Source organism: Dreissena polymorpha, unplaced genomic scaffold (assembly GCF_020536995.1).
Source record: "Dreissena polymorpha isolate Duluth1 unplaced genomic scaffold, UMN_Dpol_1.0 chrUn013, whole genome shotgun sequence".
NCBI lineage: Eukaryota > Metazoa > Mollusca > Bivalvia > Myida > Dreissenidae > Dreissena > Dreissena polymorpha.
The window spans coordinates 234279-306367 of record NW_026273327.1 but is presented as its reverse complement, the minus strand read 5'-3'; the positions used below and the strand labels follow the sequence as shown (position 1 = coordinate 306367).

Here is a 72089-nt window from a genome sequence, read left to right as displayed (position 1 = left end):
TCACACGTTATTCGTTCAAGTCATGGTTAGGTTAACTAACGTCTTTGTTTCTCATTTTTAGAATATATATATGCGCACAAACATTCAGCAAATGTACGAAGTAAAACATTCATGCTTCAATTTTTTACAACATAGTTAGAAAATAAGTTTGCAATGTTTTTCAGATCAACAACAATTCATACAAATAATAAGCTTGAGACTGAAAATGGGTTTTGAGCGTTATAAACTACAGCAAAAAATTAATCATATTGTCACAAATATTTGGAAAACAATTTGTTTTAATCAGGACAATTCAGGGAAAACAATATTCCACACACATTTGCTTTGCTTGTTTAACAGAATGAGCCAATAAATAGGTTTAAATAAACAAAAGCCCCCGCTCTATATCATTACATCTTCCAGGAAAATAAATTACACGACGCGACTTTTTGAGTAATTATGGACGAATGAAAAGTAAAAATTATTATAAGACCATAAATCTGCAAATAGGGGAGAATGGTAAACAACGGACAGTAACTGTAAACTTAGGAAAGCAGCATTCACTGTTCACTTCTCATCCACTAAATGAGATCCGCCTCTTTATTTTGTTTCAAATTGATACCTCTTTTAGTTTTCGAGATATGCTTTGTACACAAAATTAGTATAAAATATCATTATTTTCAGAATTTAATAGTAATAATTTCTTAGTGCATGGTATGATCGTATAAAACTTATTGAGTTAGAGAGCAGACACCGAAACTATCTGACTGTTAAAGACACGGAAACAGTGCGGAAACTATATTCCTCCCATCGGGGCATACACATTGCAAAAACTATGTACACTGCGTACTTTGTACAGTGCTAGGTTATATAAAGTATTAATAATTTTGTATTATCTTTGGTTAAAACATATATTGTATGTACATTAATAAAAATGACTCGTGTGGTTTAAAAAAGAATCAGGCAGCGTTAATTAGCGATCATAATTAGTAACAGGTTACTGTTGAATATACGTCAAAACATTTTAACATATCTTTTTTATAATACAATACACTAAAATATGAATGGTATACTAATAGACATAACATAACAGTAAACAATTTATCTTTTACCTAAGAACTAAAATGGCAACATAATTGAGCTTCAAGTATTTCATTTCACAACATAAAGGTAAAAAAAGCCATATTTACATCGGAAATAAACTTTAAACACAATTTAGGAAAGTATTATATTTCTTAACCTAACAGTTTAACATTACAGTTAAACCTCGACAGTGAACATGGCTAAATATAGTTTTAATAAGAAAGAATACCATTGCATTTTGAAATTGTTGTGTTCAACATACTTTAATATTTTCAACACATTATTAACTTTTATACTTGTGAAATATGAACATCCCAAATCTGATGTGTTGTTCTTCTTAAATATTCGTGAGATCACATTTTGTGTATTCATAGGGCTCTTATTGCTGATGTTATCGGAAAATAGCATGATACTGTGTGTCAAAATCTCCAACTGCATTATCAAATGAATTAACTTTCTTTAGTACCTGTTGGGGTTCATCAACTTTTTTTGAAAGAGTAGTGTTTGTTCATTTTTTGAAGAGCATGATATTCACAAGTTAAACGAGTGATCGTCCACTTCTTTCATAGTGTATTAAGGAAGCCCTGAGGAATCGAAAAAGAGGTTCGTTAACTGCTCGTAACAATGTTCCTCAAATCGTTTAAGGAAATCAGTTCACATAAATATATTTAGCGATGCTTACAAAAAAACATGAACAATAAGCCTGGTTATTGGTAGATGCATACGTGCCGAGCAAATAAACGAATCTGTATTCGACATTTACACCCAGCATTCTTTTATCGTACACTATTCTCAAAATAATCGGTCTTTGTTTTAACAGCAACAACACACAGCGATATCCCCAAATAAAGAAAAAAAAACACACTAATAAATCAAAGAACGAACACCATTAATGACAATTAACGTTATGTTAATAAACAACAATACGTCGTTATTATGTGCATGGCAACTATATCCCAGAATTTCTGAAATCATGAGGTTTATTTATAGGTCGTTTATTTCGACAAGGTTCGTAAATGGTTGTAAATATCTATATTTGCTACACAAACATGTAAATTTGCTTTGAGGAATTGAACAATTGACTGCATATGTTAAAACAACATGAAAATATTCCTATTCGGAAAAATGTCTTTATGAGTTCCCTATTTTAATACGAAAACGTACTCCTTGATTCCGGATGGTTCATTGTCATTCTCCCAAAATTCAAAGTCTGTGTTATTTGTTGCGCCACTTTCATAATTTTTCTCCTGTTTGGCGCCGGTGTAATCTGTCTTCGCTTCAAAGTTGTCCTCATTTTCAACGTAATCAAACAGTTTTTCGGCGCTTGCATTAGTTGTTATTTCTTTAGTGGCATTTATCAGTCCTTCAGGCGCCTTGTACTTTGTCTCCTATGTAGCGGCATTGTCTAGTTCTTTGGCAATTGCAGAATGTGCCTGAACTGAAGTTTCGCTCTGACATATCCGGTCCAATGCATACGATGACGCTGGGATCATGTAGTTGGATTCTCGCAAACCAATGTGCAGATAATCATCTGTTATATGTGGCTTAATTTAAAAAATAGAGGAATAATGAAACCCTTAAATAAAGAGAGCCTTTCGATCACACGCCTGTCTACGGCAATCTTCAAATTTCCATGTCAACACAATGCAGTAAGAAAACAAAACAAAAAGCCTAAAGCCTAAAATGATAACAATTTATTGCACTGCTTTGGACTTCCTTGGACCGGACAATTTAAATCATTTGGGTTAAGATGTTTTCAAGGAATACCGATCGCACAATTAGCAGTGAAAAGTCAATTACTTGAATAACTGTTTGTTTGCATGTTTATAAGCGTTGTCTGTCAATCTGTTCTCCATTCATCGGCTGTTGTGATTATTTATTTATATACCTTATAAGGCTTCCAATTAATTGGCATGAACGTGTTATAGTTAACATATACGTTTGGCAATCAAAACAAGATCAGGATTACCTTTGCTTGTATCTTAAGTTATTTTTGACAATTAGCAGAGTAAAAACTGTATGATAAAACAAAACAATTAAATCTAAGAGGAACATTAAATATATCTGCGTCAAATAGAATTTAAATTGTACAACAAACCTGGAGAGATGTGTTCATTGGTGTCGCCTCACGCTCTGTATTGTCCAAATGGACGACTGCATACGGAACGATACAGTCGTCATGGACGTCGTCGGGCAATACATCATAATGATCGGTGTTGTCATTATTATCGTTGGTTAAGACATCATAATTACTGTTGTTGTCTTCATTGTTGTCATCGGACAAGACATCATAATTACCACTGTTGCGTTCTATCAATTCTGCAAATACAAATGCAAAATAGATCACAGTTGTCAATTAATGATTGTTAAGGGTTAACCATATCAAATTTACAAATGTGTGTTTCAATAACAGTGTGAATACAGTTATGTGAACGGTTAATTATGCGAACCAATTGCGTAAACGTCCATTTGCACAAAATAAGTTGAAGCATATATAATGTTATAAATGACGTATCACTTACTGTGTACTCAATATGACTTGGTATAAGAATGATATCAAGAACTCACCTAGTGGAATATCCGTTGGTTTTAGTTCATTCCTAAACATTAAATAAGACCGTTATCAATATATATATATATATATATATATATATATATATATATATATATATATATATATTGCAACTACAAAATATTAGCAATAACGGAAATCTCAATACAAATTTTACCATTTTATATTCTCACTTCAGTTATATTATATTTTTAAATCTCCTAATTGGTACTATAAGTTATGTGTTTGAAACGTATCTACTTACAGTTGAATGGATTTTTGAGCCCTCTTCTCTGTATTTGAAATAAAAATATCTTTACTAAGTTAGATTATTTTTTTTTACATTAACTCTAAGTGTGCTTATAAATAAACATTCTGCAATCAAAATATTATAGAATCGCGATTCAAAGCGAAAACAATAAAATAACGTATTAGGTTCATATAATGATAATTTATTATTACAATTGTTATAGTATACAAGAGAAACATAATTAAGATTTTTCCATGCATGATGCAATTAAATAAAAACAAGTTCAACCCCTTATTGTTGACAAAATATCAGAACATAGCATAAGTAAATGTATTTATGTTCTTACTTTTCTTCCTTCGGATACACAAACAAGCAGTGGTGGTGAAGCCAACCATTAGCACACATAAACCCAACGTCGTTGCAATCCATATAATTGTCGACGATTGCTCTTTATTTTCATCGGCTATGGAATTCGTGATAAAACGTAATTGAACTGTCAATAGTCAAAAACTTTCAAAACCATGTGAGTTCATATCATAAAATCCAATCAAATAAAAATAAAAGTAGTAGTATTAGCAATAGTAAACGTAGTAGTATTTATAAGAATAGTAATTGTATAACAGGTTGCCGTGGCGTATTTGGCATGCTGTCCGCCTAGCGACCGAAAGATCAAGGGTTCGATCCCTTCTGTAAGAGCGTTCTTTAGATCTCTCTCAAAGACACCAAATACTGGATTGAGTCACAGGAAACGGACTCGGGAGCGTTGAACATATTTAACATGTACGTTAAAACTAGCGAACCATAGTAGACGTTTTTGTTGCTGTTTTTCTTGATGCTGTTTAAGTAGTTATTATAGTAGAACGTATTGACGCTGTTTTTTATGCTGTTGCTGTCACAGATCCATATTGACTTATCTCAACAATTGCAACAACGTAAATACAGCATACACTATTTGTTTTAATTTAGAGAAAAGGGTTGCAGGATTTTATTTTAAAAAAAAAGAAAATCGTGCAACAAAAAGTTAAGATCTCAACGTTAAACATTTTTATTTAGTAATCGAGTAATAAAGATCAGGATTTTCGTGAAGATGATGCGAGGACATGATGCATAACTTTTGCCTGCTTTTAATCAGGACAAAATATTTACCTTACATTCTGGAGTAATGATAATGTGTAAATAGATTTTGTTAACATTGCATTAACAACATTCGGAAATGCGTTTAGGATTTCAAAAACGGAATAACACATTTTTGGAAATACTTGTAATGACTAACAACGTGTTTGAAAAAGTGTAAACATATGTATATAACACTTGATGCAACAACAAAAGGTAAGGTAAATACGAGATGTCCAATTTATTCTTATTCATAGACAATTTATGATAATGTTTACCGTACTTTACTGAAATTATATGATTAACTTGACATGAATCTTCTTAATCATGCTGTTTTGTTATATTGGCGATGTACATTGTGCAAGTCATAATTAAACACATGTTCTGTGATGGTCTTCAATTACACAGTACAGCCACAAACAACAGTGGCTGTTAATTTTTGAAACACTGCTGAAATAGTCGTTTGCAATTAACATTAAAAAAAGAGCATACCTTTAATTGCTCATATATCACGTGTACCGATTATATTCTATCACTATCGATCATTGTTAGGGGACAAACACCATCATTGACCCCTATAAACGACCCGTAAGTCGTGCTCGCGTCTTATTTAAGCTCCTTATTCAAACACAGCTAATAAGCGCGTAGGTGTTTGGATTTGTCGTTGGCAAAATTCAGACAACATTCGGATAATAGCTAGCAAAGGCTTCTAAATTGTTCAATCGTCGCGGCAAATGGCCGGAAAATTATGTGCCGCAGCGAAATGGATGTAGATCTCGCACATAGAGGTTTAATAGATATTAGCTTATATAAGTAAAATAATAGTAATACAATAAAGTGCTCTGGTTTTAAAGATCTGAAGAAGGGCATATTTTGATTCAGACCATGTTGAAAGCTCTTCTAAATTGACACGCAAAAGGCAGAATTATTCAAACGAGTCCTACCTTGTGTGGAGAATGTGTAATTCAGTCTGAATCCCGTACGAGTAGTGTGGTTGTTTGTGAATAATACAATACGGACAGAGTTCGACTGCGACTGAAATTCCATAGGTGGAGTTGTCCCGCAGAACTTGCCGATTGCCGGCAAGGAGGCGTTAGGTTCGTTGAAAAGCTCCAAGTAGTCACATTCGCAGTAGTCGCAGCTCTCAAATCGAAAGTCTGTAAAGTTCACCTGAAAACGTAAAAGACACGTAATTTAGCGGGAATTTATTGTGGTAAAATTCTGTACCTGTACAACATATTGTTGCATGAAGAACATATTTTACTTAAAACCTGAATATGTAACACTGTACAATGAATCATATTTGATTTTGCTTTAATGTCAAATGTAATGACAATATAATCCTATGTTTTTATACAATGCCATACACAGATTAATTAAAAAGTATAAATGTTGAGTAACACTGAATAAATGTCAAGTATGCACATTGATCCGTCTGCCTTCTGGTGCGTTGATAAACCAGGTACACTCAGTGTAGTCTTCGTAATCCTGTGGATAGTTGGGGCTCGTAATGACGCCAAATGAATCTGTCCGGACCCCGCCACACTCTTAAATGTAAGTAATATAACATGCTGAAATAACATTAAATGAGCATTTTGAAGATTCAACGTAAAATGCAGTTAAAAATATTCTTATTAGCTTTTAATTCTCGAAATTCAGTTTAATCATTATGCAAACATAATTTTCAACATATGGACTATAACAGTTTGTCGAATTGATAGTTCAATAGCCCTTGTTTATCGGCAGTTATAAAAAGAGCAAAAAAACAAGACTATTATTTATTGAAAAGTCAATTGCTAATCCCGTCATAAAAAGTGCAATTACTAAATTCAAGGTAATATATGAAATGCTTTGAACGTATGCATGGACATGTAATATTCTGCTTATGTATGTAATATTATACGGAGGTTTTGCACTGAAAAAAAATACCATTTAAGCACACTGAAATACCTTACATTAAATTAATATATAAATAGTTGTTCCAATAAAAGTTTTGTAATTAATCGGGCGTGTCTTGGTTAGACTTTTTTTTTCATATGCAATTATGTCATTAAAACTAATATTGTATATAGATACATCAAATTTATTTTAAAAAATACATTAAAAACATGACTGGCAGGTGGATATGTGTAAAACATTGACATAGTCGAGTTTAAAAGCAGTGCGAAAATACGTGAATATTGTGGTGTTTGTGTGTATTTATTACTGGTTGAACTGTTGAATGCCAATAACCATTGTAATGATTAGATTGAAAGATTAAACATGTTTTATAGACAGCGCTTTATTTAACGTCTTTATGTTGAAAGCATCAATAAAAAATATCAACATATTAACGTATGACATTTAATTGTACACAGAATCGCACTGCCCCCAGCCAGTGGAATACATTGTATGCTACCCGCTGTTGACTGCTCTCTATGGAACCGTTCCTGATGTCGTAAAACGAAAGACTTAAGTATATGCTGATTCATAGAAGACTTACTCATAAATACGCAATGCGAATTAAATATTACATGAAGCGCTCGAAAGTACTAATTGTATCATGGAGACCACGGAACATAATGAGTGTTACAAGAATAGGCGTTCTGAAGATTTGAGCACTTGGCGACGTTCTTACACGGCGCAAGGTCGCATTCGTTAATATATGAACGATCAACACAACAAACATCAATGTCTCAAATAATCAGCGCGATTACAATATGTATTGACACAGATTAAAAGATGTGCACACCTTCGCCTTGTTAGCGTTAAATTGACCAAGCAACAACACACCGCCTTCAAGAGTGATGGCTGCCAAATATATATAATATAACGCAGATTGCAAACTCGTATACACATGTTGCACAGTTTATGGCCTGTCATTTCGGCAGCTCTGCTCCAGCATGCGTGTTACAAACCAGTTGAGTGAAATATATATATATATATATATATATATATATATATATATATATATATATATATATATATATATATATATATCAAATGAACACTCGCTCCATAAAGACGATTCTAAAAATGCATTCCAGCGAGCATGTTTATAATTCGATAAAGTCCTGCGAATTTTATCTGCCAAATAACAAACATATGTGCCCAGCGGTTTCAGAGAAAATAACCAAAATATATTTCAGAACAGTTCATGCATTGAGTATATAACGACGTGTACGTGGTACATAAGTCTTAATCGTGGTATAATAAAACATTACAAAATGCGACTTTAAAAAGAATTGATCATACAGTAATAAGTGCAACAACTAAATTACAAAACAAATGGAAGTGGTTGCAACAATAATCGTATTTGTACGAAATAAAGATGTTACGTGCTTACATGCTTATATTTATGCCGAATATTAACTCCGTTTGACGACTTTGAACCCCTTAAGTATCTGATCATATACCGCTTGTTGTAAAACTCTTTTTTCGCTAGTTCCGGTGTCTCTCGGTCTTTACCCAAAGACGCTCTGTGTTAAGTGATTCATAAAAAAGTTTAGTTGGCGGGCATTCGATTTACGTTGGAAGCCGAGTCTCCGAGGTCGATGGTATGTTAAATTAATATTGTACGTTGAGGGTATTGATAAGTGAATGAAATACACTTTTATGATATTTTAACTAGATCTGAACGTACTCAAAAGATAAATAAATGCGTAAGTGACTATTGTGTTTGTTGTGTTATTTATAAATGCCCAGCTCCTAATAATCATTATACAGAAATCAGTCCCATGTCGCTCGGGGACCAAACCACGCTTCCCTTGGGTGATTTTCTATAACGGGGGGTTGGGCGTAACATTAGTATGCTTATATTGATAGAAATACACCGCGCCCACGTTTGCGTGGATTTATTATGGCAACACCATTACCACTCAAACATATCAGTTTCACATTTGTGTAAACATGTAATAATAAAACATTCTAAGTTGTTTAAAATAAATGGAGGACATAAATCGACTAAAAAAAACATATAAATCATTGTGCAAAAATAATAAATAGCAAACCCCGTATATTTAATGTGGAAACATAATCACAATTATATTTCAACATCAACCTGTTTTAAGGAATTGATTCAATGAATTGAAGCTTATACGAACTTATTATTATGCGGTTTGGACTTGCCAAGGAGCACACGCTTTAAGCACGCTCTCTGATTATGATAATTATTTATTTAAAAAATAAACACACAACCAAATAAGCAAGCAAACAGTATAACCCGAAGAACATAACAATTGAGCTTATCGTATTCGTATTGTGAACAACATTCGATATTGACCTCCTGATAAGAACACATTCTTTCCCGAAAATAAATAACTTAATACATCTTCTTTAGAAAACGTTCTCATAGTGCTCATGTTCTTATTCCTTTGGCTTGGTATATTCCAAAACTTCGCAAATTGCAACTTTATTACAAGAATTACAATATTTCAGCATGTCCACGTAAATGACGTATGGACTCTTTTTCTTTCTTGAATAAAGGAGTTAACAATACAAATAAGGGACTATTGTGAATGCCCTTAACGACATCGAAATTTCGCATCCGAAAAAAAAACGTTAATTTCCGTATGGAACTTTTCTATGCGTGTATTTATAATTGTATAGAAGAGCTTGGACACAACTTGATAGTGTAATAGAACGGTAATAATTAAGTCTCCTACGACTTTCTGTCTTTCTGAAATTACGTATTTTTTACAAGTATTAGTTTATATTGATTAAAATATCATGACTGGTATATTACATTACTTGAAAAAGTTGTTTAGCTTTCATATTTTCATTATATTCGATAATAAAATTTTACTGGGTACAGGTACCAGGTAACTACCAGTTAAATTTAAATTACGCAAGTAGAATGATCATTATCGTCACGTGTTAAACCAAGGAATGCAAATTGTGCATGCGTGGTGAATTGGATATATTTTATATATAAACTGATCAATCTACTTGCGTTATTCATTGTGTGTATATCGTTATGTCACCTTTGTTTACGATGTTCTTTCGATTTCACATTACGAAATTTTATTACATAAATGTAAATATGGCAACCGTTTGGCGAGGCAAGCTATGGCCACATGGGCATGATTTACTCATGATGGTTGAGGCCTTGTGGTTTTATATAATCATCTTTTAATATATTAGAACAACAAGAAACAACAAGTTTTGACCTCGTGGTATTCTTTAACATACTTTGAGGAAACAGTATCACACTAAACATTAAAACATATTACATAGACTGAAACAAAAATAACTTTAAAAATCGTTTTCTATACAATCGCAAGAGTCGTTGGTCCTCGTTCAAATGTAATCATAAGCCAAATATAAAGACGACCACGCGTGTGCGTTCGGAGAAGGAAGTTTTTTTACTATTTATTTTTAGCTTAGGTGATTTTCATATGCAATTTACCGGAACGATTGAACCTACTTTAAAGTGTTACACAATAATCATTCATGTGATAATTCATTTAAATCTGCACATACGTTGAGGCAGAGAAGTATTTAAGTCAAAGTTAACGGGCGCAAAAACGCACGGACTGACGGACGACGGACAACACGTAATCCTAAAAGCCCCCCCCCCTCCCCTATGAGCAATATGTGCTGAGGTGAACTTAAACACGTGTCTTTACAAGTCGCGCTTAAGACAAGCTTACAAGAACGCCAAAATATATATATATATATACTTTGTATAAGCGACTGTTATATATAATATTACGTATATTTGTGTCTGTTTTTAAATTTTTGAGGTGGCGTATTCAAATAGGTAAACTCATTGTGTTGCTAGTTTAAATGTTTTTGCTGCTCAATAATTCGTTTGATATTTTAATACGATGGTTAAACAAGTATTTAACATTTTCTGAAAAAGTGTCTAAGTAGAACTAACAAAATATTGTTTCTATTGGAAGAGCAAATACGAATAAATCCCTATTGATTTCATTTTACACATAGCCGCGACCGTTTTCTAATTAACCTACATGCGAGCGTGTTTTGACTCCGTCTCAACCTCAACATTCGCGCTTCCGTATTTCATTTATGTTGTGCCACTTATGTCAGCCATACTAGGCAATGTGTAACCGAGACAAAAACAGTGGCATACATGCGCAAACATTTATTTCGCTTCGCTATTTACATTCGGGCTTACTCACCTTGATTCATGTTCAGAAAGGTTTTTATTTTTATCTTGTTCTAGAAGAATTATTAACTTACTGATATGTTTTACCGGTCAAAAATGTTCTACACAAAACGATTTAAATGTCCATTCTTAATCTACATATTCTCTCACACGTCTGCTCACAGTTGTTGCCAAACGTACCGTCAGTGCAGACTTGCAATATAACACAATACAAGTAACGCATGGCATCAACTGAAAGCTTTCTTAGCATATACATGTACTCTATTATCGTGGCCATCAATAAACGATGGAAGTTTTTTTTTAATTGCTGGTTTAACAATATCCAAAAAGAAATTATTTCACCATAACTATATAAGCAAACTTGCATCGTTCTCATGTGCCTGTGTTTTCAACAATCTGGAACCACATTTTTACCAAGCTGAGATATATTAAGAAAGCTTTCTGACGATTTGGCTAAAAAAAGTATTCACACGCCTTTTTCTTTAATTATACCTAGTTACCTAGTTGTTGACACAACGTAACAAAAAAAAAACGAGCACTCGCACACTTGCAAAATATGGGTTAAAAAAGTATATGTACTGTTTTTTACCGCTTACACAAATTTGCCATATATCTATTTTACACTTTAGTTCTACTTAAGTTTTAATATCTGTACATATGCGTTATTCGTAAGACAAATTGTGATACGATCTTGGTTTACGCAGCAAGTTTTGAGGAGGTATCTTGACTTTGGCAGCGATTTTGGACGCAATCTTCCTCATTAAAAATATTATAATTTCCATTCTGTAATTCATATATAAAATTTATAACACTATTAAACTGACATCATAATGTATAACATAATGCATTTTCATACTTTAAACCACATACGCGATGGTCATAATTTAACAACTATATTAAGTTGTGAAATGACAGTACCATTAGCAAACCCATTGATTAGCAATGAAAATATACAATAATTAAAAATAAGGCAACTAGTTTACACGCTGAGTATGCAAAAGCTTTTGAAGATATTGTCATAGAAAAATAATAATAACTGAAATGCAATCCAACAAGTTTGTTTATTTTCAAGCAATGTATAGCCATACCCTGATCACAGTTGTTGCCTTGCCAGCCCGGTGAACATGTGCATGAGTACGCGTTTTGAAGGTTAATGCACGTGGCGCCGTTCTTACACGGGGTAGGCGCGCAATCGTCGTTGTCTGAAATACATAAGTTTACATTCAATAATGTTTATTGGACGAAAACGCTTATATTACATTAAAAATAATTTACAAAGGGCGTTAATATTAAATTTAGCAATAATGCTCCAAACGCAGTGTTCGTTTTGAACATGTGCAACAGAGTGATAACTTTGAGCGCCACACGTTGCGTATGCATTTGTGGTGACATCGACCTATGTAACAACACGCCAAGACAAGTATTTAACAAACGGATAACATTGTGAAATGGTAATACAATGTAGTTATATAATCATGTCTTTATCAATTATCTAGCTTTTTTAAAAGTAAATTAGAATGCTGGTAAAATGCATTCTAGTTTGGGAGTAAATTGATCAAATTAACATTCAAGATTATACCAAAAATGTAAGCCAATATGGTCGCTTATGCAAACTTTTGAAGTTAAAATTCCATCACAATCCATTGGATCTAAATGTCATGCTTTTAAACTGGATTAGTTGTCTTTGTGAATGACATTTGGTAAGGTATATAAAATATTAGCCACAAAAAATCCATTCAATATATTATTGCCTATACATGAAAAGATCAACGACAAAGAAAATTAGAAGAAACATGTTTCACTCATGTTCTTCATAATATATTTCAAACCAGGTGTAAGCATCGTGTACGTTTGTTCGTTAAATTCAGATGCTTTACATTTTAATTCGATTTAAAATCGGTAAGCATGGACTAAACAATTTCTTATATAATTATTAAATATGTTGCAAAATTATTCAATAATGGTTGACAACGCCACTATTGTTTTTGCCAAAAAATTGAAATAAACATGATATGGATGAGTTTTTATTCAGCTCAATCAGCAAATGGTAATCAGCTTTCAGTTAATTGTAAGACAAACAACAGTTTTGGAATTGTATAACTAAAATTGTGGCTAATTGTGTTAATTGTAAAATTCAAGTATGATCCTGTTGTACAGCAATCAGGATGGTTCATTCAAGGCGAACCCACATGCACGTATGTGTTTGTGAGTGTGTGTGTGTGTGTGTGTGTGTGCGTTGGTTTATATCACACATCGAGGTACTTCATAGAAGTACACAGCCACACTTCGAGGTACCAAAAAATAGCGAGGTACTTTTCCCTAGACCTCGGTACGTGTACCTCGCCAACCGCTTGTAAAAACCATTGTACACAATTTCCGCTCGTTTCTACGGGTACCTCGGTATAACGTTGTAGTACTGGTTTGTGTGTCAGAGTGTGACCCCACACACTTGACATCCATCTCAGAAGCTTTTTTGGTTCCCGTTTCGAAAACGAGCGCGCGCAGATAAATAGTCGCTGGAAACCAGTTACTGACCTATTTACCGAGTAGATTGGTTACCTCCCCTTATCTATCGTTACTCCCTATATAGAGAGGACCTCGGTGAATCGGGCAGCAACTGGTTTAGGTGAGTTACGAGCACTGAGTTATTTTCAACAGTATTTTTTCTTAACATAAAAGAAATAAATAATGACATCGTGTTTTTATGTAATAATAAATAACAGTTAATTACTCGTCATTTAGTAGATTTTCTCCTTACTTTAATCGATCATTATTTACTGCAATTCTTACAAGAAATAAACAGGACAGTCGTTTCGCGCTAGTTTTTATACGTTCAGTTGTTTTCATTTTTTCTTACAAAAAAGAATGTTTCTTTCAATGTTTCTAGTGTGTTAAATTTAATAATACTCTAACACTTTGTTCTACAGTGGTGTATGTTCCAGCTGGTAACAGTGAATTTATGAAGAAAATAAGGACTTTGGTCGCCCAGGAAGAAAGTGGTTTTAAAGGTGAAAATATGTAATTATTTACTTTTTTTGAAAGATTTCATTACAACTGGTTCATGTATCATTGAAGTATATGCTATTTTAATTATGCATATAGCTCCAAACTTAATATAGAATGCTTTTATAAGGAATTATTCTTTAACATTACCCCACCCACTTTGACCATTTCAGGAAGTGATATGTCCTTAAGCCTTGGGCTAGTTCTGGGTACCATAACTTAGGATTTTCGCATTTTATTAATTTTGACTGGCGTGACTTTAAAGTTATGGATCAAACCCATAAGGAAAGTCAACCAGAAATTCCCGAAAAGTTGACAGTTAACAAAGACCGGTCCTAAACAGCTTTTAAAAGCAGTTATTGGCCCAAATCAACCACATTATCAGAAAGATCCACATTTTTCACATTTAACTGATATATTCTTTCACAAAATACTATCTTAAACATTTAAAACTTATTCTCTGCTCAACATATCGAGAAAAACAGTGATGCAACAGACATTTTCCAAATGTGAATCCAGAGCTCCAGATAAGGATTTGTGCAATTAGTAACGGTACTGCCACTGACAGAAAGAAAAGGAGTAACGCTTAAAATCAATTAGTTCCTGTACTACCATATCCAAAAATACAGGTAGTACTGTACTACCCGTGTTCTTGAATATTGAAGGGTGTATAACTGACTTTACAGAAACATTTGCAGCAATTATAATAAATATATGTAGCTTCTTAAACAGTTACTGTATAAGGTTTTTTCATTCTGAATTATGATGCAAATACAACTACACATTAAAACTCATGACTAATACTATTTCTTCATTTTTCTTGACAAGAAAACACAAGCCACCTAGTAAGCTTAGTAAAAGAACACTTATTTCACTGTCTCATCCGTTTCCCATCGTGTTTTCTAACGTTTAAAGCCACCGATGCAATCAACTCGTTTAATATTGGAGCGACAATGTCTTTTTCTGGGTTTACAGATTTAATGTCAGGATGATTAGACGACACCGTATGTAGTCATTATATGACAACAAAGTGTTGTTTTGAACTCCTTTCGGTTAAACCAGCATTACATTGCGCGCAGACATATTGTTTTTGACGGATTTATAAGTTACAGGAAATCACGCGACAGAATAGGCATTAATATATGAACCTAGTCTACAACTTTTCGGTAATTTAAATTAACGAAAAGCGCCGTTAGGTTAGAGACCAACAAATAAGCCTCGCAGAGGTATCGGTACGGCCAGATTGTTTTCGTAAATGCGTAAAACAGATATTAATGTCGTAATTGTACGTCCAGTTTATAAAAATAAATGCGTAACTCTTTATGAAAAAGGCGTATTTCCGGCTGTACGGCCTTTATCTGGAGCTCTGGTGAATCTCCCGAGATTTCACGGTCATATGACGTTATTTCTATTTTTAGTAATATACCATTTGCTCAAGTGTTTTCAAATTCAGATAGACATTTCCCGGTATTTTGAATTATTCTTGCTTGTTTTGTTAAAGCGGGTATATACGATTTTGTCAAATATTTATGAATTTATATAAAATGTTTAAAAAAACTTATTATATATATATTTCAATATAAATTAAAATAAAAGTTAAGAAGAACATGTGTCGAAAAATGCGAACTAAGCCAGATATTTAATCCTGAAATTGAAAACGGCTGTACAGCCGAATTCACCAGCATGTATACCAGACATGTACGACAATGTGAATCTAAACTTAGTTTAACGGTTTATTTGAATTCCTGCAACGATATCTATTCATACTACACACGAACACTAACTCCGATCCTAATACAAAGACGAATGCTTCGGTTATTTTAGGAAAATATGTACGTCACAATCTGCTCGGGGCGCTTATTGTCTTTGCTGCATTTTATGAAATTCGGCTTTAATGTATAATTTGTCTTACCTATTTTGTGTTATTGTCACATATTTTATCAGTATTTTACAATTAAACACATATAAAAAACGTAAATAGCCGCTTTAACAAATTGTGTAAATTCAAACTCAAAAGTAAAATATTTAAAATTACCTGATTCACTTTGAAATCAGTATTTTAATCCACCAGACATAAGTTGTTATTCACAAATAATAAATATCAGAAAACGAATGTAATGTTAACCATTTCAGAAAAAATTACAAGGTCGATCTAAAAGTATCCAAATGAAAATTCGTCACGTGACAAAGCGACAATGGCGTCAAAATTATGAATTTCAGGCTGATGATAGTTATTTTCATCTTTTGTAAGATGCATTTGAAACATTTGAACCTTAAAATATGCCTCGATGTAGTAATTTATATTCATTCACCAATATATGTAGAAAAGTATCCAAGAAAATGAACTGTCTTTGATTTATAGCATGACATAAATATGTTACGACTCTGGTTGACTTTTGATATGGGGTCAGCTTCAGCGTACAGGTCTGCCAATACTATATAAACTGTACGCTTTTCTTTAGCAAGCCTTGGGCAAGATCGGAGTGAATCAGATGCGATGTTTTCACTCCCTAAATCAGACATGGCTTAAGTTCGTTGCATGTCGGACATTGCCAACAAAAAAATTAAAGATGCCAACTGTGAAATCCATTATCATCTGACTTACTGTCCGGTAATTTATAAAGTGTTAAACCTCTGGTGTTTTCACAACAAGCCAGTTACCAGTTCCTGTTTTTAGCTCGGCATTTTCGGAGAAAACCCGAGGTATTGTCATAGCCAGCTTGTCGTGTCGTCTGCCATCCGCCTTCCACGTCGTGCTAAAACCTTAACATTTTGTTAAGGTTTTGAACATTGGCTCTAAAATCAAATTGCTTCCACCTACAACTTTGAAACTTCATATGTAGATGCACCTTGATGAGTTCTACACGCCACTCATTTTTGGGTCACTAGGTCAAAGGTCAAGGTCACTGTGACCTTTAAAAAAGATATAATCTGACAACCTTTCATTTATTCAAAACTTCACCCGTAGCCAAGCGTGGCACCGGTTATGCGGTGCTCTTGTTTTGGATTCATTGCCATATGTAAACAAGTGAGTTTTTAATACCGACATTGTGCGTTGCTCAAAAAATATTTTTTGAAAATGACGCGATGTGTTAAACAATCTTACATTTTTGGTGATATTTGGTATAAGTACTACCCATGAGTGCCTTTGACAAATTAAAATAACAACTGCTCAGTCAGATTGAACGCATTCCCCACCACCAGTCTGAAAATAAGAACATAAATTTCAATCTTCATGGTGTGAAGAGCGCCCCAATGTTTGTCACAAACTTGTGATACCTCATTGCACTTGAGTAGTTCTGTAGTCTATAAAGCGATGAAAAATGTTCAATTTTGTGGTTGTCATCATATTGAAAATGTAATAGTTAAGTTTAAATATAACCAGAAAAGATCTTGGACAAATGCACAGATGTCCTTAAATATTTCATTCAGAAACATCTATGTTACAAAAAAATGTATGTCCTCTATAATGATATTAATTAAGTCTTAGTTGACGGTGTTAAAGTTAATATTTAAGCCCTAGTATTCTGTTACTTTAAAGAGGTTTACATGCCAACCCATACATGCTATTCTAGTGTTCCCGATCACAAAAACGAAAACTCGCGATTAAATCATGCAGCTGGATATTTAAGTTGAAAATGTTAAAGAAAATGGTGAATGTAAAAAAAACACGTTTTACTATAAGCGTATGAATATTCCATACTTCAAAAAAAAACACACGGAACCTACTTCAGTGTACAGGTACCTACTTCTGAATGTTATCGACATAAATGCCACATGGGGGTAATAGAATATTCGATTTCTGCGAATTTTAACAATTTTATGGGTTAAAAAATTAATTTCCCAACATGGTAATTGTGCATGTTGCAACAAACCACGTGCAGTAATTAAGTATAGATGTTCAACTCAGTACATGTAGTATTTTAGAATAATAAAATATATCAGAATTAATGCACAATGTGACATACGGTGTAATGGGAAAGTATTGATCCATTATTTAAAAAAGTACGTCGCTCTATGACTTACACATCGCAGAGCATGTATTTGAAAAGAGCAAAAAAGCACCAGACTCCGTTGTTTGACAAATACATTCGTAAAAAATATTGGTGAGAGGAGCTTGGGTGGGGGGGGGGGGAGGGTATGGCAACACCCTCCTTGCAAGGACCTAGGGCCTCGTAAGGAAAGGCTCTCACATTGTATATTGTTAGTGTCAATGCATGAAAATAAATAAAAATCAAATGAACAAACATTAAATGAAGCACTGAATTTGAGGCGAAAAATACTTTATTTAAATGCGGTTTGATTGATTATTAAATAAGATTCTTGTGGATACTAATACATTTATGATAATAATTATATTCTTCATTCTTTCTTTGTTTGTTACACACACAAATAAACGTCTACACTCATATTTTCAGAAAATTATCAGAGTTATGTGGGTTATCATCTTAACGCTGAAATTTGGCTTCTGCTTTTTTTTCTTAACACTAACCTAGTACATGTTTTACAAAGTGAGCTTTAGTGGATGGTGAGATTATAATGATCTGAGATTCTTAGGTCGGAAAGCATACAAGTTGAAAATGTTGAATATTTGTCACACAGGTTTAAAATTATATCCCTGTTAAGTCAAATGCCTGTTAAGTCTATGCTGTACTGATTATAGTCAGGTCTTGAAAACATAATCAGCTATTTTCCTCCTTCTTTATAAAGTACCGGTAAACGGCACTTTCCCAATTACGAAAAAAATACAAATTTCCCAATTGCTGTCCTTAAATTCCCAATTAAAGGTAAAGCAACATTTAGTTAGTTTCCCTTTGCAGCTCTATAGCTTGAACCTAGGTTTATATAATATTAACAGCTTGAAAACACTTGGTTATTAATTTTAAAGTATTTGGGAGCAAATAATCAAATACACCAATTTCCCAATTTGAGGTTTTCACGACTCGATTTTTCCCAATTTTGATGTTTTCACGACTCGATTTTTCCCAATTGGACCGGTACGGGTACTTTTCCCAATTGGACAAGGAAAATCGCTGATAATTGCATAGGAATAAGAAGAGTTTACGTTTTTAGACATGTTCCTTAGATGTGCCATATAGAGCTGTGATGGCTCTCGTGTTTTTGTTAGATATGTTGTTAAAACAAACCTGGCTCATCAAAGTGCAAAACAAATTTTCAAAGGGTCTGTTACACGAATTAACTTAGAAAACAGCTTTCTAAGTAATTGTTTTTAATACTGATATTGATATTTGTGTGTTTCTTTACTAGCAGATGATGATGGGGTTGGTTCTAGAAATGAGCCAATCATTATTTCCTGAAAACAATTCTTCAAGCTCTCCTGGTTCCAAAATGAGCCCAAAGGCAAAAGCTTCAGTGGTCTGTCTGAATATTATATTAAAAGATGTCATAGATCATGAAATTTTGCCCGATGAGCTGGCTTTGCAGACCTTTAAGACATTTCTGGTCTTTTTTCCATGTATTTCATTCATATATTTTTTATTACCTTTACAATAGACTATGGATACCTCTGTCTGTATGTATTTAGTTGAGTCCATAGCATTCTACTGTGTGTGTGTGTGTGTGCCTGGTACCTCACAGTGTATTAGCATGTCAAGATGTCAATCCTTATCAACTTAAAGTTTTACAATTTTTGTGAATTTGGTGGGTTTAAACCCTTATTAGGCGGTAAAACCAGTCGGTGTCCTCTGAGAAGGTGGTTACTTCAGTTATGCCTTATGAATGATCCTTTTGTGAACTTCTTGATTTAAAAAAACGGTTTGCAGGAGCAGAACTCAATTAATAAACGATACAATTCAGTAACATGGCAGATAAAGAATTGAGTGATTCTAGAAATGACCCATCCAAATTGATCCAATATGCTGAAAAGAACTCTTCATTCAAACTCTCCTGGTTCCAAAAGAGCACCAGAGGTCAAAGTCTTAGAGGGGCGTCTGATTATTGACGATGCTGGAACAGCAGCGTCCAAGGTTTGATAACCAGTAAACAAAATCTTCACAATGGCGACCTATGTAAAAGACCGAGCCAGTCCGATTGAGATAATTCGATTTTTCAGTTACTTCCCTTGGCATTCGCCACTGCGTAGGAGATTGCTCGTTGATTTTCATTGATAACATTTTCCTAGCAGAGTTGTCGTTCGTGTTGATAAAGGTAAATATCAATAGAACAGCATATCCTGGGGAAACAGATTCAATAAGTGTATCAGAACATTAATTTCAAATTAGTATTTTTACATCCATTTTATTTTTATGGACCAATGAAACAACTATATATTTTTCTCTATTTTGTTTGATATTTGTTCTCGATTTAGTAAATAAATTGCGAATAAAAACATGTAAAATTAACTTTTTACGTCATCACAAAACTCAAGAATGCGAACGATTTCAAACCTGCAAATTGTAAACGCTGCACTGCTATGATATATATAGATAAAACAATTTTTTTTTGCGTAATTGTCCGTCCCGCTAGCGCAGTGGTAAAGACGTTCGCTTTTTCACCTTTACGACACCGGTTCGATTCCCGCTGCCGGCGCAATGTTATATTTTGTATGTTTTGTGGTCACCATTCCTGACAGTTGTTTTTTTTACAGAAAATCTCATCCCCCCCCCCGCAGCATTTGACCATATAAAAAATTAAAAAGTATTTCAGTACAAAACAAATAGCTGGAAATTGCAGCTATCATTCAAAATTCGTCACAACTGTCGGCAATCTAATCTTATTAGGTAAGAGTGCTGGACACACTCCGAGTCCCAACATTATGCAGCCTCAGCGCGGAGGTAACTCATTACCTTGGAAAAACACAAATACACACACTGGGTGCAGCCTAGGCGCGTATAGACTCAAACAAGGCAACAAACTCAAGTGCGGGCACAATCATTTAAAATTTACATATTGAATACGATATTCTAACAGAAATTACACAACCACCTAAGTGTACATACCATGTTTGATATTTCGTTTGATTGTTAGATTTCAGCATATACATGTATAAGGTCATTTCGCTATTTGTTAACTTATCAATATGTTCGTGGGCGAACTCGGATAGTCAAGTGCTCATACGATTGAGCTCACATGGTCCGGCTATGTGCTCATACCTACTTTCGAGAATCATCATGAATGTATTGTCATACTTAATGAACAAGAATGTGACCCGCCTCCCAGTTTCCCTCAATGGGTCAAGTTACCCACGAGTACTACTTCCCCGTACCCCTAAACTTTTTTTCGTACCAAAAATGTTTCGTACGCAAAATTTTTTTGTACCAAATTTGTTTTCGTACCAAAAATTTTAGTACCCAAATTTTTTATCGTGCCCAAATGTTCGTATCAACATACACAATTGTGGTGATATAGATAAACTTAAATTGATGTTTTATATCCATCCTCTTCAAAAGCATCGTCACACCAGTACTGCCAGTACTTTGATTATAATAAGTGAGATCAACGACCATGATAATTTGGCCTGATGAGCTGGCTTTGCTGACCTTTAAGACATTTCTGGTCATTATTTGCTCCATGTCTTTTACTGATATTCTTGTTACCTTTACGGTAGACTATGGATACCTTTGTCTGTATGTAATCAGTTGAGTACATAGCATTACTCTGCATGTGTGTTTGGCTTGTACCTCACAGCGTATTAACATTTCCAGATGTCAATCCTTAAAAATTGCATAAATATTCCAGTAGTGTGTTTGTTAGTTTAAACCTATTTAATTTAGCTTGATGGCATAGAAAGCCACAGGCTTATTGAAACGTCTTGAGTCCGTTTCCTGAGCCTAGAACCAGTACTTGGTGTTTTTGGGGAAAATCTAAAGAACACTCCCATTGTTTGGATCGAACTTGTGACCTCCCTGTTGATAGGCAGACACCATATCCATTACACCATGGTGACCTAGTATGTATTTCTTTTGACCTTGCAGTCAAGGATATCCCATGAAAGTGCAACCACTTATTTCTAATGGGGTCCTTTGGTTTTTGCTGAAGAGACAGCGAGCAGAAGAGACAGTATTGGGATACAAGGGATCCGGTTGCGATACCATAGCTCTTTGCGAATAGATCCCTTGGTTCTTTTACGTGCTCAGTGTATAGCACCAATACACGCGAGAATTACCTGGGTTTCATACCAGTACATCTCTAGTTGGCTGGGAAACACTTGAAGCATTTCTGCAATTTCCAGTGCCCCGGCCGGGAATTAAACTGGGGACCTCTGGAATGGTAGACCAGAGTGTTACCACTCGACCACCGCAGTGTGTTTGTTAATCAGGGTCTCTGCTGTGGGTTTGAGTCCCACTGAAAACAGAAAATCATGTAAAAACGTTCTTTGCTTACTTAAGATGGTAGTGATATAGCACAACTGGCGAAAGACGTCGGACCGCGGACAATACGACAATAGGTATATGTAAAATAATACAGACTGTTTTCCGTTTATTTTACTTTGATAGTTTTTTAAACTTTTAAATAAAATGGAATTTAACGGCTATTTTTGCTGGTAATGTAACAAACTCCAAGCGCGAATCTTAAAATCACTGCTTCCGCATAGAAGACAGTTGGAAGTGAGTTAAGTCGAGGTATAACACAAACATTAATAGGAAATAAGCGCTAATCACTTTCTTTCTGATATGGCTGGAAATTGAACAGAATTTACAAATTTAACAAAAGTAACAAACAGGCATACAACAGCGAAAAATACCTGTTTCCGTACGGACATCACCATCTTGATTGTCACTATAAAGGAGGAACTAGTGTTGAATATTGCTGTATAAAATTACTTGTAATGTGTAAACAAAATCTAAACCAGGTTTTTTTTTAAGAATGTGCGTATACATATTTCAAATATGTACAGATTCTTTCGTGTCTAGCCAGTTGACTTTTATTTGATCATTTACATTGTATTTCGATTCAACACTCTGTCATTGATTTGCGTGTGATGCAGCTAAGAACTGCACAGAAAAAGGCATTCATTATTTTTTATCTAATTGATACAGCTTTTGATCTTTCATCAACACCAACCACTATCTTTTAAGCTCGACTATTATGTATGAAATATATATAGTGGAACTATCCTACTCACCCCGGCGTCGGCGTCACGTTAGCGTGAGTGTGCAAATGTTAAAGTTTGCGTACCACCCCAAATATTTTCTATGTCCCTTGTTATATTGCTTTAATAATTTGCATACTTCTTTACCAACATGACAACACCCTATTAACAAGAGCAGACATCTGTATCAAGCATTTTGTAAGAATAATGGCCCTTTTTTCACCTAGAATATGCAAATATTGATATATCTATGTTAAAGTTTGCGTACCACCTCAAATATTTTCAATGTCCCTTGACATGTTGCTTTCATATTTTGCAAACTTCTTTATCAATATGAACCCAATCGTTTAGGTTTCGAAAAATGCTCATAACATATATGTCGCTTCAGATAGCAACTTGATATTTGGCATGCATGTGCTTCTTATGGAGCTGCACATTTTAAGTGATGAAAGGTCAAGGTCATCCTTCAAGGTCAAAGCTCAAATATATGGCTTCAAAGCGGCGCAGAAGGGGGCATTGTGTTTCTGGCCAACACATCTCTTGTTGATTCATATACTTGTTACAGACTAGAAAGTGCAAGATACGGCTGGTTTTATAATAAATGATCAGCTCTTTTGCGGGTTTTGTGGAGATTTGTTTGTGATTCCTTATCAGCTTACTTAAAAAAATACATTTTGGTGAATACCTCTATCTGTATTTAGTGTGTTTCTAGTGTGTGTGTGCCTCGTACCTCAAAATGTGTGAACAGTTTATGTTATATTACACCTTTGGATTGCATTACTGAACTTTTTTATTACAATGATTAAATGCTGTGCGTTTTTATCCTTATTATGTCGTACAACCGGTTGGTGGTCTCTGAAAAGGTAGTTACTTCAGTTATGACTTATGAACAATAATTTTGTGAACTGCTTAAAAAAAACATGTTTATCTGTTTGGAGGTGCAAAATCCAATTGATTCAATATACAATACATTGACATGAGATGTTTCTTTTCTGGAAGATGTTGACGGGCATTATTCTAGAAATGAGCCATCATTCCAGTATGCTGAAAACATCCCCTCAAGCTCTCCTGGTCCTAAAAATGAGCACCAAAGGCCAAAGTGTCAGAGGTGGGTCTGATTATAATATTAAATAAGGTCAAAGATCACGACAATTTGGCCTGATGAGCTGGCTTTGCAAACATTCAAGACTTTTCTGGTCATTATTTGCTCCATGTTTGTAAGTCATATATTTGTTTCCTTTACGATAGACTATGGATACCTCTGTATGTATGTGTTCAGTTGAGTACATAGCACTCTACTGTGTGTGTGTGTGTGTTTCTAGTACCTCACAGCGTTTCAAAATTTCCAGATATCAATCCTTTCAGTTAAAGATTTCAATACCTCTATCCGTATGTAATGTGCTTCTAGTGTGTGTTTGTGTGCCTTGTACCTCACAATGTCTTAACAGTAAATGTTATATTACAACTTTGAATTGCATTACTGCTTTTTTGGACCACAATAAGTAAATGCGGTGGGTATGAACCCAACTTAAGCCTTAAAACCAGTCTTGGCCTCTGAGGTTGTTAATTCAGTTATTACTTATTTATGATAATTTTTATTAACTGCATGCTTTAAAAAAACGTTTGCAGGAGCAAAACCCAATTAATTACAGAAAAAATACATTAACAAGGGATGTTTCTTTTTTTGCAGATAATGATTGAACTGATTCTAAAAATGAGCCATCCAGTATTGGTGAAATCGTCTCCTTCAAGCATTCCTGGTTTCAAAATCAGCATCAAGGCCAAAGAGTCAGAGGTGAGTCTGATTATTATAATAAATGAGATCAAAGATCACGATAATTTGGCCTGATGAGCTGGCTTTTCAGACCTTTAAGACATTTCGGGTCATTATTTCCTCCATGTCTTTGATTTATATTTGTGTTTTTTTTTACAATAGACTATGGATACCTCTGTCTGTATGTGTTCAGTTGAGTACATAGCATTCTACTGCGTGTGTGTGTGTGTGTGTGTGCCTGGTACCTCACAGCGTTTCAAAATTTCCATATGTCAATTCTTATGCATTGCATATACATTACAGCAGTGTGTTTGTTAACCAGGGTCTCTGGCTGCTGTGGGTTTGAGTCCCACTGAATACAGAAAATAATGTAAAAATCTAGGGGTGTCTGCTTACTTGAGGTGGTAGTGATAATCACTACCGGTATTCCCAGAAACAGAGGTTTTGTAAATACATGTAAGATGTTTTGTTTATCAGTGAAATGCAGTGCAAGAGGTAAAAACTTAATGATAGGCAAATACAAATACTTTGTCACAGTTGACAATGAGTGCTTTATTTCATACAGATAATGATGATGATGATGATGACGAAGAAGCTGGCTTTGAACCTTCGAGTTCTGACGGTGCGGAAATGGACTTGGCTACAGGCACATCTTGTTTCAAGAACAGACAAGAAAGGGCAAGCTTAAAGGGTAAGGCTGGTATTATAATAAATGACCAGCTCTCTTTTGGTTGTTGTGCAGATTTGTTTGTGATCCCTTACCAACTTACTTAAAGAATTACATTTGGTTAATACCTCTATCTGTATGTACTATGCTTCTAGTGTTTATGTGACTCGAACCTCACAATGTCTGTACCGTAAATGTTATATTAAACCTTGGATTGTATTAATGCACTTTTTTACCACAATAACTAAATCCTGTGGGTTTCAACCCTTATTAGGCTGTACAACCAGTTGGTGGCCTCTGAAAAGGTTGGTTAGTTCAGTTATGACTTATGAATGATATTTTTATGAATTGCTTGTTTAAAAAAATGTAAAAAACAGTTTGGAGGTGCAAAATCCAATTGATTCAAGATAAAATTCATTTACATGGGATGTTTCTTTTCTGGCAGATGACGATGGGAGTGTTTCTAGAAATGAGCCATCCAGTTGTGCTGAAAACAACTCCTCTTCAAGCTCTCCTGGTTCCAAAATGAGCACCAATAGCCAAAGTACAGAGGTGGGTCTGAATATAATATTTAATGAGGTCAAAGATCACGATAATTTGGCCTGATGAGCTGGCTTTGCAGACCTTCAAGACATTTCTGGTCATTATTTCCTCCATGTCTTTGATTCATATTTGTGTTACCTTTACAATAGACTATGGATACCTCTATCTGTATGCATTCAGTTGAGTAAATAGCATTCTACTGCGTGTGTGTGTTGCTGGTACCTCACAGCGTTTCAAAATTTCCAGATATCAATCCTTTCAGTTAAAGATTTCAGTGAATACCTCTATCCGTATGTAATGTGCTTCTAATGTGTGTTTGTGTGCCTTGTACCTCACAATGTCTTTACAGTAAATGTTATATTACACCTTTTGATTGCATTACTGCATTTTTGGACCACAATAAGTGAATGCGGTGGGTATAAACCCAACTTAAGCCTTAAAACCAGTATTGGCCTCTGAGGAGGTTGTTAATTCAGTTATTACTTATTTATGATAATGTTTATGTACTGCATGCTTTAAAAAAAAAACTGTTTTCAGGAGCAAAACCTAATTTATGTCAGAAAAAATACATTAACAAGGGAAGTTTCTTTTTTTGCAGATAAAGAATGAACTGATTCTAAAAATGAGCCATCCAGTATTGGTGAAAACGTCTCCTTCAAGCATTCCTGGTTCCAAAATCAGCATCAAAGGCCAAAGCGTCAGAGGTGAGTCTGATTATTATAATAAATGAGATCATAGGCCATGATAATTTGGCCTGATGAGCTGGCTTTTCAGACCTTTAAGACATTTCTGGTCATTACTTCCTCCATGTCATTAATTCATATTTGTTTGTTTTTTACAATAGACTATGGATACCTCTGTCTGTATGCGTTCAGTTGAGTACATAGCATTCTACTGTTTGTGTGTGTGCCTGGTACCTCACAGCCTTTCAAAATTTCCACATGTCAATTCTTATACATTGCATATACATTACAGCAGTGTGTTTGTTAACCAGGGTCTCTTGCTGCTGTAGGTTTGAGTCCCACTGAATACAGAAAATTATGTAAAAATCTAGGGGTGTCTGCTTACTTAAGATGGTAGTAATATAGCACTACCTGTATTCCCAGAAACAGAGGTAACGTAAATAGAGTGTTGGTTTATCAATGAAATGCAGTGCAAGAGGTAAAAAAAATGAAAGGAAAATACAAATACTTTGTCACTGTTGACAGTGAGTGCTTTATTTCATACAGATAATGATGATGATGACGAAGAAGCTGGCATTGAACCTTCCAGTTCTAACTGCAGAAATGGACTCAGCTACAAGCACATCTTGTTTCAAAAACAGACAAGAAAGGGCAAGCTTAAGGATAAGGCTGGTTTGATAATAAATGACCAGCTCTCTTTTGGTTGTTGTGGATATTTATTTGTGATCCCTTAACAATGTACTTAAATAATTACATTTTGGTGATTACCTTTTTCTGTCTGTACTATGTTTCTAGTGTGTGTGTGTCTCGTACCTCACACTGTCTTTACAGTTAATGCTACATTGAACCTTTGGAATGCATCAATGTACTTTTTTACCACAACTAAATGCTGTGGGTTTGAACCCTTCTGAGTGTGTTCAAGCAGTTGTTGGCCTCTGAAGAGACTGTAAGTAAGGATATGACCTATGAATTATCATTTTGTGAATTGCTTGATAAAAAAAAGAAAACTGTTTCGATGAGTAAAACCCAATTAATGAAAGATAAAATATTTTATTCATAACAACCACCAAAAGCTAAAGCGTCAGAGGTGGGTCTTGTTATTATAATACATGTGCTCATAAACCATGATAATATGGCCTTATGAGCTGACTTGGCAGACCATCAAGACATTTTTGGTCATTAATAACCTGTCGTTGTTTCATTTTTATGCCCCCTACGAAGAAGAGGGGGTATATTGCTTTGCACATGTCGGTCGGCCTGTCGATCGGTCCGTCCACCAGGTGGTTTCCGGTTGATAACTCAAAAACGCTTGGGGCTAGGATCATGAAACTTCATAGGTACATTGATCATGACTTGCAGATGACCCCTATTGATTTTAAGGTCACTAGGTCAAAGGTCAAGGTCACGGTGACCCGAAATAGTAAAATGGTTTCCGGATGATAAGTCAAGAACGCATACGCCTAGGATCATGAAACTTCATGGGTAGATTGATCATGACTCGCAGATGACCCCTATTGATTTTGAAGTCACTAGGTCAAAGGTCAAGGTCACGGTGACCCGAAATAGTAAAATGGTTTCCGGATGATAACTCAAGAACGCATACGCCTAGGATCATGAAACTTATTTGGTAGATTGATCATGACTCGCAGATGACCCTATTGATGTTGAGGTCACTAGGTCAAAGGTCAAGGTCACGGTGACCCGAAATAGTAAAATGGTTTTTGAATGATAACTCAAGAACGCATATGCCTAGGATCATGAAACTTCATAGGTAGATTGATCATGACTCGCAGATGACCCCTATTGATTTTGAGGTCACAAGGTTGAAGGTCAAGGTCACGGTGACCCGAAATAGTTAAATGATTTTCGGATGATAACTCAAGAACGCTTTTGCCTAGAATCATGACACTTCATAGGTACATTGATCGTGACTCGCAGATGACCACTATTGATTTTCAGATCACTAGGTCAAAGGTCAAGGTCACAGTGACAAAAATCGTATTCACACAATGGCTGCCACTACAACGGACAGCCCGTATGGGGGGCATGCATGTTTTACAAACAGCCCTTGTTTTCCTTTACAATAGACTATTGATACCTCTGTTTGTATGTGTTCATTGGAGTAAATAGCATTTTACTGTGTGTGTGTACCTTGTACCTCACAGTGTTTTAACATTTCCAATTATCAATCCTTATACCTTGCATATACCTGAGAGCATTACGTTTCTTAACCAGGGTGTCTGGCTGCTGTGGGTTCAATTCCCACTGAATACAAGAAATCATGTAAAAATGTAGGGTATATGCTTACTGAGATGGTAGTGATACAGCACTTCTGGTATTCCCAGAAACAGCGGTAATGTCAATAGCTTGTCTGTATATCAGTGGAATGCAATGCAAGAGGTAAAGACAAGATAAAGTGCCAAAATTGAATGCTTGTCAAAAGTGACGGGAGAATGCTTTATTTAATACAGGTAATGAAGGTGATGGTGACGAAGAAGCTTGCTCTGAACCTTTAAGTTCTAACGCACTGTTAGAAAAAAGGACACATCTTCACGCACATCTGGTTACAAGTACAGAGAAGAAAGGGCATGTAAGGGGTAAGGCTTTTATTGCATTAAATGATCATCTCTCATTGGATTGTTGTGGAGATTTGTTTGTCACCACTACCAACTCACCCGATACGACTCGAGTTAGTCTGTTCAACAGGCCTTAGGTTAACGGAGTTAGCCTGTACGGACAGGCAATGGTATTACCATCATACCATTTGGTATGGGGTTAGCCTGTAGATAACCTGGATAAAAGATCTATAAATAAATAGGTTATTTATAGATGACGAAGGAAAAGGGATTAGGTCACGGTATCTCGATCTCTCAATTATTTATTGAAAATAATGAAGAAAAACGCCCTTTTAGGTATTGAACTTAATAAATATGTGAAATATGGAATGCAAATATTAATTTTATTCAAGGAATTTAGAACATTTTAAGATTGAATATAATAAATGCTAAAGTGAATCTATCTTGTTACCGCGTGGTTTATTTGAAATACCTGTGAAATGTACAATAGATTCATAATATTGAAAAACACTATGCATTTGTTGATACATGTAGTTAAATTATATTTAAGTATGCAATAGCAAAAATAATAACAAACAAAAAGTATGAACGTAATTTTATTTAATTATTTTTTTAATTATTTACCCATCTATTTATCTAATTATTAATTAATTCATTCATTTATACTTCCATCCGTCCGTCAGTTCGTCCATCCGTTTGTTTGTGACGTTCGTGCGTTTGTTTATTGTTTGTTGGTTGGTTCGTTCGTTCTTTGGTTCGTTCCTCGGATCGTTCGTTTGTTCCTTCCTTCCTTCCTTCCTTCCTTCCTTCCTTCCTTCCTTCCTTCCTTCCTTCCTTCCTTCCTTCCTTCCTTCCTTCCTTCCTTCCTTCTTTCCTTCCTTCCTTCCTTCCTTCCTTCCTTCCTTCCTTCCTTCCTCCCTCCCTCCCTCCCTCCATTCCTCCCTCCATTCCTTCCTTCCTCCCACCCTCCCTCCCGCTCTCGCTCCCTCTCTCCCTCTCTCCCTCCCTCCGTCCCTCCCTCCGTCCCTCCCTCCGTCCCTCCCTCCGTCCCTCCCTCCGTCCCTCCCTCCGTCCCTACCTCCGTTCCTCTCTCCGTTCCTCCCTCCGTTCCTCCCTCCGTTCCTCCCTCCGTCCATCCCTCCCACTCACGACCTCCCTCCCTCCATTCCTTACTTCCTCCCTCCCTCCCTCCCTCCCATCCATCCATCCAGCCAGCCAGCCAGCCAGCCAGCCAGCCAGCCAGCCAGCCAGCCAGCCATGCCAGCCATTTATTCATTCATTCATTTTTTGATATATTTAATAATTTATTTACTTATTTTGTGTTCAACCTTTTAGCTTTTTTTAGTTAATTAAATGTATTAATTTTCTTTTTAAATATATTGTTGTAACAAACATACAAAATAAAATTATGTAAAACGTTCTAAATTGAAATAGTGTAAATTATTAAAATTTAATAGAAATAACATCGGTGAAGTTCCATGGGTGCTTTTCACAGTATAATACAAGTTTAAACTCTCACATACCAGGAAAAAAATTTAATGCACGTTATTAAATAACTTAATAATTTGGGCGCAAAGTTGGTTTCTATCACAGCACATACCACATTTGAAATAAACATTCGCTTGCAAGACATCTAATTGGACAAAGATGCAATTATAGTCCTTTATAAAATACGATTTTTAGCCTCAACTTATCTGTTGACTTTTAAGTAAGATATCATCTGCCTCCATAGGATGTTTATTAGTTGTTTTATTATTTACTTAATTGTATGTGTCGTCCTCAGTTGTCCCCAGGTGTCTAGAAAATCACTTCTTTGATGCCATCTATACTCTTCAATTAACAAGTCAACGGCGCTATTTTCAGACGATTTTTTATTTCAAAATTGGATTCCATATTATTTTGGCCATGCTTTCTAAACATACATGTTTCAACAATAAAACAGCGGAAGTCTACACTGTGTATTAGCAACCTGCTGTGGTGATCCCTTTCTTATCTATTTGTGCGTAAAGTTATCTGATATAGATCAGACATCGGCCGGCTATTAGTCTGACTTAAATTGGTTGTGATCCCTAAATCTTATCCATTTGAGCGTCAAGTTCATTCATATAGATCAGACATCGACCGGCTCCGTTATATAGTAGTCTGACTTAAATTTTCTGTCGTAAAGTACAGGTTAGATTGTAACGCAAGTAGTCATACATGTGTGATTAGAATGTGTGGAAAGACAACTGCGTCTAAATGAAATACTTAAATACCATATAGTTCAATTTTTGAGAACAGACGTATGCTACATATACATAATATGCCATATGACTGATATGAGGACGCATAGAACAGTGCTTAATGTAGTTCAAGTTATATGTACGCACACAAGTGTTTAGTTTGATTACTTCCAATATGGTTATCTTTCCCGGCAAATACTATAATTAAGTGTATAAAAGTGCACGGGAAATATGATATGCCCTTTTTAATGATTTATAAATTATATCAGCAGGACTTCAAACTGTCATACGTAAATATACAATACACTACATAAAACATTTGATGTGTTTGATATGCGACTTAAAACTTAAAAAATCAGTAATTTAAATATAACGTTTTATTTCAACCTTAATTTTCACGATCGGGATATGTACCGAGCATCGTTAAAAAAGGATACTTCTTGCTACCATTTTCGTTGTTTCATAAAAAAAAACACATGTTAAAGAGTCAATTGCTTTAGTAAATTAACACCTATAGTTTTTATTTAATTTCGTACTAAATCTTCAAACTAAAGACAGTCACACTTCAGATAATCAATATACTTTTAATATAAATTTAAACGAAGAAAGAGTCAAATAAATAACCTGTGGCATTTGTTTTCGCAGTCTCGTTGTTATTGTTAAGCAATATAAATTACAGTTATCACCATTATTAAAAGGGGCTTTATCGCATTAAGGGTCCAATAAACAGGACAATGTAGCATGACACACCGACATCAATCACCCTGTCGGCATGATATGTCATAAATGACCCAAGGCACCCTTCCTCCTGCTATGTGACGATATCACCAATCGATTTTTGTAACTTCATTCAACATGCATTTTGTTTTAACGTGGCAGCATTAACATAATATACATTTAATGTAATACAATACAAATAATACAAAATATATAAAGAAATGATATAAAAAATAAAAAATAAAAAAATGATGATAATGATGGCGATGATAATGATGATGATGTTGTTGTTATTGTTGTTATTGATGATGATGATGATGATGATGATGATGATGATGATGATGATGATGATGATGATGATGATGATGATGATGATTACGAACGCAGATAAGCTCGAACGCACAAACGAACGAACGAACAAACAAATTGACGGACGCATGAACGAACGAACAAAATAACAAACGAGCGCACGAACGACCGACCGACAGGCCGACCCGCTCGCTCGCTCGCTTCTGACTGACTGAGTGACTGAGTGACTGACTGAGTGACTGAGTGACTGACTGACTGACTGACTGACTGACTGACTGACTGACGGACTGACTGACTGACTGACTGACTGACTGACTGACTGACTGACTGACTGACTGACTGACTGACTGACTGACTGACTGACTGACTGACTGACTGACTGACTGACTGACTGACTGACTGACTGACTGACTGACTGACTGACTGACTGAAAGAAATTACGAACGAACGAACGAACCAATAAACCAATGTACAAGCCCGTGTACGCACAAACGGAATGAATAGATAAATAGATAGATAAATAAATAAATAGATGAATGAATAAAGAAAGAAAGAAATACATGAACGAATGAATAAACGCATGAATGAACGCATAAACGAACGCATGCATGAATGAAAAAATAAATAAAATAAATAAATTCATAAAAAAATACATTAATACATAAATAAATACACGATTGAATGAAACCCTGTTCTATTTACAATAATTGGATTATTATTTTTGGTATTTTATACTTAAATATAATCAAACTATAAACAAATCCCTAGTGTTTTCAAAATTATTAATCTATTCACTGTCAGTGTGCAATATATTTAATCTTAAAATGTTCTAAATTCATTGATTAAAAAATAAATTTATAACCAATATTTCCATTCTTTATTGGTTTAAGACCTAAAAAGGCGTTTTCTTCATTATTTTCAATAAATAATCGAGAGATCGAGATACCGTGACCTAATCCCTTTTCCTTCGTAATCTATAAATAAACTATTTATTTATAGATCTTTTATCCAGGTTATCTACAGGCTAACCCCATACCAAATGGTATGATGGTAATACCATTGCCTGTCCGTACAGGCTAACTCCGTTAACCTAAGGCCTGTTGAACAGACTAACTCGAGTCGTATCGGGTGTTTAATCAATGGAGTTCGCAAAAAGGGTTTACGAACATTACCCTCACCCCTACCTGGCTCGGAGGGTTCGGAAAGGCTGTTTATGGTTTGATAAATGGCGTCCGTTGTCTTGGAGAGAAACATCAGGTTGTCCTCGGTCAGCATGGTTTCGACATTGTCACACTGACTGTGGTAGCATACCTGCATAGCGCCGCGGTAGTCCGCTGAAATAACGCGACCGACAATAAGGAATACATGTGCGTGAAACAGACCAACTTTCATAGAGACAAAGGCGTAACTATGATATTAAGATACAATATGTTATGCAAAATTAGCTCAAAATGTAGTTCGGGGCAGCACGGAATAAAAAGATATAATACATGGCATCATCAAATTTGTCATGCGTTATTCCGTAAAATGAAATTAAACTGGTGCGTTACGTATCAAAAAATATCTGAGAAGAACATATTACTTTTTCAAAGTGCATTTGAGTATGTGATAAACTTGTTCCTACCCGAATCTGTGAGGAAAATAGCCGGAATGTTATCGAGCCAGAGATTCCTATGATCACTGCGCAGGAAGGGTTGGTATAAGGTCAGATAGGGCTCCGTCAGCTGCGTCAGATTAGAAATAGGCAGTGGGAACACTTCGAGTTCAAACCTCGGATGGCTCAGCGCTTGCCATGCCCTGGTAAAGGCTTCACCGAGCGCTCTATCGTCATCTTTTCTGTAGATATTTAGAAGGAAATCGCCACGTCTATTATCGGACTGAACATTGCGGTAGACCGTTGGGAACGCCGATTCGATCTGTAATTATAGTTATCAAATGTTGTCAACTTCAACAACCAAAACTAGGCTTATACCGACACATGTTCTTGTATTTGTTGCAGAACTACAACTTGTGTAGTTGCTAAAGTTATAGTTGCTAGTTGTATAATAGTTGCAGATTTTTTGTATTTGTGAAAAATCACAAAAAAGTTGTGCGGTATGTATGTTAATATCTACGCGACCAATATAATGCTGAGCTTTGAGAACTAGCATTTACTACGTTGACATTATAAGATACAGATATATGTTAAACTATTTGTTAATAACACAACAAAGTAAAGTTTACGTCAATAAAACAAACATGCTGCCTATCTGTTTGTCCGTCTGGTGAACCATTTGCGACGCGTTCTGGGAAAACGTGGATTAACCCTTTCAGTGCGGGAACCGAATTTTGAAGGCCTTTGCAAACAGTTTGGATCCAGATGAGACGCCACAGAACGTGGCGTCTCATCAGGATCCAAACTGTTTACTATTCTGATAATATTCTTTGAAAAAAATCGAAGAAAATGCTAATTTTAGAAATTCAGCGGACGACATTTAAGCAGACGACAAATTTCTCAGCATGCAAAGGGTTAAAGCATATGCGTAAAGTGATGTCCCAGATTAGCCTGCGCAGTTCAGTTGCGCAGTCCAGTTGCGCTTTTATTGTATTTATCATTTAAGTGAAGTCTGTTCTAAACGAAAATTCAGTGAAGGGGAAAGTGTCGTCCCTGATTAACCCGTGCGTACTCCACAGGCTTATTTGGGAAGACACTTAAGGCACATGCACTTACGGCCTGCGGTGATGGTATACTCTGTGAGTTGGCGGTCAGGTTGTAGCCCATGATCGTGTCCATGACGATCATGCCGTACGGTACGAGTTGTTGTCGTGCCGCCGTTCCGTACGTCCGTTCCAGCCACGGGTTCAGCCAACCGCTTATAATCTGCTTGCTTCCGATGAGGCCTGCGTATTTCGGGTACATTTATTTTGTAGAGCAATATTGAAAGGGACTTGCTCATATTCGAAAGTTATTTAAAACGAATTTTTTTTAATGTGTTGCCGTCACCGAGTTTCGAACCACCGAGTTCCTATTTTTTCAAAGTCTAACATAAGGACATTAAAGGCTCATAAATTCAACAGCGTAATTAAACGTTCTTATAGTAATACTAATACTTGTCAGCTGAACAATTTAAGGCCTTACACAAGCTTGCTGGAATATGATGTATTTATTATTTTTCAAAATTTGAAATCAATTTTAAGCTCTCAATGCATACCAAATGTGCCACTATAGCGTAAATAGAAAATGTTTTGCAGCTGTTGTGTATCAAATGAAGGTGATATTGTTGCTGATGATGACGATTATGTAAAACACTGATGGAAAGACGATGGTTAATAAAATAATTAATGATGATGATACACAACATACCAGCTTCTTCAAGATCGGAGGCTATAAATAGCACCGTGTTGTTGCGTTTCATGCCTCGTTTATTCTCGTCTGTAAGTTGCTTAGCAACATACAGCATGGCCGCCATGCCCGAGCCATTGTCGTCGACACCTGTAAGCAACACAACATTTGCTGTCACCTCGAGGTTCAAGACAAACTGATGGGTATGCTGCATATTGTAATAAACAATTTAAATACAACAAAGGACTTTAAATAACAAAAAAAACACAAAGAGAGTCTTTATTTTTAAGCACACTATTTATAATAATGTCAGTTTCACCTATAATTACACAGTTTCTGGATGGATCTTTGGTTTCACTAAAGCGAAACGAAAATACGAAGTAAGTCACTGCAATGACGTATACATAATCACAAACATAAGAGCCTCGCTCTGGGAAACCGGTGCTTAATGCTTCTGCAAATAGTGTCGTCCAGATAAGCATGTGCAGTCCGCACACAAGGGACGACGCTTTCTTCCTATGTTGGATTTTCGCTAAGATGAGACTCCCTTAAAACAAAACAATACATCATAACAGCTGAACGAGTCGTCCCTGATTAGCCTGTGCAGATGTTAAAGGCTAATCAGGGATGACACTTTACGCACAAACATAAAGCCCCGTGTACCCACAGCGCAGCTCATATAAATGAAAACTGCGTTATCGATACGTACATACCTTTTGTGTCGGCAACTGTGTCATAATGAGTGCCTACTCCGACCAGTTTGTCATCGACCGTCCCGACTCGAGTCCCGTTAAGGATCCCAATAATGTTGTAGAACTCGTACTGAAATAGGTATGATAATAGAAGTAATTTCAACAGAAAGACTTGTGTAAAAAGTATATGAGCAGCGTTCTGTACACATCTCGGCTTTATGCATGTGCATTAAGTGATATCCATGATTGGCTTGTGTAGTCCGCAAAATCTAATCATGAACGACACTTTCCGCTTCAATGGATTTTGTTCTATGTAAGTCTCTTCGACATAAAACTCTAGTCGTGGCGAAAAGTGTCGTCCCTGTAAAGCCTGTGCGTGAGCAGGCTAATCTGGGGCGATATTTGAAGCTCATGAATAAAGCCCAGTTTTCCCAGACCGCGGATCATTTTGTGGGTAATGTTTAGCCAGATGATGGCGGTGGTAGATGCATACGTGAGGCTCTGGTATGCAGTTATTCAAGCCTAAGATCAAGATTTAAGTTAGGGGTGGGATGTTCATGGCTGTATTTCTACGTCTCTATGTTCGCAGAATTTGATAGTGGTAGTGGATGTATTATAAAGAGCTTAGTGGTAGCTGCACATCGATTGTGGCTACGTTGTTACGAATGTGTAATTACTTTGTATCAGTGGCATTTACGTAATATGCTCGCTGTGAGAATTTGGTTTTAAACGCATTTTGTCTATTTTCGTAAAAATATACCGTTACGTACTTGATTAACAACAAACTTGTGCTCCTTTGGTTGCAGACCGAACTCCTGGAACTGGCTAACGATGAAGTCTCTTGCTCTCTTCTTGTAGGTGGAGTTTGTCACGTGATGTCGAGTGTCACTGAAATAGCCGCGGAGGGTGGCGTTCAAAGCCTTGGTGTCTGCACCATGGATACTGCCCGCTGAAATGTGTGTGAGCCACGCTCTATAAAAAGGGGGTTTAATGCATGTGCTTAAAGTATCGTCACAGATTAGCATGTGCAGTCCGCACAGGCAAATCAGGGACAATACTTTTCGCCTAAATTGATTATTTGTCAAGAAGAGTCTGGGTTTAAGTGCGGAAAAAATATATAAAAAAGGAAAGTGTCGTCCCTGATCTGGACTTCACAGCTGAAATGTGTGAAATGTGCAACACTTATGTGGTATGTGATGTATGTGCGATACAAGTGGCCACGCTGCATGGCTTGTCAACGAAGAGTAACCACAAAACGCGCACCAGACTTATATTAAAAGACGATAATATATATATATATATATATATATATATATATATATATATATATATATATATATATATTTATTTATTTATACAATCAAGTACAAACTCTTAAGCATGTCAGTGCGATTAAGACGTAAAATTCAATCAATTATGATATCAAAAGCGTTTTTCAGTTGTTCGTGTAGCGAACAGCTAATGTTGTTTTCTGAAAATTTCAAGTCAGTTCGGCTTATCTACGGTAAGCCTACTACCCGCCACACCTGCCGTATCCGCGCGAGAAATAGTTGTTTAATTTATGCAAGAGGTTTGGGTTCTCCAACTATATTCATTCTTAATTTGGAAACATTATGTGAATATCGTGTTAAATGGAATATTTTTGAACGGAGCTTATATAGCAAAGAATCAAAAAAAAAGTTTGTATTATGCGTTTCGCGGATGAAATTATTTATAAATGATTAAACTAGTCCACTTTCTGCTGCGTCTTAATGACGTAGTACAGGTCATTTAAAATCCGAGGCTATTGATAGAATCGGGGAAACAACGCAATAGTATAAGGTTACGCTTGTTTATATTCTCAATTTATAAAACGTTGAACATGAGTTCAACAATAACTTCAGGGATACGATAGACAACAACAAAAATGCTTCATAATCGCTTAAACCGAATATTAAAAACAATTAAATACAACAATAATTATCTATTTTCGTAATCTCGTTTATGCTTCTACAGCGGCGTTGGAAAACGTTCTTTTGTTCTCAACAGACAGCGGCGATCTTTTGTACTTACGGCTGTAGTAGAAGATTAAATTTGTTTATATTCACAGTTCTCAATTTATAAAACGTTGAACATGAGTTTACCACAGAGCTCCAGATAAGGGCCGTACAGCCGTAAATACGCCTTTTTCATGAAGATTTACGCATTTATTTTGATAAACTGGACGTACAATAACGACTTTTATATCCATTTTACGCATTTACGAACAATATCTGGCCGTATCGATACGTCTGCATCAGCGCGGCGTGATTTGTTGGTCTCTAACCTTACGGCGCTTTTCGTTAATTTAAATTACCGAAAAGTTGTAGACTGGGTTCATATCGTATTGTCTATTCTGTCACGTGAATTTCTGTTACTTGTAAATCCGTAAAAAACAATATGTCTGCGCGCAATGCAATGCCGGCTTAACTGAAAGCGGTTCAAAACAACACTTTGTTGTCATATAATGACTACATACGGTGTCGTCTAACCATCCTGACATTAAATCGGTACACCCAGAAAAAGACATTATCGCCCCGATATTAAACGATTTGATTGCATCGGTGGCTTAAAACGTTAGAAAACGCGATGGAAAGCGGATGAGACAGTGTAATAAGTGTTCATTTACTGTGTTTTTGTCAAGAAAAATGAAGAAAAAGTATTAGTCATGAGTTTAAATGTATAGTTGTATTTGCATCATTATTCAGAATGGAAAACCTAATACAATAACTGTTTAAGAAGCTACATATATTTATTATAATTGCTGCAAATGTTTCTGTAAAGTCAGTTATACACCATTCGATATCCAAGAACACGGGTAGTACAGTACTACCTGTATTTTTGGATATGGTAGTACAGGTACCTATTGATTTTAAGCGTTACTCCTTGTCTTTCTGTAAGTGGTAGTACCGTTACTAATTTCACAAATCCTGATCTGGAGCTCTGCCAATTACTACATCTATACTATAGACAACCTCAAAATGCTTTACAATCGCTAAAACCGAACATCAAAAAAACAACTAAATATAACAAGAAATATCTTTTAAAAAGGTAGTCGGCGTAAATGCTGACTTTTGAATAAAGTTTCCAATTTACATGTCTAAATAAATAAACTGAAAACAAAAGTTTAACTATTGTAGCTTTTTTTCACTTGCAAGTCGCATATTCACTGCATGAAATGTGTGTTATCATTGTCAAACCACACATTAGTGTAATTAGATAAAAATAATACTACGGGAGTGCACATCATATGTGTCCTCACATGCCTTATTATGAGTATTTTTTTCAATATCGTAACATATCGTATGTTAATATTTGATTTAAACGCAGTTTTCTTTCGACATATCAAAATTACACTTTCATAGTCGCGTCATGCGAAAACGGGTCTTATGCGTTTCGGCCAGCGTATCTTAAACCAAACATGTGCATGTGCGTAGTCTGGTCAAAGGCGATGCTGTTCGCTATAAAATCACTCAATGTGTTATGGTCTCATTATGTATCTCCTGACCAGACTGGGAGATGCGCAGGCTGAATGGGCTATATATATGATGGGCGCATATGGAATAAACTCCATTTTCGCATGACGAGGTTCATTACAAATCTCATTCCGAATTGTAAATGGCACATTTTTGGACAATGCTTTTTGAAACAGAATTGAATTCAAAATAGCAAACTTGTTAATAAGGGCAGCCTATCAAGGCGTTCAGGAACGATTTCCAGACGTGCTGACCGAGTACGGCAAACATTGTGGTTGGATAACTAAACGATTTTCCTCTTATCGTGACACAATACAATTTCGGTAATGTTTGTTTTCTCATCTTGAAAGCAAAACTGTGTTTATCGATAGTCAATTATATATTCCCCGGACGATTTAGTGAACGAGTACTGACCCTGAAATTCTGCGAGATGGGTTTTAACGCGTAATTGTAACTGGGCCACAATTTGTGTCGTTTGAACATACAGAGAGTAGTCCGGAATTTCTTACACTGAACAGTGCTACATCCTTTGCGCTGAGCACAGACACGGTGATGTAGCCAACGTTCAGAGGTTTTATCTCGAATCAGCCCATAAAATATTCGAAAATATTCACGCGTGTCTGCTGGCGTTATGTAAAAATCATTTAAGGCGAAAAGCTAGGTAAAACAGCTATGCAGAAAAAGCGCATTAGTGCTCTATATCTATGTTAAGGTCAGAGTTGTTGACACCGTGTGAACTGCTAGGGTAACAAATAATGCATAAACAACAAAGCACTGGGCAACAGGGCTGTCTTTATGACTACCTAATTATGACGACCTAAGTATTGCTCGCAGAATTGTTTTTTCATCAATTATCTTTTTGGATATTTTGAATTTGTATATGGTGTCACAAATCAAAAGTTTTGTACAGAGAATTTCCACCCGATACGACTCGAGTTAGTCTGTTCAACAGGCCTTAGGTTAACGGAGTTAGCCTGTACGGACAGGCAATGGTATTACCATCATACCATTTGGTATGGGGTTAGCCTGTAGATAACCTGGATAAAAGATCTATAAATAAATAGGTTATTTATAGATGACGAAGGAAAAGGGATTAGGTCACGGTATCTCGATCTCTCAATTATTTATTGAAAATAATGAAGAAAAACGCCCTTTTAGGTCTTGAACTTAATAAATATGTGATATATGGAATGCAAATATTAATTTTATTCAAGGAATTTAGAACATTTTAAGATTGAATATAATAAATGCTAAAGTGAATCTATCTTGTTACCGCGTGGTTTATTTGAAATACCTGTGAAATGTACAATAGATTCATAATATTGAAAAACACTATGCATTTGTTGATACATGTAGTTAAATTATATTTAAGTATGCAATAGCAAAAATAATAACAAACAAAAAGTATGAACGTAATTTTATTTAATTATTTTTTTAATTATTTACCCATCTATTTATCTAATTTTTAATTAATTCATTCATGTATACTTCCATCCGTCCGTCAGTTCGTCCATCCGTTTGTTTGTTCGTTTGTGACGTTCGTGCGTTTGTTTATTGTTTGTTGGTTGGTTCGTTCGTTCTTTGGTTCGTTCCTCGGATCGTTCGTTTGTTTGTTCGTTTGTTTGTTCTTTTGTTATTTCGTTCTTTTTTGATTTTGGTCTTTGGTTAATTCTTTTTTTCGTTTGTTCGTTCGTTCGTTCGTTCATTCGATCATTCATTCGTTCGTTCGTTCATGCATTTATTCATTCATTTATGTATTTATGTTCGTTTGTTCATGAGTTCGTTCGTTTGTTCATCCATCCATCCATCCATCCATCCATCCATCCATCCATCCAACCTTCCTTCCATCCGTCCATCCTTCTTCCTTCCTTCCTTCCTTCTTCCTTCCTTCCTTCCTTCCTTTCCTTCCTTCCTTCCTTCCTTCCTTTCCTTCATTCCTTCGTCCTTCCTTCCTTCCCTTCCTTCCTACCTTTTCCTTCCCTTCCTTCCTTCGCTTCCTTCCTTCCTTCCGTCCTTCCCTTCCTTGCCTTCACTTACCTTCCTTCCTTCCTTCCTTCCTTCCTCCTTCCTTCCCTTCCTTCCTTCTTCCTTCCTTCCTTCCTTCCGTTCCGTCCTTTCCTTCCTGCCTCCCTCCGTCCCTCCCTCCCTCCCATCCCTCCTCCCTCCCTCCTCCCTCCCTCCCATCCCTCCCTCCCTCCATTTCCTTCCTTCCTCCATCCCGATTCCCAATCCCATCCCGCTCTCGCTCCCTCTCTCCCTCTCTCTCTCTTCCCCGCCCTCCGTCCCCCTTCCGTCCCTCCCTATCCCCTCCGTCCCTCCCTCCGTCCCTCCCTCCGGCCCTACCCCTCCGTCCTACCTCGTTCCTCTCTTCCGTTCTCCCTCCGTTCCTCCCTCCGTTCCTCCCTCCGTTCCTCCCTCCCGTTCCTCCCTCCGTCCCTCCCTCCCACTCACGACCTCCCTCCCTCCATTCCTTACTTCCTCCCTCTCTCCCTCCCTCCCTCCCTCCCTCCCTCCCTCCCTCCCTCCCTCCCTCCCATCCATCCAGCCAGCCAGCCAGCCAGCCAGCCATGCCAGCCATTTATTCATTCATTCATTTTTTGATATATTTAATAATTTATTTACTTACTTTGTGTTCAACCTTTTAGCTTTTTTTAGTTAATTAAATGTATTAATTTTCTTTTTAAATATATTGTTGTAACAAACATACAAAATAAAATTATGTAAAACGTTCTAAATTGAAATAGTGTAAATTATTAAAATTAAATAGAAATAACATCGGTGAAGTTCCATGGGTGCTTTTCACAGTATAATACAAGTTTAAACTCTCACATACCAGGAAAAAAATTAAATGCACGTTATTAAATAACTTAATAATTTGGGCGCAAAGTTGGTTTCTATCACAGCACATACCACATTTGAAATAAACATTCGCTTGCAAGACATCTAATTGGACAAAGATGCAATTATAGTCCTTTATAAAATACGATTTTTAGCCTCAACTTATCTGTTGACTTTTAAGTAAGATATCATCTGCCTCCATAGGATGTTTATTAGTTGTTTTATTATTTACTTAATTGTATGTGTCGTCCTCAGTTGTCTCCAGGTGTCTAGAAAATCACTTCTTTGATGCCATCTATACTCTTCAATTAACAAGTCAACGGCGCTATTTTCAGACGATTTTTTATTTCAAAATTGGATTCCATATTATTTTGGCCATGCTTTCTAAACATACATGTTTCAACAATAAAACAGCGGAAGTCTACACTGTGTATTAGCAACCTGCTGTGGTGATCCCTTTCTTATCTATTTGTGCGTAAAGTTATCTGATATAGATCAGACATCGGCCGGCTATTAGTCTGACTTAAATTGGTTGTGATCCCTAAATCTTATCCATTTGAGCGTCAAGTTCATTCATATAGATCAGACATCGACCGGCTCCGTTATATAGTAGTCTGACTTAAATTTTCTGTCGTAAAGTACAGGTTAGATTGTAACGCAAGTAGTCATACATGTGTGATTAGAATGTGTGGAAAGACAACTGCGTCTAAATGAAATACTTAAATACTATATAGTTCAATTTTTGAGAACAGACGTATGCTACATATACATAATATGCCATATGACTGATATGAGGACGCATAGAACAGTGCTTAATGTAGTTCAAGTTATATGTACGCACACAAGTGTTTAGTTTGATTACTTCCAATATGGTTATCTTTCCCGGCAAATACTATAATTAAGTGTATAAAAGTGCACGGGAAATATGATATGCCCTTTTTAATGATTTATAAATTATATCAGCAGGACTTCAAACTGTCATACGTAAATATACAATACACTACATAAAACATTTGATGTGTTTGATATGCGACTTAAAACTTAAAAAATCAGTAATTTAAATATAACGTTTTATTTCAACCTTAATTTTCACGATCGGGATATGTACCGAGCATCGTTAAAAAAGGATACTTCTTGCTACCATTTTCGTTGTTTCATAAAAAAAAAACATGTTAAAGAGTCAATTGCTTTAGTAAATTAACACCTATAGTTTTTATTTAATTTCGTACTAAATCTTCAAACTAAAGACAGTCACACTTCAGATAATCAATATACTTTAAATATAAATTTAAACGAAGAAAGAGTCAAATAAATAACCTGTGGCATTTGTTTTCGCAGTCTCGTTGTTATTGTTAAGCAATATAAATTACAGTTATCACCATTATTAAAAGGGGCTTTATCGCATTAAGGGTCCAATAAACAGGACAATGTAGCATGACACACCGACATCAATCACCCTGTCGGCATGATATGTCATAAATGACCCAAGGCACCCTTCCTCCTGCTATGTGACGATATCACCAATCGATTTTTGTAACTTCATTCAACATGCATTTTGTTTTAACGTGGCAGCATTAACATAATATACATTTAATGTAATACAATACAAATAATACAAAATATATATAAAAAAAAAATGATGATAATGATGACGATGATAATGATGATGATGTTGTTGTTATTGTTGTTATCGCTCGCTACTGACTGACTGACTGACTGACTGAGTGACTGAGTGACTGACTGAGTGACTGACTGACTGACTGACTGACTGACTGACTGACTGACTGACTGACTGACTGACTGACTGACTGACTGACTGACTGACTGACTGACTGACTGACTGACTGACTGACTGACTGACTGACTGACTGACTGACTGAAAGAAATTACGAACGAACGAACGAACCAATAAACCAATGTACAAGCCCGTGTACGCACAAACGGAATGAATAGATAAATAGATAGATAAATAAATAAATAGATGAATGAATAAAGAAAGAAAGAAATACATGAACGAATGAATAAACGCATGAATGAACGCATAAACGAACGCATGAATGAATGAAATAATAAATAAAATAAATAAATTCATAAAAAAATACATTAATACATAAATAAATACACGATTGAATGAAACCCTGTTCTATTTACAATAATTGGATTATTATTTTTGGTATTTTATACTTAAATATAATCAAACTATAAACAAATCCCTAGTGTTTTCAAAATTATTAATCTATTCACTGTCAGTGTGCAATATATTTAATCTTAAAATGTTCTAAATTCATTGATTAAAAAATAAATTTATAACCAATATTTCCATTCTTTATTGGTTTAAGACCTAAAAAGGCGTTTTCTTCATTATTTTCAATAAATAATCGAGAGATCGAGATACCGTGACCTTATCCCTTTTCCTTCGTAATCTATAAATAAACTATTTATTTATAGATCTTTTATCCAGGTTATCTACAGGCTAACCCCATACCAAATGGTATGATGGTAATACCATTGCCTGTCCGTACAGGCTAACTCCGTTAACCTAAGGCCTGTTGAACAGACTAACTCGAGTCGTATCGGGTGACCAACTTACATAAAGTGTACATTTTGGTTAATACCTCTTTATGTATGTTCTGTGTTTCTAGTGCATGTGTGTGTGTGCCTTGTACCTCACAATGTCTGTTCAGTAAATTGTATATTACATCTTTGAACTGCACTTTGACAGCAATAACGAAATGCTGTGGGTTTGAACCCTTCTGAGTGTGTTTAACCAGTTGTTGGCCTCTGAAGAGATGGTTAGTTAGGATATATATTATGAATGATAATTTTGTGAACTGCTTGATTAAAAAAATGAAAACTGTTTCGATGTGCAAAACCCAATTAATGAAAGATAAAATGCATTATTCATAACAACCACCAAAGGCGTGTCGGAGATGGGTCTGATTATTATTATACGTGTGCTCATAAACCTTGATAATTTGGCCTTATGAGCTGACTTGGTCTTCAAGACATTTTTAGCTCTGCTGTTTTCGAAGAAAACCCGAGGTATTGTCATAGCCAGCTCGTCCGCATCGAGTTAAAACCTTAACATTTGCTCTAAAATCAAAGTGATCAACCTTCAACTTTGAAATTTCATATGTAACTCCACATGAATGAGTTCTACACGCCACACCCATTTTGGGTCACTAGATCAAAGGTCAAGGTCACTGTGACGTCAAAACAAAAATTAAAACCGAGCCGAGCATTGGCACCCGCTATGTGATGCTCTTGTTGGTCATAATAACCACCATGTTGTTGTTTCATATTTTTATTTCCTTTACAAAGGACTATGGATACCTATGTCTGTATGTGTTCAGTTGAGTAAATAGCATTATACTGTGTGTGTGTGCCTTGTACCTCACAGCGTTTTAACATTTTCAGATATCAATCCTTATACCTAGCATATACCTTAGAGCATTGTGTTCGTTAATCAAGGTGTCTGACTGCTGTGGGTTTGATTCCCACTGAACACAGTAAATCATGTAAAAATGTAAAACATATGTTTACTTAAGATGGTAGTGATATAGCACTTCTGGTATTCCCAGAAACAGCGGTAATTCAATAGCGTGTCTGTATATCAGTGGAATGCAATGCATGAGGTAAAGACAACATAAAATGTCAAAATTAAATGCTTGCTACAAGTGACGGGAGAATGCTTTATTTAATACAGGTAATGAAGGTGGTGGTGACGAAGAAGCTTGCTCTGAACCTGTAAGTTCCAACGCACTGTTAGAAAAGGACACATCTTCACGCACATCTGGTGTCAAGTACAGAGAAGGAAGGGCGAGCGTAAGGTGTAAGGCTGGTTTTGTATTAAATGATCAGCTCTCATTGAATTGTTGTGGAGATTTGTTTGTCACCACTACCAACTTACTTAAAGTTGACATTTTGGTGGATAACTCTATATGTATGTACTGGGTTTCTAGTGTGTTTGTTTGTTTATGCCTTGTACCTCACAATGTATGTTCAGTAAATTGTATATTACACCTTTCGACTGCACGTTTTGACAACAATAACTAAATGCTGTGGGTTTGAACCCTTCTGAGTGTGTTCAACCAGTTGTTGGCTTCTGAAGAGATGGTACATGTAACTTCGGGAGTGACCTATGAATGATAATTTTGTGAACTCCTTGATTAAAAAAAAGAAAACTGTTTCGATGAGCAAAACCCAATAAATGAAAGATAATATACATTATTCATAACAACCACCAAAGGCTAAAGCGTCTGAGGTGGGTCTGATTATTATAATACGTGTGCTCATGGACCTTGATAATTTGGCCTTAACGCTGGGTTTTGCAGACCTTCAAGACATTTTTGGTCATTAGTTCCTCCATATCGTTGATTCATATTTTTTTATCTTTACAATAGACTATGGATACCTCTGTCTGTATTTGTTCAGTTGAGTAAATAGCATTCTACTGTGTGTGTGTGTGCCTTGTACCTCACAGCGTTTTAACATTTCCAGATTTGAATCCTTATACCTTGCATATACCTTAAAGCATTGTTTGTTAACCAAGGTGTCTGGCTGCTGTGGGTTCGATTCCCACTGAAAAGAGTAAATCATGTAAAAATGTAGGGTATATGCTTACTGAGATGGTAGCGATACAGCACTTCTGATATTCCCAGAAACAGTGGTTATGTCAAGAGCTTGTCTGTATATCAATGAAATGTAATGCAAGAGCTAAAAACAACATAAAATACCAAAATTAAATGGGTGTCACAAGTGACGGGAGAATGCTTTATTTAATACAGGTAATGAAGGTGGTGGTGACGAAGAAGCTTGCTCTGAACCTTTAAGTTCCAATGCACTGTTAGAAAAGGACACATCTTCACGCACATCTGGTTACAAGTACAGAGAAGAAAGGGCGAGCGTAAGGGGTAAGGCTGGTATTGTATTAAATGATAAGCTCTCATTGGATTGTTGTGGAGATTTGTTTGTCACCACTACCAACTTACTTTAAGTGTACATTTTGGTGGATACCTCTATATGTGTGTACTGGGTTTCTAGTGTGTTTTTTTGTTTATGCCTTGTACCTCACAATGTCTGTTCAGTAAATTCTATATTACACCTTTCGATAGCACGTTTTGACAACAATAACTAAATGCTGTGGGTTTGAACCCTTCTGAGTGTGTTCAACCAGTTGTTGGCTTCTGAAGAGATGGTACATGTAAGTTAGGGAGTGACCTATGAATGATAATGTTGTGAACTGCTTGATTAAAAAAAAAAGAAAACTGTTTCGATGAGCAAAACGCAATAAATGAAAGATAATATACATTATTCATAACAACCACCAAAGGCTAAAGCGTCTGAGGTGGGTCTGATTATTATAATACGTGTGCTCATGGACCTTGATAATTTGGCCTTAAGCGCTAGGTTTGCAGAACTTCAAGACATTTTTGGTCATAAGTACCTCCATATCGTTGATTCATATTTTTTTTATCTTTACAATAGGCTATGGATACCTCTGTCTGTATGTGTTCAGTTGAGTAAATAGCATTCTACTGTGTTTGTGTGTGCCTTGTACCTCACAGCGTTTTAACATTTCCAGATATCAATCCTTATACCTTGCATATACCTTAAAGCATTGTGTTTGTTAACCAAGGTGTCTGGCTGCTGTGGGTTCGATTCCCACTGAAAAGAGTAAATCATGTAAAAATGTAGGGTATATGCTTACTGAGATGGTAGTGATACAGCACTTCTGATATTTCCAGAAACAGTGGTTATGTCAATAGCTTGTCTTTATATCAATGGAATGCAATGCAAGAGGTAAAGACAACATAAAATGCCAAAATTAAATGGGTGTCACAAGTGACGGGAGAATGCTTTATTTAATACAGGTAATGAAGGTGGTGGTGACGAAGAAGCTTGCTCTGAACCTTTAAGTTCCAATGCACTGTTAGAAAAGGACAAATCTTCACGCACATCTGGTTACAAGTACAGAGAAGAAAGGGCGAGCGTAAGGGGTAAGGCTGGTATTGTATTAAATGATCAGCTCTCATTGGATTGTTGTGGAGATTTGTCACCACTACCAACTTACATAAAGAGTGCATTTGGGTGGATACCTCTTTATTAATGTACTGTGTTTCTAGTGCGTGTGTGTGTGCCTCGTACCTCACAATGTCTGTTCAGTAAATTGTATATTACACTTTTCGACTGCACGTTTTGACAACAATAACTAAAAAAGAGGCCCATGAGGGCCTGAATCGCTCTACTGCTTTAAACACTGTCACTGTGACCTTGACCTTTGACCTAGCAACCTGAAAATCAATAGGGGTCATCAGCAAGTCATAATCAATGTACCTATGAAGTTTCATGATCCTAGGCCTAAGCATTCTTGAGTTAACATCTGGAAACCATTTTACTATTTCGAGTCACTGTGACCTTGACCTTTGACCCAGTGACCTGAAAATCAATAGGGTTCGAGTCCTCATTAATATAAAGACACTGAGCAAGTTTGAAAAGAATGGGATGAAAACTGTGGACGTTATCGGATAAACAAGATTTTACTATTTCAAGTCACTGTGACATTGACCTTTGACCCAGTGACTTGAAAATCAATAGGGTTTGAGTCCTCATTAATATAAAGACACTGAGTAAGTTTAAAAAGAATCGGATGAAAACTGTGGACTTTATCGGATGAACAAGTTTTTACTATTTCGAGTCACTGTTACCTTGACCTTTGACCCAGTGACCTGAAAATCAATAGGGTTCGAGTCCTTATTAATATAAAGACACTGAGTAAGTTTCAAAAGAATCCGATAAAAACTGTGGACCTTTTTGGATAAACAAATTTTTACTATTTCGAGTCACTGTGACCTTGACCTTTTACCCAGTGACCTGAAAATCAATAAGGTTTGAGTCCTCATTAATATAAAGACACTGAGTAAGTTTGAAAATAATCGCATGAAAACTGGACTTTATCGGATAAACAAGACAACGTCTAACACACACAGACACCATGCCATCCCATAAGCTCTTCTGCCTTTGGCAGTAGAGCTAAAAAATCAAAATGCTTCTACCTACAACTTTGAAACTTCATATGTAGCTGCACATTGATGAGTTCCACACTCCACGCCCATTTTTTGGTCACTAGATCAAATGTCAAGGTCACTGTGGCCCCTAAAATTTTTTTTAACTGCACCCGCAGCCGAGCATTGGCGTCCGGTATGCGGTGCTCTTGTCTCAGGACCTTTAGTTAGACCCAAAGGTGAAGGTAAGGGTTGGCGATCTTAATTTCCTATGATATAACTTGGTCATTGTTTCAACATAATGGCCAATTTGGGAAGCATCCATTAGCACTACTGATATCCTTGTTGTCCCCTACAAGTGAAACCGGAGGGGACTTATGGTTTACGCTCCGTGTGTCAGTCTGTCTGTCCGTCACACTTTACTGGATCCTGCGATAACTTTAAAAGTTCTTCATATTTTTTCATGAAACTTGAAACATGGATAGAATGCAATATGGAGAGTATGCACGTCATTTCATTTGGTTCCTAGGTCAAGAATTCTGGTTGCTATGGCAACAAATTTATAAAACAAAATCACTGACAATGGTGGAGTTTCACCGGTAGGGGACAATATTGCTTGGCAATCTCTTGTTATAAGATAGTGTAGGAAGATTATTTTTTAAATGAACCTCTTTCAGACCCTGAATCTTCTGACACAGACCATGATGTGCCAGTAAGACAACCACATGCAAAACCTGGGCCGTCCACAACTGTAACCATGTCGGGTCATCCCAGTAAGTAGGCTTTGTTTCAACAACAAAACGGTATTCCTGAAAGTCACAGTATAATGTTTTTGTTTAAAAATTCGTAATGAATGTACAATTAACACAGTAATTGAAATAAGCTCACTCTACTTTGACACAATTTAACTTTGCCAAGAAGCTTCATAGGTGTTCCTAGCTTATCTTTAAATCGTTACTTCAATCTTGCTCATAACTCAAAATCTGTAAGACATATCAAAATGAAACTTAATAAATGGATACATCTTAATGTGTGGACATTTATTACTAAGTAACTATTACTCAAAGTATCCGGTTATATTAAGCATAATTATTTTTTAGATGTCTTCAAGAGAATTGAGAAAATGTTCAAGTGATATCACTTCAGATCTTTTGTTTCAATAGAAAGTCACATTCTGAATAGTATATTGTGCAACTTTTCATTTGATTAATTACAAGCAGCATTTCAAATAAAAAGATCACCTTTAAATCATGGTTCATCTTCTGGAACAGTTTTGAGATGAACTTTTTTATAACTTATTATATTTCTGAGATGCTTGTTGGTGGTCATCAAGGAACAGAAGAGGCAATTGAATATGATTTTATTACTTTTTCAGAGAGGCTTCAGAAACTCGGTGAAGACCAGAGTCATCTTTTGAAGACGCTGTTCAAAACGAATATTGCGTTGAGGAAGGAGCTTAAGCGTGAAGACTGTGAAAGAGTAATGCAAAAATATGAAATTCTACACGGATTGTCATGGAAAAAAATTAAAAAACACGATTCATAACTGGATTACTGCTGAAAAGTGAAAACAAAAATGATTTTATAGCTTTTTAGCCCACCTGCGCACAATGTTCTCATGGTGAGCTTTTGTGATCGCTTTTTGCCCGTTGTCCATCTTGCGGCATCAACATTTGCCTTGTTAATATTCTAGAGGTCACATTAATTGTCCGATCTGCATGAAATTTTATTTGACGATTTGTTCCAATGATATCTTGGAAAAGATTACAAATGGTTTCGGTTGGATGAAAAACAATAATTTACACGCCATATACTCCATACTTAAATCAATATTGTTATATGCAAAGCAGCAATGCTTAAAAGAAATAATACAAAATTGGGAGGGGCATTACTCGTATGAAAACAAGATGGTGGTATTTGTTATAAACACGTGTAAAACAGTTGGATTTTTCTGGCCAAAGACAACTATTCATACGACCAACTTCTTAATTTTTGCATAGCTCGTCATATTGATTTCCATTCAGATTTACTTCAGAAAAAATCTATTTCATATCTCTGATGCCAGAGCTATACATATGTTTTTAAGAAGAGTAAATCTGAGATCCGTTTTCATTTATGATATTTGAAATGGCATGTTTAGACGAAGATTCTCTACAATTTTCTACATAAATATATATATATATTTTTTGTAAAAATGGTTTCGGTTGGTTGAAAAACAGTAATTAACACGCCATATACTCCATACTTAAATCAATATTGTTATATGCAAAGCAGCAATGCTTAAAAGAAATAATACAAAATTGGGAGGGGGCATTACTCGTATGAAAACAAGATGGTGGTATTTGTTATAAACAGGTGTAAAACAGTTGGATTTTTTCTGGCTGAAGATAACTATTCATACGACCAAATTCTTAATTTTTGCAAAGCTCGTCAAATTGATTTCCATTGTAGAATTTACTTTAGTTCGGAGTTGCGAACCGAATTGACCATGTTTTTGTTAGCAAGTAACACTGTACAACAAGGTCTATTTTTTCTCCATTCTCAATAAACATGTTTTACTTACTCTGCAATAGTTTATGAGTTACTAAATTCCTTTGAAACATTGGACCATTTTCTTTATTAACAGATCATACTTGCACAATTGTTGTTATGTTTTCTTTATGGTTAAGGCATTGTGACATGTATATTAATTTGATTTTTATGCCCCCCGATAGAGGGCATATAGTGATCGGACCGTCCGTCTGTCTGTCTGTCTTTCCGTCACACTTTGCGTTTAGGTTTCGCATTTAGGTTTCAAAAAATGCTCATAACTTCTATGTCCCTTCAGATAGCAACTTGATATTTGGCATGCATGTGTATCTCGTGGAGCTGCACATTTTGAGTGGTAAAAGGTCAAGGTCATCCTTCAATGTCAATGGTCAAATATATCACTTCAAAGCGGCGCAGAAGAGGCATTGTGTTTACGACAAACACATCTCTTGTTTCCAGATGATATTGTCTGAACTTGACATTAGTTCTATGTGTGATGATTAAAGCATTGTGTCATGTATGAAGATATTTTGCTTAAATGTTTTCATGTTGTGGTATTCACTCTTCTATATACTTTGTGTCAGAAGAAATTAAGTCTTTGATTTTTATAATATACAATTGTAATTAGATTTTTTCCTGATGATATTCTGGACTTGACATTTGTTCTAGGTGGGAGGGTTAAGGCATTGTTTCATGTATGAATATATTTTGCTTAAACGTTTTCATGTTGTGGTATTGACTCTTCTATATAATTTGTGTCTGAAGAAAGTAAGTGTTTGATTTTCATAATATACATCTATAATTTGATTTTTTATACGACCGTTTTTCAAAACGGGACGTATTATAGTTTCACCCTTGGCGGGCGGGTGGACGCCGCCGGTGAGTGGACGGGCGGTTTCCACAGCAGTTTCTGCTCTCTATTTCAAATAGTTTTCATCTGATCTTCACCAAACTTGGTCAGAAGTTGTATCTAGACAATATCTAGGTTAAGTTTGAATATGGGTCATGTCGAGTCAAAAACTAGGTCGCGGGGTCACTTAGTGCATTTCAGGATTAAGTATGGTTTCCGCTCTCTAACTAAAGAAGTTTTCATCCGATCTTCACCAAATTTGGTCAGAAAGTGTATCTAGACAATATTTAGGTCAAGTTCGAATATGGTTTATGCTGGGTCAAATACTAGGTCACGGGATAACCAAGTGCATTTCAAGGATTTAGCATGGTGTCCGCTCTCTTAATTGAAGTAGTTTTTTTTGTGTACATGATATTTAGGTTAAGTTCAAATATGGGTCATGCCGGGTCAAAAACTAGGTCATGAGGTCACTTAGTGCATTTCAAGCATTTAGCATGGTGTCTGCTCTCTAATTGAAGTAGTTTCGATCCGATCTTCACCAAATTTGGTCAGAAGTTGTGTCTAGATGATGTCCAAAACCTTCAAAAGGGCGTATCCTATGACAGTTTGGCACTCTTGTTTCCAGATGATATTGTCTGAACTTGACATTGTTCGAAGTGTAAATACATTTTGAAACTACTTTTTGTCATAAAAATGTTTGGGAGTATTTTTTGGAGGAATAAACTGTTTTAAATCGACGTTTCTTGTGGATTATATTTATAGATATTAATATCTTTAAACTAATATTCATAAGTTAGTCCGTACACACATTAGAATACGCATTAAAAAGCACAAAATACTGTCGAATGAAATTGAAAAAGGCCTAAATAAACAAAAAGATGGTTTAGCGTAACGCAACTGACCCACGAAAAATTGCTGCGAACCAATTTTCGGGGGCCTTCCTGGATTAAATTTTGAGGCTATACACTTAAAGGCAAAATAACAAAAAAAAATTGGACCGATCGACACACCTCCAAAAGTCTTCTTTGTGATACACCAAATTTGTTAATTGAATTAGGCATAATTTGATTAAGGTATACATCTGTGTGATGAAGAATACGTAATAAAAACATTGTTTGATGGTACCTCTAAATGATAACCTGATACATGTGTGCTCTGTGTGGGACATCCCGAGGTATGCACCTCACAATGTATGTAGAATACTCGTATCTTAAAATGCAAAATATTGAAAAATACAATTGATGCATGGGTTTAAGTTACCAAAACTGTTGCCTGTCTGTATTTATCATTCAAATATTTCATCAAATAAACCGGTATGTGTATGTGTGTGTGTGTGTGTGTGTGTGTGTGTGTGTGTGTGTGTGTGTGTGTGTGTGTGTGTGTGTGTGTGTGTGTGTGTGTGTGTGTGTGTGTGTGTGTGTGTGTGTGTGTGTGTGTGTGTGTGTGTGTGTGTGTGTGTGTGTGTGTGTGTGTGTGTGTGTGTGTGTGTGTGTGTGTGTGTGTGTGTTTGTGTGTGTGTGTGTGTGTGTGTGTGTGTGTGTGTGTGTGTGTGTGTGTGTGTGTGTGTGTGTGTGTGTGTGTGTGTGTGTGTGTGTGTGTGTGTGTGTGTGTGTGTGTGTGTGTGTGTGTGTGTGTGTGTGTGTGTGTGTGTGTGTGTGTGTGTGTGTGTGTGTGTGTGTGTGTGTGTGTGTGTGAGTTTGTAAAACCTACCAACCGGGGAAAATCGTATGAATACACACCAACAAACCGGGGAACACCTACCAACCGGGGAATTCCCCGGTTGGTTTTAGGCGAAAATCTCTAATCTACGTGTATGAAATACCAAACTGTCAATTTAAATTAGAAATCCAACGCCTTCCCCGATTAGCGGGTTTGTGGCATGCACAAAATATACACAAATATTGACCAAATTACAATCGAGTGTGTATCCAGGCTTATAACAGTTCCCCGGTTGCGCTGTTTAAAAATCATACACTCGGTATTTATATCATTTAGTGAAAGTAAGTTGGAAAAATGGAGTTTCGAGCGAACAAACGCATTAAACTAAGGTAAGCTTTTTAATTATGTTTACAACTTTCAATTGCTATTAAAAAGCGTTTTTATGTAAACTTTAAAGTAATACTGGAAGACGAATTCTAAAGATCGATTTATATTAATATCATTTGATTACAAAGCTTGTTTTACGGTACATATTTCACGAATATATTTTTTAAATAAACGTAAAACAATGTAGAGCTCTAGACAGTTTTTCGTTATATATATATAACGAAAACTGCCTAGAGCTCTACAGTGTTTTACGTTATATATATATATATAGTGGAGCTATCCTACTCACCCCGGCGTCGGCGTTAGCGTGAGCGTGAGCGTTGGAATGTTAAAGTTTGCGTACCACCTCAAATATTGTCTATGTCCCTTGACATATTGCTTTTATATTTAGCATACTTCTTTACCAACATGACCCCAATCTATAAACAAGAGCAGACAACTGTAACAAGCATTTTGTAAGAATTATGGCCCCTTTTCCCACTTAAAATATGCATATTATTGATAAATCTTTGTTAAAGTTTACGTACCACCGCAATTACTTTCTATGTCCCTTGACATATTGCTTTTATATTTTGCATACTTCTTTACCAACATAACCCCAATCGATAAACAAGAGCAGACAACTGTAACAAGCATTTTGTAAGAATCATGGCCCCTTTTCCACTTAGAATATGCATATTATTGATAAATCTTTATTAAAGTTGCGTACCACCTCAAATATTTTCTTTGTCCCTTGACATAAGGTTTCATATTTTGCATACTTCTTTACCAACATGACCCCAATCTATAAACAAGAGCAGACAACTGTAAAAAGCATTTTGTAAGAATTATGGCCCCTTTTTTCACTTAGAATATGCATACTATTGGTTATTCTATGTTAAAGTTTGCGTACCACCTTAAATATTTTCTTTGTCCCTTGACATATTGCATTCATATTTTGCATACTTCTTTACCAACATGACCCCAATCTATAAACAAGAGCAGACTACTGTAAACAACATTTTGTAAGAATTATGGCCCCTTTTTTCACTTAGAATATGCATATTATTAATAATTCTTTGTTAAAGTTTGCTTACCACCTCAAATATTTTAATTGTCCCTTGACATGCTGCTTTCATATTTTGCATACTTCTTGACCAACATGACCCCAACTTGAAATACAATCTTATTAGTTTGTTTTATATCTTTACAAATGTTCAATACATATGTTTTGTGGAAACCTGAACTCAGAATCGTCTATAATTAACCATTTCTTTAAAACATAAGCGATCAATATGTTTGGCTTAAACTTATTTATTACGACATAGTAACATATTCACAAGTAACATGGCATTGACATAGGATCCATATGTTTCAATTATGGTCCTCTTCCAGTTAGAATATGACTATAGTACCTTGACCTTATTGAATATGAACAATTTCCCCATGGTGGCTTACTTTATACTGTCAAGCACTTGAATAGTCGAGCGCGCTGTTTTCTGACAGCTCTTGTTGTTTTTCTCATCGACATTTCCATTTTAACATTTAGTAGCCAAAAGGGTCCAAGTCCCCTTGATCTCGCAAGAACGTACTGTCAGAATTACGTTGATCCACCAGGTTTTGAAGTAAAAACCGTCAATGATGTCATAGGTACAAATATTTTTGTATATGGTTATGTTTAAACACGTTTAGAAATAATAAAAGAACATCGTAGCCCCTTTCCATTAAAAAGAAGAAAACAAACATGGACTATTGGGTTACTTAATACTGGGCAGAAGTATGGAAGTAGCATAAAGATTTATTGATTATTTATGAATAAAACACTATTGGCGCCTATATCTAGCCTTCAATTATTTGACCAAAGTGATTATTAATATAAAATGTCTACAAATATAAATATTTCAGGCGAAGGAGTCTTTGCCACTTAGCCTTTTAAAAAAGGAGACTTTCTTCTCGAATACAAAGGGGATCTGATAACACGAGTAAAACATGCAATTAGAAAAGGAGTATGAACAGGAGGGTCAAGGCAGCTTCATTTACTTTTTTAAATACAGAGACAAATCTTGCTGGTAACTACAAATTAGCTTTACTTTGCACATCAAACGTTTAAATCACGCCATTAGAAGAAGAATAATCTTTAGTTTTTTCACCATAATAATTAAATTTGGCATGCGCGTTATTTTAGTTTAAAGCACCAGAAGTGTTTATTTAAATGTCTTATTCAGCATTGACGCTACCAACGATATATTCCACGAGGGTCGAATGATAAATGATGCCGAAAATGGAGACGCAAAACAAAATTGTGTAATGAAAATAGTTGAAGTCAACCAAACTCCCCATCTATGCACTTTCGCCGACAGAGACATTGCAATTGGCGAGGAACTCCGATATGATTATGGAGTACCAACACTTCCATGGAGAAAGGTACATTCTATTGTTAAGACGTCATCTGTGATGAATTTATCACTGATATTTATCACATTTTAAATTAGCTTTAAATGTCTTTTGAATTATTATTTTTATAAATATAGCCAATCAGTTTCATGATTGCATTCATGTTCATTCATGAGTTATTCTTTTTAAATACAGATATTCAAATATCTTTTTGCCGTGAATTAAAATGTTTAATCATTGAACGTCGTCAAGCTCTACTTTAATGCGGTCTGTCTGATAATGTGTATTTGTTATTTGAATTGTCAGAAATGCACGGAGCAAAAAAATGGGTATGTTTCACAGTGATTTGTTATTACTACACATGCATTGATACAAATGCGTTGTACTTAATGGTTTCATAACTAACGAACTTTCTAACACTGACTAGATTATGTGTAATACCAATTTTTATTGTTGTTTTGAATAGGCAACACAATGACTACTAGATCTACGGACAGCCAGGAACCAGGACAAACAACATCAATACACACGGAAGAAGTCAATGAGACGGTTTGTAATATTTCGCAAGGTCGAAGCTACTAAGGCGTATTTTCTGGTTGGTTTTGTCTTCAGTGAAATGGGCGTAATTTTACCTTACTAAGGCGTATTTTCTCGTTAAATACCTTTCAGCCGTGAATTAAAATGGTTTATCATTGAACGTCGTCAAGCTCTACTTGAAATGCGTTCTGTCTGATAATGTGTATTTTTTTTTGCATTTTCAGAAATGTACGGAACAAAAAAGGGTATGTTTCACAGTGATTTTGTTATTACTACACATTCTTAAAATCATATTATGAACATCATGAAATTATTGTAATTGTTGTACAAAGAATTAATGCCAATGTGTTGTACTAAATGGTTTCATGAATAACGAACATTTTAACCCTGAGTAAATTATGTGTTATACCATTTTTTATTGTTGTTTTGAATAGGCAACACAATGACTACTAGATCTACGGACAGCCAGGAACCAGGACAAACAACCCCCGTGCACACGGAAGAAGTCGATGAGACGGTTTGTAATATTTCACTATGTCGAAGCTACTAAGGGGTATTTTCTGGTTTGGTTTAGTCTTCAGTGAAATGGGCGTAATTTTGCCTTAAATTATATTGTGCCAATATTTATTCCGGGTGATGCTAATTAGTATTTGGGCTTAACATAACACGTACGTCGATGATCATTATATTAACATGTTATAGCACACGTTATGCGAATTTTAAAAGAATAAAATATTGTTTACCAGTTGTAGTGACTATGAACTACTTGTCTTTCAAAATCTTCATATACACAAAGAATTTAGAATTTACACTTGTCAATGAAACTGGTGAGCATGTGTATTAACCACTGTAGTCTATAAACATCGACTTCATCATAATCACAAAAACGTTAATCATCGCTTATCCAAGAAGTGTAATATCATTAATTTTAATTTTCAGTATAAGACTTATACGCTGCCAATTACTGTGTATGAAACTCTGAGACATTAGGAAATTTAACTTGCGTGTTACATATGGACATTGGTTGATATTTTATCTTAACAACAAAAAAACAATAGCGTCTACTCGATATTTTACTATACGATACATTCTGACATGGGTAAGAAAAGATAGTTCATTTTATACCCACCACCGCACAATACATACATGATTTACCGTGAACCACAGTCCGTTCACCAGTTCTTTTTTCTTCCAACACATTTGTCCAGAGAAGTACAATACCTTTCATTAAACCGTGCATACATTTTGTCTTATTAGTATCTGTAAAAAATATTCATTGTATACTTTTTCGAAATTTGATAACATGTTTGGAACAACCTGGTATATGTAATGACATGCTACGTCGGTGTATTCAGCCAATTTTTAAAAAAGTAATTGTTTGATTCATTAGGCAAAATAATGTTTCCAAATTTGTCGTGTGACATCTATGTCATTATCAGGTGCCGTAAGTACCTGGACGCTTTTGTCGTAATTTTGCTATGAAAAATTGTACTGAAGTATATATATTTAATATGAATATCTTACAAATGGCAGTTAGCGACGTCATATTGTGTTTTATTATCCATGTACAGAAAAGAGTACTTCAAATACCAGGAGAACATAACAAGCAGCCAACAATCAATGGAGTGAAAACGAAAAAGGAGCTGTTCACAGACACTTTGATCGTTTTTTGATAATGGGTAAATTACCAGAGAAAAAAGAAATACTTGCATGAATTGAAAGTGAGAATGACCTTCGCAACAGAAGTTGGAAAAATGTCAAAGACTTTTGCAGAAATTTTATTGAAACAAAAAAGCGACGGGGACTTTTAACTTAAAAAAATATTACACATATAATGCACGTTTAGGAGAATACGTTAAAGGATGAAGTTGCCACATTTTTTTGTGTTTTCTTGTTCTATATACTCTTTTCGAAAACGATATATGTGTGCTTATTGTATTTGAATGTTTTATTAATACGGTTCTGCCAAAAACGATATTTGTTCATAATCTTATCGCCGAACAAATTAGGATTGGTATATAGTTCGGCCAATGAGTGTTTCTTTGTACTTTCTATTACGAGTTTCTACGAGTTACTCACTATACAAGTTATTTTTTACCCTAAATTTGTTGAATATGAATGAATATAGCAAACATGATAACAAATCAATCTAGAAGGCTAAACGTTCAGAGAAGGCACACAAAAAATTCAGTCGGATAAAATTTACATTTTAAATAAAATAAAAAAACTACTGCTAAACTACTGCTATAATATGAAGAATACAAATGAATATTTTGTCAATTTTACAAAATTTGTTTTGAATGACAGGTGTCTGACTTGTAGTTGAGTACTTAATAGTTATTTTAAAGTAAACATTTACCAAAATGTAACTTATTGCGTAAATATCGCACTAGAATTGATTAAATAGTTGTTAAATATTACAATAATTTCCTACACAGATTTTTGTGCATTTGTTTTGCGTGTAGATATTCACATTAGCTATCAATTCACATATTTGCTTTGTGTATATAATTGGTATGTTTATATATATTTTCATATCAAAATTGCTTGATCTACAAAAATTCGCGAGGAGTTATGCATTTTTTCCCATGTTTTTATTGAAGTTTATAATTCAACGACGATGAAAATTACTAAGATGCCAGATTTAGTTATGTTTTTTTTCTCATTTATGGTTAAAGATCAATTAACATACCCATTTCCCAGACTAAGATATTGTTAAAACAATTTATCGCGTTTGCGACTGACCTCTTTTATGCATTCTAACACAAGCTATTTACTTGTTTTTTCGAATACTCTTCATATACACACACTTAGATTACCTAGAACACAACATATTTGAAACATATATTTATATGTGATGTGTAAATGCAGGCACAAAGCTAATAATTAATAATGTTTATACACTTTGCGATATGATGCTATACTGTCGGTTGTTTTAAGTGATTAGTCATTATGTTAACCATGTTATCTGCCATCTGAAATGTAATTAAGTGTTTTGACATGTATGCGAAATTGATCTTGTTCGATTTGGTTCTGTATATTCAGAATTGAGTCACACTGTTATAATTTTCCTGTTGGTACATATTATTTTTAAGTTGGCACCAACAAGGGTTTAACAATTGATCCACATGTGCACTCCCAGTAAGTATATATACTATAATGTAAGTGATTCAAAATAATATTAAACTACGTGTTTGATAAGTGTTTGCTTTGGTTCATATTTAATTATTAGTGTTTTTATATAATGATAATGCTGTCAAAGTCAGCGGTGATTATACGTGTATAACAACATTAATTATTACTTTTATATTGTTTTCAACAAATAACATATGGATGACACATCGGCATAATTTTTCAGTGCTTAAAATACACTCTTTCTATTATATTTTATGCAAAAATTAGGTACATAAGTTGGTTAACATTAAGGTAGTTTGAAAAAAATACGTGAATTCAAATCTTAAAAAAGGTGTTTGGTTTGCAAGGGAAAACAAAGCGATTGCCAGTGACTATTTTCCTTAAAATATAATCTGTTATTTCGACAGGTAGAATTAAATGTAAGTTCATTATTAACGTTAACCCGTTTTTGGCATTCTCTACTCAAACAAGTGCATACATACTGTATTTTTTAATACAGCACATGTGTAATGGTATCACAGTTGTAGAATTGGAATACATATATTATAACAATAACTACTGATCATTATTCAGATTGACCTACCGCCGTAGACTAAGTTACTGTCGCGTCAAAATGCATTGTTATCAAGTCGTTTTGCTAGTTTACTTAACTATTTAGTTTCTCAGGCCTCGCCACATTCGTTGTGAAACGTTCATGATTGTTTAAAGTTACAGATTTTATTATTTTTAAAAATGCAATAAATGTATTTAAAACAATTTAAGTGAAGTGGAAGTTGCCATGCGTGTGAATGAATTTTCTGATGTTTACCTGTTTCAGGGGATTAATTTAATTTAAATGCATGAGTTATTTTATAATCTCAGAGTAAGGACAAAGAAAATTTACACTACTCAATCTATATGCATATGGGCAGTTCTACTTTTAGGATAAAAAACTTCATAGTAGGTGAAAATCGTGAATGCTTTTTTCTGATGGAAAAAAGGAATTAAACAAATAAGCCGCCTCCCCTCTCCTTCATTCGGTTTGACAAATAGCGTGGCCTGAAAAAAATAACATTATTTTTTAGTTTTAAGAACGAATTGTATTCATTTGTTGATTAATTGCACCATGATTGTTATGGTATAATGCAGCACTTGCATGCTTGTAGTCGGCTTATAGCTAATGAAGTCATTAATGTATTGTTTGATTTGCGTTTTGTCTCTTATTCTTATTTTGATGTGAATAATATTTGAGTCAATCAAATAAGGCATTTTTGTATAACTTATATAAGGTCATATGATAAACATATTTAATTTAAATATTGTTTCATACATATTCTTTTCAATTTTTGTACTAACTTAAATATTATCCATGAACGTGCACGCCATTGTCCTATTAACAACGGTACCAAGATTACACACAATTACCCCTGTTGGTAAACGCAAATTCCCCGTTGGACATTATTGAAGCTCCACGGTGATAGCGCGCTTAAGTTCCTCTCTTGGTTAACACAATTCCCCTGTTGGCACACATTAAAGTTCAACGGTTGGTACGCACATAGCACCCCTGCTGGTATACACCGTTCCCCAGTTGGAACACATTGAAGTGCCACAGTTGGAACGCACTAAGTTCCCCTGTTGGTACACATTGAAGTTCCACAGTTGGTACGCACTTAGTACCCCTGTTGGTATACACCGTTCCCCAGTTGGCACACATCGCAGTTCCTCATTTGGTACGCACATAATTCCCCGGTGTGCATGTAAAATTTTCTTTGATTTATTACCCTATTTATCATAATTTTTATGTCAAAATCGTATTTTAGGTTCGAAACTTGTATGTTCTTTATCACTTTAAGCTTTCTAGAATATGTGGAAATGGTGGTCCCCGGTTGGTAGGTTTAGAACACATTTCCCCGGTTGGAAGGTTTTACAAGTATGTGTGTGTGTGTGTGTGTGTGTGTGTGTGTGTGTGTCTTTGTGTATGGCCAAGCAGTTTCAGGATGTAATACAACGTCTCGGTAGTGTATAACACTTGTCGGTAGTGTTATATTTTAACAAACTAGCATCTGCCAGGCGTACGCCTTAATTGCGGGTTGATCGGCCGTATTACTTATAATAATGTATCTTCGAGCAGAAAGAGACGTTGATGGACCGCTACATTAGTTAAGCGTATATTACCGTACTTCTTTGTTGCTACACAAACTCAATAATGCACAATTCGGTATCTATTAAGTAACGTACATGGACTTAATGCCTGAAAATGTACACGACAAGTTTTTAAAGGGAGAGAATGTCATGAGACATGTTTAAGGGGTATGGAATGCCATATCAAGCTTTATGTTTATAGAAACACCTTGTTAATGTTATATCCATGGTAAGAAGAGGATAAGACGTGCAACACTTAATCCTGAAACTTTCATAGATTGACGTTAGAGCTTGCTGAAAGATATAAGTAGTAACAGATGTGTGGACATTTATAACTAAAACAAAATGCAAAAGCGTGGGAGGATTAGCGCAGATGCTTAGGATTAAGCAAGAAGTCAAACGTGTTAACAGAATTATATTGATTCGTTAAATCAAAAACAATCATCCACCAAGGATAGTGAACATCCTAACTGGAACAATAGCACCACATACTGTTAATGTTCATCAAGTCATAGATGTTTTGAAAACCCAAACGACAAATTTGATAACTCATGGCCAGAACATTTGTTTGGGTCAATATTGATATACTCCAGTGGTAATCATGTTGTTAATGATGTTTACTATTATCATAAATTGTTTAGTTTCTTACATCAGTTCTTTGTGTCATTAGTCACTATTGTCCACCTTAATAGTTGTCCAGTCAAGCCGTGCCACAAAATACTTTTTGCTGAGTTTTTAAATTCTTAATGACCAGTCAATAGAATTACATATACAGGCAAGACTCAGTTTTGTGCATTATCTTAAAGTGACATTCGTTGCTGAAAAATAAACAATATATTGGACATTTTTTCGCGTTGGTTTTGGTTAAAGCCGTTTATTTCAAAAATTGTCTTAACGCGCGTACAGGGTTCAAACAATATCTAATAAAGTTGAAATCCAATTTGTGTCTAGAAAGCACCTTAGTGTTTCAGACACCAAAGTGTAAGACATGTATTTTATAAATTCAAGAGTGATTGGCTTACAAAATAGTTCCCAGGAATGTGACATTAACTTTGTATTAGACATGATTTGACTTACCTACTGCTACTCTTTCTGAAACAGGAACACGCAGATACAAAAACTTCAAAGCGGTTGCTAAAAACAATTAAAAGTAGAAGTGTTGGTCATTATATAACATGATATGTAATAGATTGATCTGCTGTACTGTATCTTTATCATGTTCATGCCCTATTGCCCTATTGCGCACAGTGGATTAATGCAAAGTTGAAATGCAGCCGCGCAAAAGAATGCAGCCGCGCAAAAGAAGAAATGAGGAATTATTTTGGAATTTTCTGGTCGTGACGGATATATATATATATCGTCAGAATAAGTCATTGTTTTCATAGATGTTCCTTTCGTACATGTCTATCTTATTTTGTTCCATTTTTTTAAAATTAATATTGACAACAGATTGTAACTGAAGTAATTCAAGCAAACAGCAGGAACGTTGAACGGACATAAACACCTACATTTACAGCATAGTCTTTTAAACGTGTTGAGTAAATAACCTTAACTTCATTTACGTTTCGAATAAATAAAGCTGTTGTCAAGAGAGTGCAGATGGTATAATTTGAAAAGTGGATTAAAATAGTCATTGCCTGTATCCCTGCATGCACGAGGAAACCGGTGCTTATTCAGTTCCCTATTTATGCTTGAAAAGTCGCCGAAGGCTGGAGTTATTAACACAGTTCATAATTACTTCATTGAATCCAATTAAAAATGGGAAGTAACTGCGCGTGGACCAGTTTATGGATATGAAAAGCACATAACATGGCTTGAAAGGCACGTACATCGCCTTGTTAATACACAATTTCTTCCGTTCAAGCCCTCCTTTTGCCAAGTTTCTGCACCCCGTCTGAGCGCATTATAGATAGAGTTTATGCAATCATATAAACTAATTATAAATAAGGTCACTCATTTACAGGCTGAGTATGCTATGTTATATTTTGTCAAAGAAAAGTAGCTGAAATGAAATAAACCAAGTATGTTTATTGTCAAGCAATTTATAGTCATACTCTGGCCACAGTTGTTGCCTAGCCAGCCCGGTGAGCATGTGCATGAGTACGCATTTTTAAGATTAGTGCACGTGGCATCGTTCTTAAACGGCGCAATTGCGCATTCGTTGGTATCTGAACGATAAACACAACACAAATCAATGTCTAAATTAATCAGCGTGATTCCATTTTTGGTTCAGAACAAACCGTATCGACACATATGAAACGATGTATATAAATTCGCCATGAAAGCGTAAAATTGAATAAACAGCAACACATCGCTAATCCGGTAGAAAACGTTACACACCCGGATTTGGTTGTTAATAGTGGATTAATAGTTAGAAACATATCCTCGATCATGAATATGAATGATGCCAGTCTGGTGTCATTGAGAGTCATGAGATTTCCAAGACGATTTCCAAGTTGACCGCCCGTTTCAGTATTTTGACAAATATATATATATATAGTCATATATGTGGTTATATAATCATGCCTTTATCAATTACATGTATCTAGGTATGCTACCTAAATTATTATGCTGTTACGATGCTTTTTGATCTGGGAATAAATTTATGAAATCAACATTCAAAATTATACCAAAAATGTCAGCCAATATGGTCACTTATGCAAACTTATGCAGTTAACATTCCATCACAATCTATTAGATCTAAATCGCATGCTTTTAATCTGGGATAATTGTCTTTCTGAATGGCATTTTTAAGATAGATTAAATATTAACAACAGAAGAAAAACATTTAATTTATTATGGACTATACATGAAGTGAAAAACGACAACGAAAATAAGAAGACACATTTTAACGCATGTTTTTCATAGTATATTTCAAACTAGCTGTACACATCGTGTACACGTAATCGTTAAATTCAAATGCTTTACATTTTAATTCGATTTAAAATCGATAAGCATGGACTAAACAATTTATTTTATACTTATTAAATATGTTGCGAAATTTTTTAATAATGGTTGACAACATTATTGTTGTTTTTTCCGAAAATTTGAAATACAAATGATATGGATGAGTTTATATGCAGCTCAATCAGCAAATGGTAATCAGCAATCAGTCAATGGTAAGACAAACAACACTCTTGGAATTGTATAATTAAAATTGTGGATATTTGTTTTCATTTTAAAAATTTACGTATGATCCTGTTGTACAGCAAACAGAATGATTCATTCAAGCCAAGCCCGCTTGCACGTATGTGTGTGTGAGTGTGTGCGCGTGTGTGTGCGCGTGTGTTTATTTGTGTGTGGCCAAGCAATTCTAGGGTGTTTTCAACGTCTCGGTTGTGTATAACACTACTCGGTGGAGTTAAATTTTAACAAACTAGCTTCTGTCAAGCTAACGTCTAAATTACGCGTTGATAGGCCGTATTACTTGTTATTATGTATATTCGAGCAGAAAGGGGCGTTGATGGACCGCTACATCAGTTAAGCGTATATTAACATACTTCTGTGTTGCTACACAAACTCAATAATTCCAAAATCAGCATCTATTAAGTAAAATAAATGGACAACATTCCTGAAAGTGTACACGACAAGTTTTTAAAGGGAGAGAATTTCATGTGACATCTTTAAGGGGTATAGAATGCCATATCAAGCGACATGCCATGTTTATAGAAACACCTTGTTTGAGTTGTAGCCATGATAAGAAGAGGATTAGATGTGCAACACTAAAGATTGAAACTCTCATATATTGACGTTTGAGATTGCTGATAGATATTAGTAGTAACATACTTGTGAACATTTATCACGTGTTTTACACGTGGCACGTGCGCATTTGTTTATATCTGAAATAACGCTTCAATTTACTTTCTTCTGATAGAACAAAAGGCAAGAATATAAAATAAGCAAAACCTGTCTAAAGGCTTTGTACGTTTTGGACATGTACAACTGAGAGACGACGTTAAGCATAAAGGTAGCCTGTGCATTTGTCTTGAATTAACAATATTTACAATATAACCAGCAGTGACATTAACTAATTATAAGAAATTCAGTCACTAATTTACAGACGTGTAAAACATAAACGATATTTACAACTCATGGCCGGAAAAAGTTGAGGTCAATATTTAATAATGAAACCAAGGTAGTGTCTAGACAGAACATTAGGGTTCCATTATAGAAAAGGTTTATAACAAGGTAAAAAACGTTCTAACAGCCATGGAAGGCAAGTATAACTAGCGACTATGCAATCGCTAATAAACAATCCTCTGAAGCATGCTATGAAAATTCCCCACATACAGGTGTGTTAACGTCGGAATGAAAGACAAAAGTTGTGAAATTCACACATATATTCACAAGAACATATACATATGCTTAACAACTGACAGCATAAGATCAACTTGCACAAATACGACATGATCTTAATGAACAAAAGTTAAATAATAATAAGTTTTATGGTATTACAATTGATAGCTAATTTGCCCCTTGACATAACACCGGTAAATTTTCATTTATTATAAATCATATATATTTATAGAGTGTGCTTTATACAAAGATATAAATTATATCGTAATATAAGGATCATGGTGATATGATCATGTAATACTATACTCTGCACAGTTTATATTAACATTCATTTAATCTGACACGCATTTTACACATAAGTTCTAATAAAGTTGTAATGTTTCTACATGCGTTATTGTAAAGCCAAATTTGGGAAACGATCTTGGTTTAGGCAGCAAATTTTGATGAGGTATCTTGACTTAGGCAGCCATTTTGGACGCCATCTTTCTCATTAAAAATACTATAATATCCATTCCGTAATTCATATTTAATATGAATAACACATTTAAACTGACATCATAATGCATAACATAATGCATTTCCATACTTTAAACCACATACGCGATGGTCATAATTTAACACCTATATTTAGTTGTGAAATGACAGTACCATTATGAAAACCATTGGTAAGCAATAGCAATATTTAATAATTAAAAATAAGGCCAATCGTTTACACGCTGAGTATGCAAAAGTTTTGTAAGATATTGTCATAGAAAACTAATAACAGCTGAAATGCAAACAAAGAAGTGTTTTTTTTTTCAAACAATGTATAGCCATACCCTGATCACAGTTGTTGCCTTGCCAGCCAGGTGAACATGTGCATGAGTACGCGTTTTGAAGATTATTGCACGTGGCGCCGTTCTTACACGTGGGGGGTACGCATTCGTTGATATCTGAAATACATTCGTTTACATTCAATTATGTTTATTGGAAAAAAACGCTTATATTACATTAAATATAGTGGACAAAGGGCGTTTATTTTAAATTTAGCAATAATGCTTCAAACGCAGTGTTCGTTTTAAGCATGTGCAACAGAGTGATAACTTTGAGCGCCACACGTAGCCTATGTATTTGTGGCCACATCGATCCATTTAACAACACGCCAAGACAAGTATTTAACAAATGTATAATGTTACGAAACGGTAATACAATTCGTTACGCGATTGACTTGTATGGCACAATGTGCTAATCATAAAAAGCCATCCGTTTACAGGCTGGGTATGAAATAGCTTTGTGAAAAAATAGCCACCGGAAACATATTTAAAGGGAATTTAACACGGATGGTCACAGGTTCTTTATAAACATACCCTGATCACAGTTGTTTCCTTGCCAGCCCGGTGAGCATGTGCACGAGTACGTGTTCTGTAGATAAGCGCATTCGTTTGTAGCTGAACGATAAACACAACAATAACAATGTCTCAATTAATTAGCGTGGTTACATTATTGATGTAGATCAAACCGTACCGACACATATTAAAAGATGTGTATAAATTCGCCATGCAAGCGTTAAATTGATCAAGAAACATCAAAATCGCTAATTTGGTAGAAAACGTCACACATCCGGATTTGGGTGTGAATAGTGGATTTATAGTTTGAAACATATCCTCAATCAAGAATCTGAATGAGACCAGTCTGGTACAATGTATCATTGAGAGCCCAAATATTTCCAATACTATTTTCAAATAGACCGCCCGTTTCAGCATTTTGACAAATATATCAATATTGTGATATATGTGGTTGGAGAGTAAATTGATCAAATTAAAATTAAAGATTATACCGAAATGTTAGCCAATATGTTCGCTTATACACACTTTTCGGTAAGCATGGAATAAACACTTTGTTATATAATTATTAAATATGTTGCAAAATTACTCAATACTGGTTGAAAACACCTTTATTGTATTTGCCAAAATTTGAAATAAAAATGATATGGATGAGTTTTTAATCGGCTCAATCAGCAAATGGTTATCAGCAATCAGTCAATCGTAAGATAAACAACAGTCTTGTAATTGTAAAATTAAAATTGTGGATATTTGTGCTAATTGTAAAATTCAAGCATGATCCTGTTGTACAGGAAACCGGATGGTTAATTCAAGGCGAGCCCGCATGCACGTATGTGTGTGCGTGTGCGTGCGTGAGTGCGTGCGCGTGTGTGTGTATTTGTGTGAGGCCAAGCAGTTTGAAGATGTTATACAATGTCTCATTAGTGTATAAAATGAGTCTGTAGTGTTATATTTTAACAAACGAAGCTTCTGCCAGGCGTTCGTCTAAATTGCGGGTTTTTAGGTCGTATTACTGATTATTATGTATCTTTCGAGCAGAAAGGGACGTTGATGAACCGTTACATCAGTTCAGCGCATATTATCATACTGTGAAAATATTATTATTCGTCAGACATTAATTTTCGTCTTTTTCGTCCTTCGACCGATGGACAAATTCAAGATCCTAACGAACAATCATGTCCCATATTTGAAACAAATAAGACTGAATTACCGTAGGCATGAGGCATTTAAATCCAGCGTAGTCCACGCATATACACAGGGCTCGAAATTAACACTCGCACACTCGCAAAATGCGAGAAAAAAAGATTGCAAGGTAAGTTATAAGCCACTAGTATTTTTTTGCAAGTAAAGAAATAGTGAAAAAAACGAGTTATATTGCTAAATGCGTTTGACGGCATGAACGCTAAACCGTAGGTCAATTTTTTGAACGTCCGAATACCCATATGCGGAAGCGCGCATCTTGTTTGTAGACTGGTATACTTATAGTACAGATACCCGGATGGTATTGATACAAAGAACATAAACAGTCGACTATTCACACTCAAGTTTAATCCGGTTTTGACACAAAGGGGTGTACATTATACAGTGTACTGACAAATGACATTTCCTGTAAAACGCGAATGCAATAAGGCTGTATCGAATGCGTCGACTTCGTTTAGGTATAATAGTGTTGATTAGCGCTAATTGTTAACAACTTTATGACCCATTGTGTGTATTGTGTTTTTCAGGGGTGTTGCAGATTATACAGCCAACACGCGGCGAATCCGGATTAAAGACAATACTATTAAACGCAATTAAAATATGACGATGTGTGATCAACGCATGACTGAAATATATTCTGCGCTTTTATTACAAATTAATTAAGAACATATTGATTTGTGTTTGGTTGTCCATGGTTGTAATGGAAAAAGACTAATTGGCAATTGGCTTCGTTGTTTAAAACACTCGTTAACCGTTATTCAGCCCACTTATCCGCTAATCATAACAAAGAACGTGTCAATGACATAAAATAATAAGGGACAGTTACTAACACCTGAAATAACAGACTTGTTTATTGGCATATGCCAAACAAGGCCCACCTCCTGCAAGTGTCACCCCTCTTTCCCCAGCACGATCTTTTCGCAACGGCGTATTATATGAATTACAAACATTACAAACAAATCGGACGCTTTTTTTCAAAACCAGAAATGGACGAATTTAAGTGCTGACGAAATATTCATTTTTTTAAAAACGACGAAATTTCGTGCTGACGAAAATAAATGATTTCATAGTAGTTCTCTGTTGCTACACAAACTCAATACTGCAAAATTCGGCATCTATTAAGTACAATAAATACAAAATGCCTGAAAGTGTACACGACAAGTCTCTAAAGGGAGGGAATGTAATGGGATATGTTTAAAGGGTATGACATGTCATATCAAGCGACGTGTTTATAGAAACCCCTTGTATGAGTTATAGCGTCGGTAACAAGAGGATTAGAGGTGCAACCCTCAAGCCCGAAACTCTCATAGATTGACGTTTGGGCTAGCTGAGAGATATTAGTAGTAACAGCTTTGTGGACATTTATACCTGAAGCAAATAGCAAACAACATGGGATGATTAGTGCAGATGCTTCGGATTAAGCAAGTAGTCAAACGAGTTGACAAAATGTATTGATCCGTTTAATCGAAAGCATTCATCTAGCAAGGATGATAAACATTCCGACTGGAACAATAGCACCAACGACTGTTAATGTTTGTCAAGTCATAGATGCTTTTAAAACCCAAACGACAAATTTAAAAACTCATGGCCAGAACATTTGTATGGGTCAATATCGATATACCCCAGTGGTAATCATTCTGTTAGTGATGTTAACCATTACATGTATCATAAATTGTTTAATTTCATACCTCGGTTTTGTG

At 35.4% G+C, this 72089-nt stretch overlaps 1 protein-coding gene and 1 long non-coding RNA gene across 11 annotated transcripts; both read left to right on the top strand.

Annotated features, from left to right (window-relative positions):
* The first annotated feature begins 13904 nt into the window (after positions 1 to 13904).
* On the top strand, positions 13905 to 51687 carry LOC127863530 (uncharacterized). 6 transcript variants are annotated; one of them, XM_052403074.1, is made up of 12 exons: positions 13905 to 14093; positions 24140 to 24248; positions 24831 to 24935; positions 25480 to 25605; positions 26027 to 26133; positions 26723 to 26828; positions 27354 to 27479; positions 29279 to 29404; positions 47765 to 47890; positions 48851 to 48976; positions 50659 to 50754; positions 51357 to 51687. In XM_052403074.1, exons 4-12 carry the CDS (start codon positions 25545 to 25547, stop codon positions 51524 to 51526), a joined length of 1044 nt encoding a protein of 347 aa, XP_052259034.1. In that variant the 5' UTR covers positions 13905 to 14093; positions 24140 to 24248; positions 24831 to 24935; positions 25480 to 25544; the 3' UTR covers positions 51527 to 51687. The 6 variants fall into 6 exon arrangements, with proteins under 6 accessions (XP_052259034.1, XP_052259032.1, XP_052259037.1 ...); XM_052403072.1 differs by lacking the exon at positions 24140 to 24248; XM_052403077.1 differs by lacking the exons at positions 13905 to 14093; positions 48851 to 48976 and having other exon boundaries at positions 24062 to 24248.
* Positions 51688 to 54708: 3021 nt separating this feature from the next.
* Positions 54709 to 61516, top strand: LOC127863532 (uncharacterized). 5 transcript variants are annotated; one of them, XR_008041084.1, is made up of 8 exons: positions 54710 to 55407; positions 56937 to 57034; positions 57290 to 57453; positions 57610 to 57808; positions 58245 to 58327; positions 58540 to 58560; positions 58750 to 58832; positions 59887 to 61516. It is a non-coding gene; the product is annotated as an uncharacterized LOC127863532 (long non-coding RNA). The 5 variants fall into 5 exon arrangements; XR_008041083.1 differs by having other exon boundaries at positions 56934 to 57034; XR_008041086.1 differs by lacking the exon at positions 57290 to 57453 and having other exon boundaries at positions 54709 to 55407; positions 56934 to 57034.
* The last annotated feature ends 10573 nt before the right edge of the window (positions 61517 to 72089 follow it).

What these genes read in the sequence shown, in the direction of transcription:
- LOC127863530 (XM_052403072.1), top strand. Translation starts at nt 25,545, where the DNA reads ATGGACTTGGCTACAGGCACATCTTGTTTCAAGAACAGACAAGAAAGG. An exon ending in CCAATAGCCAAAGTACAGAG is followed by an intron (nt 26,134 to 26,722) that starts GTGGGTCTGAAT and finishes CTTTTTTTGCAG; the next exon opens with ATAAAGAATGAACTGATTCT. An exon ending in AGAAAGGGCGAGCGTAAGGG is followed by an intron (nt 48,977 to 50,658) that starts GTAAGGCTGGTA and finishes AACCTCTTTCAG; the next exon opens with ACCCTGAATCTTCTGACACA.